At 39.9% G+C, this 72,089-nt stretch overlaps 1 protein-coding gene across 3 annotated transcripts; it reads right to left on the bottom strand.

Annotated features, from left to right (window-relative positions):
• Window positions 1-12,050: 12,050 nt before the first annotated feature.
• On the bottom strand, window positions 12,051-59,731 carry BTLA (B and T lymphocyte associated). 3 transcript variants are annotated; one of them, XM_070072106.1, is made up of 6 exons: window positions 59,441-59,668; window positions 34,261-34,381; window positions 21,208-21,243; window positions 19,682-19,825; window positions 18,292-18,338; window positions 12,051-14,223 (listed from the first exon to the last, which is right to left on the bottom strand). In XM_070072106.1, the coding sequence occupies exons 3-6, from the start codon at window positions 21,209-21,211 to the stop codon at window positions 13,948-13,950; spliced, it is 471 nt and encodes a 156-aa protein (XP_069928207.1). In that variant the 5' UTR covers window positions 21,212-21,243; window positions 34,261-34,381; window positions 59,441-59,668; the 3' UTR covers window positions 12,051-13,947. The 3 variants fall into 3 exon arrangements, with proteins under 3 accessions (XP_069928207.1, XP_051675015.2, XP_051675016.2); XM_051819055.2 differs by lacking the exon at window positions 34,261-34,381 and having other exon boundaries at window positions 59,441-59,731; XM_051819056.2 differs by lacking the exon at window positions 34,261-34,381 and having other exon boundaries at window positions 19,682-19,807; window positions 59,441-59,714.
• Between the last annotated feature and the right edge of the window lie 12,358 nt (window positions 59,732-72,089).

A 72,089-nucleotide genomic window follows, 5' to 3' on the forward strand; every position in this document is an offset into this window, starting at 1 on the left:
AGAAGACAATAAACAGCATCTAGCACTACAAAGCAATAATCTGGAACTATAAGGTGTTCAATTTAAACTCACCACTTGCTTTTTTTTTTAAAAAAAAAGCATTTATTTATTTACTTGACAGGTAGAGTTACAGATAGAGATAAAAGTCTTCCATCCACTGGTTCACTCCCCAATTGGCTGCAACAGCCACAGCTGGGTCGATCTGAAGCCAGGAACCAGGTGCTTCTCCCAAGTCTCACATAAGTGTGCAGGGGCCTAAACTCTTGTGCCATCTTCTACTGCTTTCCCAGGCCATAGCACAGAGATGGATCAGAAGAGGAGCAGCTAAGATATGAACTGGCGCCATATGGGATGCTGGTGCCAGAGGCAGAGGCTTAGCTCACTACACCACAGAGCGGGTGCCCCAACACTTGTTTTTATCAGTTTATTGGACTTATATTATTGGACTTATATATCTGGCCTTCTCCACTCTCTTTTTTTTTCTTTTTTTTTTTTTTTTGACAGGCAGAGTTAGACAGTGACAGAGAGACAGAAAGGTCTTCCTTCCGTTGGTTCACCCCCCCCCAAAATGGCCGCCACGGCTGGCACTGCACGCCAATCCAAAGCCAGAAGCCAGGTGCTTCCTCCTGGTCTCCCATGTGGGTGCAGGGCCTAAGGACCTGGGCCATCCTCCACTGCCTTCCCGGGCTACAGCAGAGAGCTGGCCTGGAAGAGGGGCAACCGGGACAGAATCTGGTGCCCCAAACCAGGACTAGAACCCGGTGTGCCGGAGCCGCAGACAGAGGATTAGCCTAGTGAGCCACAGCGCCGGCCTCCACTCTCTTGAGTAATCCACTTAGTCCCTTTGGAATTTGAGAAACTATTATATAACTTCCATGATTCTTGCAATGTAGAAATGCAGTAATTTTACGTTTTATCATCTTAACTTTTTTCTTTTTTTATCTTAACTTTCATCACCTTTATTTTTTGTGTATGTTATCACCTTAATTTTTTCTAATAATTTCCAGTTCATTTCTGGGGTTTATCAAGCTTATTATATAATCTACAAACAACTTATAATGGAGCTTTTTCCTTCCCAATATGTACAGCTTCTTACTAATCCAAGTTCACTGGCTAGTGCCTTCACAGAAATATTAAATAATAGTTGTCATTGTGGGTATACTTATCTTCTTCATGACATTAGTAGGACTTTTCTAATGTTTGGCAAGTATAGTAATACAATAAAATCTCCCCTAGGTAAAAAGTTAATTAAATTCTTTTTGGAGATTTTGAGTCTGTTTGGAAGACAGAAGTCAATTACCTATTTTAGTATATTTGAATCAATGCTCTCTGAGAGTGTGTTGATAAGGGAAGTCACTGTATTTTTAATCACACAAAGGCAGTGTCCACCTAGTCCACTTTCACTGAGAATTATTATCAGGGATAGGTGTTGATATTCATCAGAATCCTCTAAAGGAACTACTGAAGAAATTATCTGGGTTTTCTCCTTAATCCACTAACAGTATCTTGTGTAGAAACTCCTACAGATATTGCACAATTCTTTTATTCTTGAGATATGCTTCACTTGATTCTAGCACATTGTTCTTTAAATGGTCTGCTGATTCACACTTGGAATCGCTTTATGTAAGACTTTATATCAATGAGAAGAGAAATGTCCAGTATTTTTTTCCTTTTTTTTACATTGGTAGTCAGATCCAAGAAATAGTTTTTAATAGGAAAAATGTCATGAATTTATTATATTTTACTTCCAATTCAAAATTTGTATTTCAGGGTGCTGAATAGAACCCCATGTTCTCAGAATAAGGTAAATGGGAAGTCACCTAGGGTGTCAGTTTATAAGGCAAAAATGAATCACGATGGGGCGAGCACTTGGCATAGCGGGTAAAGCCGCCGCCTGCAGTGCCAGCATCCCATATGGGCGCCGGTTCAAGTCCCGGCTGCTTCACTTCTGATCCAGCTCTCTGCTGTGGCCTGGGAAAGCAGTGGAAGATGGTACAAGTCCTTGGGCCCCTGCACCTGCATGGGAGACCTGGAAGAAGCTCCTGGCTCCTGGCTTTGGATTGTTGCAGCTCCAGCCATTGTGGCCAATTGGAGAGTGAACCAGAGGATGGAAAACCTCTCTCTCTCTCTCTCTGCCTCTCCTTCTCTCTGTGTAAATCTGACTTTCAAAATAAATAAATCTTTTAAAAAAAGATTCTCAATATACTTACAATGCATAACAAGCAGTATACTTTTTCTGAAAAAAGATTTTGTGAATTTGGAGGTCATTCTGCCGCCTTCCTATAGAATCATATACCTAATCATCAGCGTATTTTAAAGAGTTGTCAGCTAAATGTGATTAAAAGTAGGACATTTTGTGTATGTGGGTTTTAGCAAGTGATATGCCCTCTAATTTTCCCAAGACCACTAGAATGCCATTTAGCTTATGACTGGCGAGACTTACCTTTAACCACTGTGTTTTTTTTCCCAGCCTTCCTCTTGATTCCATCACTGTTTTTCTTTATATCAGTTTTCCAACATATTGGTGATTCCTGAAAGTGCTTCCTGCTGCTATGGAAAATATCAGGTCTGCTTAAGCCATGTATTTCCTACCATCACCATTGTTAGAAACCTCTAAATTCTCTAATTTTCTAGTTCTCTCATCCAGAAAACCTTCATACTTTGTCTTTCCCTTTATATTTAAGCCCACCCCTCTAAGGGGCCAAGTCTCAGTAGGGATTGTGTGACAGATTCCTGCACTCCAATCCAATTGGTTCAGAAACCAGCTTCATTCATGCTGCTGGGCCCTGGGCTAGTTTCCTATACCACTAATCTCTAATCACTGACCTCCTGGTTATAGCGTACCCATTGTTGTCTCCTATACATACTTAGCCTGGTGATCATCTCATGATCTGTGCGTGCCATTAGCATGTGTACTGTCTTCTCCACTGTAATGCCAGATCCTTGCGTACTACCAATTCCCTCCTTCTGAAAGCCCAGCTCCCTGACAAGGGTGTCCTGCAACTGCTGGGGAGAAGGAACCATATTGATGCCAGTTGAGGCTGTAGCAATCGTGCATGGGACCAGGGGATTCTACCAGAGAAAAACATCTGGGTCCAACACTGACTTTGAGTCTGGCTGGGATGGTTGACAGGAGACTGGCACCCACTTAGGGTTGTGAGGTGCGGTCATCTGGGGAGTGAACCATTGGATGGAAGACCTCTCTCTTTCTCTCTGCCTCTCCTTCTCTCTTTCTCTCTGTAACTCTTTCAAATAAATAAATCTTTTTTAAAAAGATACAGATTAGCTGAATGGATTAATAATGAAAATCCATCTATCTGCTGCCTACAAGAAACACACCTTACCAACTAAGACACGTGCAGACTGAAAGTGAAAGGATGGAAAAAGATATTCCATGCTAACAGAAACCTAAAAAGAGCTGGTGTGGCCATCCTAATGTCAGACAAAATAGACTTTAAGACAAAAACTATTAAAAGAGACATGGAAGGACACTATATAATAACTAAAGGATCAATTCAACAGGAAGATGTGACTATTATAAATGTATATGAACCTAATTACAGGGTAGCTGGATATTTGAAAGAATTATTAAGTTATTTTTTTTAATTTATTTGACAGGTAGAGTTATAGACAGTGAGAGAGAGAGACAAAGAGAGAGGTCTTCCTTCCATTGGTTCACCCTCCAAATGGCCGCTACGGGCGGAGCTATGCTGATCCAAAGCCAGGAGCCAAGTGCTTCTTCCCGGTCTCCCATGCAGGTGCAAGGGCCCAAGCACTTGGGCCATATTCCACTGCCTTCCTGGGCCACAGCAGAGAGCTGGACTGGAAGAAGAGCAACCAGGACTAGAACACAACGCCCACATGGGATGCCTCAGTGAGCCACAGCACAGGCCCCAAATTAAGGTATTTAAAGGGAGATATAGACTCAAATACAATAGTAACAGGTAACTTCATTACCCCACTTTCAGCAATGGACAGATCAACCAGAAAGAAAATCAACAAGGAAGCAACAGAGTTAATTGACAGTATATACTAGATAGACCTAGAAGATATCTACAGAGCCTTCCACCCTGCAGAAAAGAGTGCACACTTTCCTCCCCAGTGCATGGAACTTTCTATAGGATTGACCATATGCTAGGCCATAAAGTGAGTCTCAGCAAATTCAAAAAAATCAAAAGCATACCACACATCTTCTCAGACCATAATGCAATGAAGCTGGAAATCAACACATCAAGAATCTCTACATCAAATGCAAACACATGGAGAATGAACAACATCTTTCTGAATGAGCAGTGTATCATAGAAGAAATCAAGAGAAACCAAAAATTTTGAGAAACAAATGAAGGTGACAATACAAATTACCAAAATTTGTGGGATAGAGCAAAAGCAGTGTCAAGAGGAAAGTTTATAGCAATTGGAGCCTACATCAAGAAACTGGAAAGGCATCAAATAAAGGAACTCTCTATGCACCTAAAGGACCTAGAAAGACAGCAGCAAACCAAACTCAAAACCAGTAGAAGAAAAGAAAAAATTAAAATTAGAGAAGAAATCAACAAAATTGAAAAAAAAATACAAAAGATCAGTAAAACTAAGAGATGGTTTTGTGAAAAAATAAACAAAATTGACACATTATTGGCCCAACTAATCAAAAAAGAGAGAGAGAAGACTCAAATCAATAAAACTAGCAATGAAAAAGGAAATGTAACAACCACAAAAATAAAAAAAGAATCATCAGAAACCACTACAAAGAGCTGTATGCCAACAAATTGGGAAACCTAGAAGTGGATAGATTCCTGAACACATACAACTTGCCTAAATTGAGCCATGAAGATAAAGAAAACCTAAACAGACCCATAACCAAAACAAAAATTGAATCAGTAATAAACGCCCTATTAACAAAGAAAAAGCCAGGACTGGATGGCTTCCCTGCTGAATTCTACCAGACATTTAAAGAAGAACTAACCCCAGTTCTTCTCATATTATTCAAAACAATTGAAAGGGAGGGATATCCTCCCAAATTCTTTCCATATAGCCAAAATCACCTTAATTCCTAAACCCAGAAAGGATGCAACAGAGAAAGAATACTATAGACAAATCTCCCTAATGAACATAGATGCAAAAATATTCAACAAAATCCTGCCCCATGAAATCCAACTGCACATCAGAAATATCATTCACCCAGACCAAGTAGGATTTATCCCTAGTATGCAGGAATGATTCAAAATTTGCAACTCAATCAATGTGATACATCACATTATAACAAATTGAAGAAAAAAACCGTATCATCTCAATAGATGCAGAGAAAGCATTTGACAAAAAGTAACACCTTTTCATGATGAAAACTCTAAACAAATTGGGTATAGAGGAACATTCCTCAACACAGTCAAGACAAACCCATGGCCAGCATCCTATTCAATGGAGAAAAGTTGGGAGCATTTCCAATGTGATCTGGTACCAGACAAAGATGCCCACTCTCACCATTGCTACTCAATATGGTCCTGGAAGTTTTAGCGAGAGCCATTAGGCAAGAAAAGGAAATCAGAGAGATACAAATTGGGAAGTAGGAAATCAAACTATCCCTATTTTCAGAGACATGATTCTATATATAGGGGATCCAAAAGACTCCACTAAGAGACTACTGGGGCCGGCACCACGGCTCACTAGGCTAATCCTCCGCCTTGCGGTGCCTGCACACCGGGTCTCGGGGCGCCGGATTCTGTCCCAGTTGCCCCTCTTCCAGGCCAGCTCTCTGCTGTGGCCAGGGAAGTGCAGTGGAGGATGGCCCAAGTACTTGGGCCCTGCACCCCATGGGAGACCAGGATAAGTACCTGGCTCCTGCCATCAGATCAGTGTGGTGCGCTGGCCGCAGCACGCCGGCCGCGGTGGCCATTGGAGGGTGAACCAACGGCAAAGGAAGACCTTTCTCTCTGTCTCTCTCTCACTATCCACTCTGCCTGTCAAAAAAAAAAAAAAAAAAAAAGAGAGAGAGAGAGACTACTGGAACTCACAGAAGAGTTTGGTAAAGTAACAGGATATAAAGTCAATACACAGAAATCAACATCCTTTGTATGCACAGACAATGCACAGCTGAGAAAGAACTTCTAAGATCAATCCCATTCACAATAGCTACAAAAACAATCAAGTACCTTGGAATAAGTTTAACCAAGGATGTCAAAGATCTCTATGATGAGAATTACAAAACATTAAAGAAAGAAACAGAATAAGATACAAAAAAAAAAAAAAGGAAAAAGTGGCCATGCTCATGGATTTGAAGAATCAATGTCATCAAAATATCTATTTTCTGAAAACAATTTACAGTTTCAATATGATACCAATCAAAATACCAAAGACATTTTTCTCAGATCTAGAAAAAATGGTGTTGAAATTCATATGGAGGAACAGGAGCAACCTTATACAACAAAAACAAAGCTGGGGGCATCACAATACCAGATTTCAAGACATACTACAAGGCAGTTATAATCAAAACAGCCTGGTACTGGTACAAAAACAGATGGATAGACCAATGGAACAGAATAGAAATGCCAGAAATCAATCCAAACATCTACAGCCAACTTACATTTGACAAAGGAGCTAAAACTAATCCCTGAAGCAAGGACAGTCTTTTCAACAAATGGTGCTGGGAAAACTAGATGTCCACATGCAGAAGTATAAAGCAAGCCCCTACTTTACATCTGGTACAAAAATCCACTCAACATGAATGCATAGCAAAGAAAATACTCAATCAAGAGAAGAAGCAACCAATGGAATGGGAGAAAATAGTTGCAAACTATGCAACTGATAAAGGATTACTATCCAGAATCTAAAAAGAGCTCAAAAATTCAACAGCAACAAAACAAACAGTCCAGTCAAGAAATGCTCAAAGGACTTCAAGAGGTATTTTTCAAAAGATAAAATTCAAATGGCCAACAGACACATGAAAAGATGCTTAGGATGTTCAGAGTCATTAGCCATTGAAGGAAATGCCAATCAAAACCACAATGAGGTTTCACTTCATACCAGTTAGAATGGCTCTTACACAGAAATCAAAAAGCAATAAACACTGGTGAGAATGTGGGGAAAAAGGCTCCGTAATCCACTTTTGGTGGGAATGCCAACCTGTGTAGCCATTATGGAAGACAGTATGGTGATTCCTCAGAAAGCTGAAAATAGATATACCATGTGACCCAGCAATCTCACCCCTGGGATTTTACCCAAAATAAATGAAATCAGCATATGAAAGGGTTATCTGTACTCCCATGTTTGTTGCAGCTCAGTTCACAATAGCTAAGATATGGGATCAACCCAGATGTCCTTCAACTGATGACTGAATAAAGAAAATGTGATATATGCACACACTATGGAATACTACTAAGCTGTAAAAACAGGAGGAAATCCTGTCCTTTGCAACAAAATGGATGCAACTAGAAATCATCATACTAAATGTGGTAAGCCAGTCCCAAAAAGATAAATACCATATGTTTTTCCTGATCTCTGATAACTAAAAGTGTACAAAAAATACATAATGTATAATTATTTTTATTGCAAGCTGCATAAAATTACTCCTGTTCATAAACTGTTGAGAGGAAATGGCTCAAAGTCTAAATGAATTTGATTATTATCTTGTAACCACATAGGAAATATTTGCATGTTACATTGTCATTGGTTCTATTTTATTGAAAGAAAGGATGAATGACTAATTGACAAAAAAAAAAAACTGTAAATGGATTAAATGGTCATTTTTCCATTCAATTATTGTTGATAGCCATTGTCTATGTTCCCACTAAACTAGGGTATTTCTGCTTTCTACTTGTGAAACTTATTATTCAGTAAAGTAGTAAGCCTTTTTACTGCAATGTAAATTTAAAATGTTATATCAAAAACTAAAAAAAAATACAAATCATAGAGGGAGGGAGTGGGAAAGGAGTATCATTATGTTCTTAGACTTGTATCTATAAATCAGATTGAATCTGTTAAAAATTAATAAAAATTAAACATGAAATAAAAATACTAATAATACAAAAATAAATAAAATTAAATTATCTAAAGCAAATAAAATTCATGGCTGTATTAACATGTTAATTATATACAACTTTGGCAGCCAAGAAACTTAAAGAGAAAATAGTTGCAATAGATTCCTCATGATATTTAAATATCTTATGTTGTTAACAAGTGTGTAACTACCTACACACTTTTAAAATAAAAATTGCAGCTTAAATTGGTCTTACATTCTGTCATATAGTCTACACAAGAGACACTGGATTTCTTGTCATTTCAGACCATTCCACCATGCTCTCTGAAATGACTTTCCTCTCCACTGGAATTTCTTCCTCCAGTTTTCCTGACTCTAACAGAAATCACAAATGACTTTTCTTTTATTTCCCTGAAAGAATACTTTCTTCCTCTCTTTAATTCGTCCAGTTCAACAATATAATATTTAGTGGGTTTTTACTTGATCTCAAATTGTGAAGGACCCATTCTCATACTTTCCTTACTTTCTCACCTTAGTGATGAGATTGGATCTCTACTGATCTACCCTCTTGCAGACTTTTCCTTCCAGAAAGATCACTGAATTAGCTGACTGGTGAGACAAGCAGGGGTTCTCACCTTTTAATCATGTTAACCTCAGGAAGAAGCCCTTGCCCTACAAGGGAGTGTGTTGCCATCACATTCCTGCCCCTGATTCATCTGTCCTCAGGATGTATAGGGCAGACTGTCATCCTTTGCAGGGCTGATGAGTGTCTCTCCGTAGACCCAACTCTTCCTGAGAATGTATCCCAGAGACAAGCAAGAGTTAAATGTAGGAGTAGGTAGGAAATCTCTTTTGCCACTAGGCCTTTGCCATGCTTACCAATCTATCTTGACCATTAATATTTTCCACAATATTACTCCCTTGTTTCTCAATTTAATAAAAACCTATAGACACAGAAAAGTTTGATCACTTAGGGTCCCCTCCAAAAAGTTCCTCAAGAACGTAGATTATACTAAAGCAAGTGAGAAATGGTCTTTAGACTCAAGGAACTTTACAAGTTCTGTGGTGTTTTCAAAACACTTGACACCTATCTCCATGACAGAGTTTAAACATTGGTATATAAACATTTTTTAAATATTTGTGTATTTATTTGAAAGGCAGAGTGAGAGAAAGGAGGAGAGATCTTCCATCTGCTGGTTCACTCCAAAATGGACACACAGCTGGGGCTATTTCACATTAGGAGCCTGAAACTCCATCGTGATCTCCTATGTGGGTGGCAGGGACCCAAACACTTGGGCCATCTTCTGCTGCTTTCCCAAAGCACATTAGCAGGGAGCTGGATAGGAAATGGAGCAACTAGGACATGAACCAGTGCTGTGATAGGGGATGTGGCATCAGAGGTGGAGGCTTAATCTGGGGTACCACAACACCAGGCTGCTTTGTTTAGTTTCTATTTCATCTATATTTTTCATGGTATTAGGCAGGAATGGAATTATCCTCAATCATGTAATCTCAGAATCTTGCAAACTAGTTGGTACTAACAGGAAGTTATGTTGTTTGCAGATGGAATGACTTCAGAGTAGGGTCTAATTTTGAAGATCAACCTCTAGAACTTGCTTTTGAACCTGTAAGCTCATTTATTGCACAGAACTTTCAGTTCCCGTGTTCTCAAGTTCAGAACCAACTTTTATTCTATAAAATATTTCATTTTCTTACATGCCATTTTTACTTTCTGGGTTGGGTGGTGAGGCCCTTCCTGTTAGTTCCTAAAATAGTGTGTCCTATAAATGTGAATTGGCCTCCTATCGCACCTGACTCGGGGTGGGGAGTGATAGGTTCATAACAGCTAAGTGGATCACAAGATTCACACGCATGAAAGTACACACAAATCATCTTGCTAAAATGTAGGTTCTTATTTACAATGTGAAGCCTGAGATTCGACATCACTAACAAGCTCCCAAGGTAATCCCATGTGAGGATTTGAGAGCTAGCCTTTAAGTAGCAAAGGTATTGGACCAACTTCACAAACAATAATTGATTCATTCAATATCATTTAACTCTAATACTTACCAAGTACTGGGCTACGAAACTAAAGAGGAAGTGACATAATTCTTGCCTGTAAGAAGTCCACAGGCTAATATGGCAGCAATATCAAGTAAGTAGTGTGATTACCATAAGGATGAAGAAACTATCATAAACTAGGAGGAAATATTTGCAAAAGGCATATTTGATAAAATACTGTTATTATCCAAACTATACTAAGAACACATAAAATTCAACAAGGAAATGAATAGCTCAGTTTAAAAATCAACAAAAATCTGAACGAGTGCCTCACTAGGGAAGACACACAGATGGCAAATAAGTACATGATAAGATGATGAACATCATATATTATCAGGGAATTGCAAATTAAAATAATGAGATATTGCTACAGAGCTCTGACTGGCAAAATTCTGAAATATGAACAACACCAAATGCTGGCAAGCACAAAAACAACATGAATTTCCTTTGCTGGTAAGAACAAAATGGTACAGTCACAATGTAAGACAATTTGCCGATTTCTTACAAAACTAATCATACTCTTACACATAACCATCCTCTATGATGTTTACCCAAATGAGATAGAAAATTAAGTCTACACAAAAACCTGAGCATAAATGTTTATAGCACTCTCATTCGTAATAGCCAAAATGCAGAAGCAAACAAGGTGTACTTCAGATAAATAAACTGTGGCACATCTATACCATGGAATATTATTTAGTGCTAAAAAGAGTCATGAGAAGACATAGAAGAAACTTAAATGTATATTACCAAAAGGAAGAAGCCGATCTGAAAAGGCAATACAGGGTATGATTCCAACTACATGGCATTCTTTAAAAAAAAAAAAAAAAGTAAGGATATAATACACACTTCAGTAGTAGTTCCCAGGGTTTAGAGGGAAGGGAGGGATGAATAGATGGAGCACAAAGGATTTTTTTTTAAAAAAAGATTTTATTTATTTATTTGAAAAACAGAGTTACAAAGAGAGAGGGAGAGAGAAAGAGAGATCTTCCAACTCCTGGTACATTCCCCAAATTGCCTCACCAGCCAGCCCTGGGCCAGGCTGAAGCCAGAAAGGAGCCAGGAGCTTCTTCCAGGTCTCCCCCATGGGTGCAGGGGCCCAAGGACTTGGGCCATCTTCCGCTGCTTTTGCAGGCACATCAACAGGAGGATGGAGTGGAAATAGGGTTGCCAGGACTCGAATTGGCACCCATATGGGATGTCAGCATCACAGGCAGTGGCTTAATGTGCTATACCACAATGCTGGTCACAGCACAGAGGATTTTGAAGGTAGAAAAACTATCTGTATATCAGTACAATTGTGGACACATGTCATTCTACAAGCCAAAACCTAAAGAACTAAAACATCAAGAGTAAGCTATGGACTTGGGTTAACAGTGACTTGTCAGTATCAGTTTGATTGTAGTTCATGCAGCATGCTGCTGATGGTGGTATCTGTGCATGTTTAGGGAAAGAGGACATTTAAGAAATCTTGCCTTCTGTTTTGCTTTGCTGACTCTAAAACTACATATATATATATATATATATATGTACAAATATGCATGTAAGATATGACCAAGCCAGAAAATCCATTTTGAGGACTAGATGGTCCCGGTTGGTGCACAACACTGATCAAAGAAATGACTTCTATCAAATCTCACCTCTACTTCTGGACCTCTAAAGTTGTATGCACTGAGAAACATGTCAAAATCACCCAGGGTGTATTCTAAAGGAAAAGATTATAGAGCCCTATTCTAGGTCTCCAGAATCAGAATTTCTCAGCTCTGGAAGTTAGTAAGCTACAGTTTAGCCAGTTCTCCAGGTTGTCTTGTATACTGCAAGATTTGAGAATCACTTCTATCTTACATCCATACATGTTTTGTCACAAAATCAAATATCCAGTCAATTTCAAATAAATCTTAATCATTTTACCTTCTTATTGGGAACCACCAGCAAGCTTAAATTTCATCAAAAATCATTAAATTGTCTGTATATTCTGTTTCTCAAAGCATCGGTAAATCAATGAAATAAGTCATGGAAATAATATCAAAATAGATTTATTGAAGGAAATAAGGCATAAATAATTTGTTACTTTGACAAGCATGATACAAGTATAAGACATTTAGAAAAGTGAAATCAATAACATCTTTACTGTAAGTCACCCTAAGAACATTCTAAGCAACATAGACAGAAATATTTTGTTTTTTTTAAGTGGGAGAGATTTAGGAAGGAACTGCTCAACTTTGTGTGTTTATCTGATAAGAGAAGACCAAAATGTAACCTCACCATACTTCCTGTTTCTATTTTTAAGAATTGGACAAGCAATTCTTCTCTTTTTTACATAATTTGTCCACAAATACTGCTTGGCTAAAAGAATCCATCTAGAATTTGCTTAAATCTTAAGTGTAATGTTATCATACTGGCTAGATAACATTGACTCAGAAACTGCCTCTTCCACCCCAATCTTAGTAACTGCACGTTAATGCCAGCATTACATAAGAAAAGCCTCAGTTTTGCCTCTTTTGTGTGTATATCATACTCCCATTCCCATGATTTCATACATTTTCTTTAATGATCCATGATCTAGCATTTTAAGCTTCATAAGCAAACTGAAAATGTAAGAGCAATTTGATCAGTTTCTCTTGTGCAATTTCTATAGGTCACTTACCCCTGTATGCACTAACACACACACACACACACACACACATTCATTGATTCAGCAGCTCATGTATTTGTTCAAATGAATCCCAACTTTGGCTAACCACTTTGTTTTAGGACTACTCTATTATTTAGTAGCAGCACCTGAAAACTCTGGCCTCTATTTGGTCAATAAAGTCATAGGCTATTTTTGAAATAATCAGACTCAAGTACTCTGAAAATTCAGAAAATCTGAAACCATCTCTTATTTTGCTCTTAGAGTGGCTGCAATCTCAGAATTTAAAAATTATCAAACTGTAATATTTCACAAGGTATGATTTGCTCTGAATTCCCTCATAAGAAAAACAGCAAGGTAGAGATATGAATGAAAGCATGTTGATCCCTGTTGATTGATGAAATATTCTGAACTCTTCTTCATTCCATTAACTGTGATTTTAATTTGCTATCAGGCCAACCATGATGCAGGTTTCAATCTGCACATGCCTAGCGACACCTATTTTCACTGATTTTTAAGTTTATTCAGATGTCCACAGTATGTTAACTCAGCAGCATCAAGTCACTTTCATATGCATTAGTCTATGTGACCCAAGCACTGAGCTACCACTTTGCTCACAAATGCACATGCACTGATTGCTCTATTAATATTCATATTCGCTGAGCAACCTAACTGGGCAGATATAAACATTTATTTGCTGAGTACAGAAAACATTTACCTCATATCCAGTTGGAATATTCTACATCTTTGCTGCACCCATTTTTTTCTTATGTCAAGTCCAAAATGATTTCTCCATTATATTTGAGAGACATCAGTCTTAGGTTGACACACAGAAATTTCTTATCATGGAAGAGTGGCTGCAAAAGTATGATTATTACAGTACTTGTGATTAGTCTAATTGGGATATTCTTCTTCAAGAGTGTATAGTGAACCGATGCCAATAACATTAAATCTCTCTTGGCAATATGTCTCTCAGTGCTGAAGGAAAGATTGAGTTTGCACATTGGGCAAAATGTAGCTAAATTTAAGTGTCCAGCCCTTCTGCTGCTCATGTTGGTGCTCAGTTTCCCAAAGAAGACTTTATTATTCAAGCCCATACCATAAAAGGTTTCAATTATTTTTCCAAGAACCAACATGTACCTTCTTAAAGTGAAAACTGCCAAGTTGAGAGATGTTATTTGACATTCTTTTCGGTCCTGGCAATGGCATTGATGCGCTAACCATTGGTTAGCAATGGTTGACATGCTAACCATTTACTGACCACTGCTTAGGGTCAGAACTAGACTCAACTCCTCACACATATGGATGCATATTCTGTAGGTTCTTCTTTCTCATTTTTTGCCTGTCTTGGGTTCATTCCAATGATGGCATGGTTCAGGGAAGCATAAACAATACCCTGTTTGGTTTCCTCCAGGTACGGGTTAGAATAAACCTCAGACCCTTCCTGCATTTTAAACCAGGGGTCATTATCATAAATTCCAGTTTCTGGTGGCAGTGTTTGAGAATTTTTCCTGGTGCCCACATCAGCTTGCTCACTCCTGACGAGCTGGGGAACGTCAACCTGCAAGAGAAAAAAGATGGCCTTCAGAACCACCCGAGGATATGTTGAAGCATATCCATCAGCAAACTATGAGCGAAAGGCTAATGTAGTTGTGCACACGGACAAAGAGAATCTGCTGTCCTTTACATACTCTGCAGAAATCTACATTTTTGGGGAGAACACTAAAGGAAAAAACACTATGGTCCTCCTAAATAGTTATCTTGCACTTTCTTACGGGTCACTTTTGACGTAACAGAACATTTTTCAATCCCCTTTCAAGATGAAAAGCACAGCTCAAATTAATGGGAAGTTTAGAATAAAATGAGGGTAAAGCAGCGTTTTTCCTATGGAGCCTTACTAAATTGGCAGAAAGAAGAAATGTAATGAGTCATTCCAGTAACAAGAGGCCTGGAATTGGAACACAAGTCAGCTGTGGTGAGGCCAAGCTTAGTTGTTATTTTATAACACAAGAAAATTCTTATACTTTCCAACAAAGCCAAGTAACTTAGAACCTCAGAGTAAGAGGTGTGTTTATGAACACTAAAACCAAAATGAGTCCTAATGTTTTCTAACTCATGTCAGCTATTTGTTAGGCACTCCTAATTACACACAAAAAATCTACCTGGTAAAAATGAAGATATGGTGTTGAAGCTAAGGGTTGTTACTTTCATTGTTTTAATCCAATTTTGTCAGTCCAAGTATGTTTGTGAAGATTGGCCTAACTCCTTTAAGGTATCAGGTACATAGTCTTAGTCTATCTACCCTTATGTGATAAGGTACATAGTCTATCTACCTTATGTGGTACTTTGTCATCCACAATGGGCTGTGTGTAGTAGGATACTCATTACATCTGTTTAGCACAGTTCTGTCATTAAAGCATTTCTGATGCTATGTGGAGAAACTAGATAATAACTGCTGATGCACTGCTTCCCTCTTACGAGATGGCTGCCCAAAAATATCACTAAGACTGATTATTGAAAGAGGCAAAGATTTAGGGCCAGCGCTGTGGCATAGTTGGTAAAGCCACCACCTTGTAATGCCAGCATCTCATATGGGCGCCAGTTCATGTCTCTGCTGCTCCATTTCCAATCCAACTCCCTGCTAATGCTTCTGGGAAAGCAGTGGAAGATGGCTCAAATGCTTGGGGCCCTGAAACTACATGTGAGGCCTGGAAGAAACTCCTGGCTTCTGGTTTTGGCCTGGCACCACCCTGACCATTGTGGCCATCTGGGGAGTGAACCAGTGGATGGAAGACCTCTCTGTCTCTCCCTCTCTCTGTAACTCTGCCTTTCAAATAAATAAATACATCTTGAAAAGAAGAAAACAACAAAGATTTCTTGGCTAAGATGGAAAGTATTCCATCCCCACTAGAAGGAGCCTGGTTAAAGTCAGTGGGTGGGCACTGAAGGGGAGTTTCCAGTGACTGGAAAACAGCCATAAAAATTCAACATATCAGTAGGGTCCCTGTTCTATTTTTCTACCTGTGTAAGTCTGTCAATTCAATTACCTGTATCTCCTCCCAAAATATGATTATTTCCCTGAAAAATTTTGTTAGCATGAATGGAGGAAAAGAAAACCTGGTGTTCTACAGGTGAACCTCTTCAGTGATGCCCCATCAAAGCCATGGGTGCTCCAACGCTGGTGCCCTATGATGTGGGCAGAAGCATCAATCCTACCTTCCATTCCCATGGCCCTTTACAATGGACAAAACACTTTTTAAAAAGAGATTTATTTCTTTACTTGAAAGAGTTACAGAGAGGCAGAGAGAGACAGACAGAGATGCCCCAGATGGTCACAAAGCCAGGAGCCAGTAGCTTCATTGAGATCTCTCACAGGGGTGGCAGGGGCCCAAACACTTGGGCCATCTTCTGCTGCTTTTCCCAGCATCCATATGGGATGTAGGTGTAGCAGGCAGCAGCCTTACTCACTAGGCCACAAAGCTGGCCCCACAAAGCACTTTCTAAAAAGTTTAACCTTATAACCTTTAAGAGTCACCAATATTTTCCTGTTTACTTTGACTTCCAGTAGAAAGGTGAGTTGTCCCATTTTAGTTCTATTCAAAGGGTAAGTTGCTATGCATCTGGACACACCTTAATGAATGACCCCCAGTGAGTCACACCCTTCCTATTATCTTCTTCCCTGAGTGCTAGTGCGGGAAAAACCTGTGAATTGTTTCCAGCCACTACATTGTGGAGAGGCTGATAGGGAGTATCCACAGGAAAATAAATCTTTTGAATTGGTTCTATGATTTATGTCTCTGTCCTAGAAGAATGGAGCTAGAGATTCTGTTGGTAGCCTTGAAGCAAGCTATGTGGTTGTTAAAGTGACCATCAGAGAGTCAGGTAGCCACAGAAGGTGCGTAGACAGTGGCCCCTGACTGACATCCAATGAAGAACAGAGTACGGATGAGAATGAAGTTCTATAGCTGCAAGGAAGTAGAGTCTGCCAGCAAATAGATGAACTTGGATGAGGACAAAAACTCTAGATGAGAACGCAGCCTGCCTGACAACTTGATTGTCAGTCTTGTGAGACCCAGAACAGAGGCCCTAGTTAAGCCATATCTACACTACCGACTACTGTGAGATAATAAATATGTGTTGTTTTGAATTGCTAACAGATATATTGACATATAATTCCCATGCCATAAAATTCACCTTTTCAAGTATAAGATTCAGTTGTTTTCCAAATACAAATAATTTTAGATGCTCAAAGGGCCATTTTTGGAAAGATTACAGCTTCAGCTTTTATAGGTACCTGTGTTTTCACCAATTCCTTTCTCTATTTTGGATTTTTTCCACTAATTCCCATACAAGTTCTTTCTTAATGGTTAGTACCAAGGGCTGCATTTGGCAACTCTCTGATTGTTTTCTGAAGTGCTAGATAACTGAAATAAAGCAAAAATCTCAAATTCCTCTGAAATACAGTAACACCTGAAATCAAACTTCCTAAATAATTACACATACAGAGAAAAAAACCTTTTGAATTCAACTTCAAGTAATAATTTTCCCAGCTTACACAGAAAGAAACAGAACTACAAACACACAAAAAATTACTTGGATTATTGTTTTCAATAGCTTCACAGCTCTCAGCCCTGATTGTGATAAAATGCAGTTTTTGTTATCATTCACTTAGGGAAAAAGAAAATAACATTTAAGAAAATTTTCCTATTTGATAAAACAAAGCCTTAGTACTCGACACAGTGATACTTTCTAAAAGCTTAATAAAATCTGGTAAGTTGAATGTATGTGCTTTGGTTTAAAACTAGGAAGCTCAGTAAGGAGTGGTGAACACTACTAACATCACGTACATAGAGAATTATTGACTCTATCTGCCAAAAATATACTTGGTTTTTCGGAAATTTCAAGAGGGTTATGACCTCTTCATTGCCACTCTTCTTTACTGAAACACACACTTGCAAGTCAAACTCTACCTCATCTATGACTGTTTGCTAATTAAAGGATTTCAAAACAGTTTTCTCATAAACATATTGCCTCATCTTGCATGGTTTTTCCATTCCAATATCTATATAACACTGAATTTAAATTTACATTCCCAATCTTTTAGAAAAAAATGTCTCCAAATTGCCCTTTGCTTTGTCCAAGTGGTCTCTTCCTCCAGGAGCCCACACACATCATCAAGGACTTGTGCTTAGTAACTAAGCCTGGGAAGATGCTTCTATCTGCTGTATGGTTTATAAAGAAATCTAGTCATTTTAGGAGTTTATTGATGTGTTCATTCTTTATTGTCTTCCAGACAGTATTGTCTTCCAGAAAGACTTCAAAATGTTTTTGTGAAAATAAAAGGATAGCCTCAAGTTGCATAACAGGCAAGAGCAGAGCCAAGGTTCAGGGTTTCAGTCTCCAATTTTTCTATTTTGAATCTTGACTGTGTCCTATGCCCTTCCAAAGAAAGTCTGATTGTGAGAACTATTCACCCTGAAGAGCCTTTGTTGCAAGCTGGAGTGAATGTAAAACAAACATTTTATATATTACTCAGAGGCACATGGTGTTCTATAGATGTGTCAAATGAATGAATGAGAACCTAGAATAACACAAAGTACATTTGTTCTGCCAGACATATCAAACATACCAGGTTAATTTCTCTTCCTGCAGCATCAAAAGGCTTCTTTTGTTTCCCTGGAAGAGGAAAAGAATAATAAGCATCCACCAAGACTCAGGAAAGCCCAGGTGACTGACCTTCCCACCCAGGCCCATTCCGTTGTCATTATTTTGATGTATTTATTTCCTTTGGCTACCATGCCCATTTTGTGAGAATTTACACTGCCCATTTCCCCCACTAGGAAATGACAGAGTTCTGAGAGGTTCCAGCAACCTCATGAAACATAAAGAATCAGCTGCCCCCCCCCCCCCCCCCGCCCCGGAGAAGAGCCACACAGGTGCGGAAGCAGGATTGCTGTTTCCAGAGCATTTCTCAGAATTTTGAGGAGGTGCTGGGTTAGTGCTCACTCTGCAACGCTGCAAGTGTTTTTGTTCAGACCAAGTTTTCCCTTGTGGCAGCAGAGCAAGGGTTTCTCTAGCTGATTCCATAGCTACACTGTGGCTGCTGTGGAAAAAGTCATGAGAGGAGGAGGAGAGGGCGAACGAGAAAGCTGTGGTGCTTCAGATCAGAACTAGATCAGAAATACCTCTTCATTCTTCTCTTAGTTTTTTTAAGTGTTTGGTTGTGACACTGATGGAAATTTTCAAAAACAGAAAGAATTGTTTTCAAAATATGACACTTCTCCCATCATAGCCAAACCCACATTTTTCAAATACATTTTGGTTAAGTGAGGGCTCAGTGGAACATGTTTCTGATGGTGACAAAGCACACACACACATGAATTCTCTTTGAGGACTTTGGTTCTTTATTTAGATAAGGGTGTGTGCCTGGAGTCATGTGGTATAGCTTGGAAAAAGAGGATAAGACAAAATTCAAGTTAGACATGTTTATCTGAGAGATTATTTCAACCTCCCTGTCAGCCAGCTAAAGTTTAAAAGAGCTCTTTCTCAGACAAACCTAAGTTAGATACAAATGGGATGAAAAAGTCCCAGCCACTGGACCCTCCTAGGCACGGCCCTAGGCTGGAGCCTGTACTGTGGTGGGCATGCCCTGTCACAAGTGGAGCCAGCCCAAGTTAATCCATGTGACTTTTTGGCAGTAGTGTGGAACTCTAGTCAATATGTTCCTGACACTAATTCATGTTCTTTTAACACAATACCCCTTTCTTAACTCATCACTCATTGGTATCTCCAAACACCAAACACCTTATTCCTTTCCACATAGCTTTGCCTGGCAGGCAGCTGATGCCCATCACCATTGATCAATGTTAACAGCCATTAAGATCCAGGAAATCATTATCCTTAGTTTATCACAGAAGACCCAGAATGAAAACAGCAGGAAACACCTACAACTCCATCAGCCCCAGGAATAAGAGCCCCAAGTGTGTGGTACAGAGAGGCAAAGGGAGAATGGACCCCACCTGGGTGCCCTCTCAGGCAGCATAGGAGGCAGAAGCAGGTGATAAGGAGCAGGGGCAATCCTCCTGAAGCCAGCAACCCGTAAAGGAGCCACGGTGAGTCTGCCATCTCTTCCTTGGAGGGTGGTCCTGAAACACCCGTTGCATCTGGAAAGTTAGTCAATGCTGAAGACACTTAGGAAATCTGAGATCTCTCCGGAGCATCAGTAGCCCTCTGCACAGTCAGAATTCGAAGGGAGGCATTTTGAGGCCTTTCCTTCCCAGACATATCCCCTAAGAATCCCAGGCAGTAATGCCCTCAATGACCTCTTGCTTCGCTCCTCAGCATATGTGGCTCAGCAATAATTTATATTTGCCAAAAAATCCTGTATGATGCCAGAGTTCATCTTGCAGAGAACAAATCTCCATCATGGCTCTCAGAAAACACTTCTCAGAGGCCTTCCAGGTACAGCATTTCATTAAATGCTCATACTCATCACATAAGAAAATTAGAAACACTCTTAGCTTCAGCCAGCTCCATGATTGGAGAAGAGGGTTATTGTTCCAAGAATTACCCAAAGTCAGACAGCTAGTAAGTAGCAATTGGTACTCAAGTCAATATGATTCTGACACTAAATTCATGTTCCTTCAACACAACACCCCTTTCTGAACCCATCATATCTCCAAACAACAAACACCTTATGTGTCTCCAAACAGCTTTGCTTGGCAGACAGCTGATGCTCATGACTACTTATCAGTATTAACAAACATTAAGACCCAGTTTGCCTACAGTTGGTTGTAACATATTAATAGGTTGGAAAATCGTTCAGTAGAGCACAAATAGTATTTTCTAAAAATAAAACAGCACAGAATGGAAAATATCAGAATGCCTCACACATGCACCAGCGGTGTGGTTCTCAAACGGGACAGTTTTACTCCCGAGGGAACATGTGGCACTATCAGGAAACATTTCTGATCGACATAAGGTGGGAGGAGGGGACCAGCATCTGATGAGTAGAGGCTGCAGTTGTGCTAAACATCCTACATTACGAAGGACACATCGCCTGCCTTGCCACAACAAAGAACGAGCAGGCCTAAAATGTTAAATCAGAAACTCTGTTTTGAGGCAAATGTGACTTAGTGGAACATTATTTCATACACATGTTATGGTTCATGGTGTAGGATGTATTTTTTTTATTCGGGTTGCTATTAACACAGTATGAAAAAATGCTGGAGTAGCATACGGTTATATTGTGTGTGCCTAGGTCACAACGATCTGGGCAACTGAAGCCGGATGTTAAGTGGTTTGGTAACTCACAGTCGTAACAAATACCTTATTGTTTGTGCTGCAGCTGCTGTTTGGGTTGAGTGAGCAGTCAGATCTTTGCCAAGAGTGGGAGACTTAGCTGTTTGGGGGAGGGGTTGGGATAGCAGTGGGCACTATGGTTCCCACAATAGATAATCTAATACAAATGAATCCATTCATTGAAATGATCCAGCTTCTAACAGTTTCCTTAATTTTTTTTTTTTTTGGTTAGTTCGGTACTTACTCATTAGAGGGGGTTGTGAATTATTTTGAATTTTTTCTGAAATAGAAAAACAAGATAAAGAAATTGGAATTAGTTGAGAAAACAATGAAGGTGTATACTCAGAACTAGTCTTGGAGAGGATTCCAGCACTTGCACACTAACAGAGACTAGTAACTCAGCTCAAGGTCAGTTTGAATAACTCATGGGTCATCACCTACAGACCATGGAACACAAAGTAAATTGCTGGGCTTATTTGTGGGATCAAATAAAGACATTGTAAACACAACATAACCTTCTTCTCTCTGCTATGATGCCCTCTTCCTAATTTCTGAAATATAAGGCTATGGCACATCTTGTAAGCTAACACTGGCACCTGGAGTAACAGGTGTTCCAAGTGAGTGTGGAGGGCCATAAGGAAAGGATGCTCTCAGGGATATTCCAGGTGCCATTCTCTGAGATGAAATTATACCTTTCACTTCCTATCTTCTTACTTTACATTCCCTTTCCTACATAGATAAGGATAATCCCATGTTTGTGGTGCTCCTACTCAGAGGTTGACCAAGGGTAGATTGGGAAGAAACGACTTGCAGGCAAACATATGTTCTCTAGCTCTGTCATTTTTTCCCCTAGAAGTTCTCTATGTTTTTGAAAGCACTTATCTTCATTCTGTGAGAACATGGTTTTCCCAAGAGCACCTGTGTCCCCATTCCATCATGTTCTTACATGATCCAATTCTTAACTTGAACATGAATAGCAAAGGAGAGTCAGTTACAAATATTAGAAAATTCTCAGTTTCCTTTAGAATTATACATCAAGAGGAGAAGATAAAATATTTTGAGCATACTTATAAAATTTATTTATAAAAAGCATGAGCCTTAACCTAATTCCACAATATATTTTTCTCTTCACCTCATAAGAAGGCACTTCAAAAATGGAATTAAATGATAAGCTAATTTTGGTACAAAAATTAACCAAATTTTTATTCTTCAAAACTTTCATAGAAAATGCATATTATAAAAATGTTTTGCACAGATTTCAAAAATCTTTCGCACCAAAATGCACTTTTTAGTTTTATTTTTTCATGAAAAATTTGAATTATCCTCATATTTAGTTCACTGAATATTCTGAGGTTCAGAAGGAAAAAGAATTTTCCTGATATCTTTGTTCTCACCATTTTACTAAAGAAAAATCCATACCCAGTTTCAATTAGTTCAAGTCTATACCCAAATTAAGTTAGAGCTAATTTCTAAGTAATTTATTTGACTTTTGTTAAGGAAGTGGAGGCAACTCAAAGAAATACAATACAGTTCCTGCCTTCTAGTACATGATAATCCTTCAGGGAACTTAAAAGTCATTTCCGCAGGTGACTAAAATAAAAGGATAAATGTGATAAAAGAGAGACACAGACTTTAAATGGCATAAAACCGCTAGAAAACGGAAATACTTCCCCTAGGGTGATCCTGGAGGGCTTCTTTGTGAACTCAGGATGTGAGCCAGGCTTGAAAGAAGTGGGTAGAACTTGACGGGTGGAGACAGATGAACAGTGCCCTCCGAGTCAGGAGGGCAGCAAAGTAAGGGACATGATGAAGACAGGCAATAGCAAGTCGGGTGGTTAGGCTGGAGTTGAGGGTTTCTGCATGCAATGCAGAAACAAGTCAGAAAGTCAGGTGGGGACAAATTGTGAGGAACTTTACTGCTTACCAAGCGTGAGACCAACATTGTGAGCACTAGGGATGCTCTTGAAGGGACTCAACAGAAGAGCAGTGTTATGAAAGAAAGGTATCAGACACATTAAATGCATTAGGAAGATTTTTGGCTGGAATGAACTAAAATGGGGAAACACTAAAGACAAGTAATAGACTCAAACAATGAATCGGGACGTTTGGAAAGAACACAAGGAAGAGCCACGATCCTCAGAGATAGGAGGGGACACATCACAGAATAGATGGGTGTTGACAGAAAAGAGTAGGAATCCAAAGCAAAGTTCTGGAGAATTCCCAATGGGCATCTGGAGCATTTATTAACACAATGATAAGAAAAGGAGTGATAAGAAAGGTAGATGGTAGGAAAGCAGGAAACTAGGAAAGCAGAGGACTCCCAAACAAACTGTACAGGCTATTGTGTCTCCTCTCTACTTCTTAGACTTTCTCTCCCACCACTTCATCCTTCACACTCTTTGAGTCACTTGGACACTAATAAAATCCCTTAGAGCACAGGGCCCAAGAGGAAGCACTGCCTCCCTGTCCTGAAGTCAGACTTCTCCTCCACAAAGTGACAGATTATTGATCCTAATGTCAGCCCTGATTTGATCTCTAGAACTAGGAACTTCACGCACTTTGCAAAGTGTAAGCTAAGTTTAGTGGCCAGAAAGAGTTAAATATGGGACAGAAGAGAAACAATAATACTAGTGGCAGATTTTGTGTCTTGAATAATTATTAACTTGCCTCTGGCCCTGACTTAATTTCTTCCTTTTATTAGAAGTGAGCTGATTTCCTTAAAGAAAGACTAGATTACACAATAAAGTTTTTCTTCCAAGGGAGATGGACTCAATGATACTAAATTTAATTTTACTATACATTATATTAGTACTCACTATATAAATTATTCAGTAGCATCTAATTTTTATATTAATAGTACAAATAATATCATACTGGATGTAATGTTTGGCAAAGTTTGCTATTTTTTTTTAAGAAATTTAAACTTACTTTATTTTACTTATTGGAAAGGCGGAAAGAGAGAGATCTCTCATTTGCTGGTTCACTCTCCAAATACACAGAAGCAGGGGTCTCCATCCAGATCTCCCACATGGATAGCAAGGACCCAACTACTGGAGCCACCACCTGCTGGGTGTGCATTAGCAGGAAGCTGGTACTGGGAGCAGAACCAGGACTCAAACTCAGACATCTGGGATGGGGTGCAAGCACCCTAACTGCTGTGCCAAATACCACCTCTGCTCTTCATTCTGAAATAAATCCTGTTAGGATGGAGTTGATTGAACCAAGATGTAGAATGGGATAAAAATCTAAGCAAGACAGAGATGCCTGTGCCTAAAGAAAAAAAACCACCATGGTAAAGAAGAAGAGAGAACTTTCTTTCTCTATTTCTTAAACATGAGAGAAAATTTCTTTTCCTTGCTGCACTAGTATCAGACTTGTTGGTTTTCATGAAACCTAGTTTCTGCAATATGGCCTGGTGATAATGTGGCTATATCAGGGAAGGACAAATATGCAGCCAGCTGTTAACAATAGAACTCACTCTTCTCCCAATACCTCTAGATATGTGCTTGTTCTCCTGCTGGGCCCACAAAGGAACCCCTAGCATAATAAAGTGCTTCAGTTAAAGCTTCTGAAATGTTGTAGGCAATGACTGACAGTTTGTTTGTTGCTATGGGTTTCTTGCACATGTAAATCCTTTTGGCAAAGCTGAGGTAAAGGGGCCAGCCCTGTGGTGAGGTCATGAGGTCATGGTGTCAATAGCATGCTTGCCAGCATTGCTGAAGATGGGTGGGTGGTTTCCTCAAGGTGGTCAGCTAAACTAGAAAATTTCACACAAAACTGTCTCCAATCCTTGAGGCCCCAGTTCCAGAAATGGTCTGCACAGGGACAAACCAGCCACTTCTCAAACACTTCTCAACACCAAGGACTGTCAAATTCAGTCAAAGCCACAATGGGTTGGCATTCCTTGTCCAATTTTTTTTTCCCAGCAATCTGGGCCTCTGCCTTCCATATGCTGGGGAGCTTTCTGCTATCATTCCAGAGACTCCGGCTCTCAGACTATCACCTTGCTGTTTGAGTGCCTCTTGTAGGTTTCTGTTACTCCAAGGATGGGATCCAGGTGTCCCATCTCAACATGGACCCACCAGGAGCTGGCATTAGTAGAGGCTTCAGTGGTGATGGCTGGCGGTAAGGTGGTAAAGATCTTGGAAAAGCTGTGGTCACAGTGCAGAGGAGCTGTGGTGAGTGGCAAGAGGGTAGTGAGTAGCAGCAAGGACAGAGCAGAGGGCAAGCTGCTGCAGACATGGAGGTGCTGGCTCCTGAAGGACAATGACTTCTTCCCTGTTTTGTTCGTATATCCCAGTTGTCCAAATAAGTGTGTAATAGTATCTCATTGTGGTTTTGATTTGCACTTCCCTAATGACTAATGGCATTGAGAATTTTTTTCCATGTGCTTATTGGTCATTTGTACTTCTTCTTTGATGAAATGTTTATTCACATCCTTCCTCAATTTTTAAATTAGGTTGCTTTTCTATTTGTACTTGAACTGTAAGAGTTCTTATATTTTCTTAGTAGTAGATACATGATTTGAAAATATTTTTTCACATTCTGTTCTTTTCTTTTTTTTTTTTTTTTTTTTTTTTTTTTTTTTTTTTGACAGGCAGAGTGGACAGTGAGAGAGAGAGACAGAGAGAAAGGTCTTCCTTTGCCGTTGGTTCACCCTCCAATGGCCGCCGCGGCTGGCGCGCTGCGGCCGGCGCACCGCGCTGATCCGATGGCAGGAGCCAGGAGCCAGGTGCTTTTCCTGGTTTCCCATGGGGTGCAGGGCCCAAGCACCTGGGCCATCCTCCACTGCACTCCCTGGCCACAGCAGAGGGCTGGCCTGGAAGAGGGGCAACCGGGACAGAATCCGGCGCCCTGACTGGGACTAGAACCCGGTGTGCCGGCGCCGCTAGGCGGAGGATTAGCCTAGTGAGCTGCGGCGCCGGCCACATTCTGTTCTTTTCACTACATAATGTTCTTGGATGGAGACAAGTTTTAATTTCATGAAGTCCTATTTATCTCTTTTAATGTTAAGTGTGCTTTCATAATCATACCTAAGAAACTGTTGCCAAATACAAATTCAGGAAGATTTAGTTTTACATCAATGTAATTTTTATACTTTTGCTTTATATGTAAATATCTGATCCATTTTGATTTTTCTCTATGTGATTTAAGGTATGGATCCAAATTTATTCTTTCACAAGAGTACATACAATTGTCCAAGGAACATTAACTAAAGAGACTATTATTTACCATTAAGTGATCTTGGCACTCTTGTCAAAAATCAATTGACCATAAGTGTACAAATTTATTCTGATCTCTTAATTATATTACACTGAGCTCTGCATCTAACCATGTGACAGCACTATACTGTTTTACATACTGTAATTTTTATTACATATTGAAATAGGGAAGTGTTAGTCCCTCAACTTAGTTTTTCTTTTTACAAAATTGGTTTTGCTGCTCTTGATCTTTTGCAATTTTACATGAATTTTAGGATCACCTTATCCATTTCTGGGGGACAAAAAAAGGCTACTGAGATTTTGATGGGGACTACACCAAATCTGTAGATCATACTGGAAAATACATCTTTTCAATATTAAATCTATCAATTCATAAACATGGGACAACATTTCATTCATTTATACGTTCTTTCATTTATTTCACCCCTATGCTCTTTGTTCATTGTCCAAGCCTTGCAACTTCCCAGTCATATTTATCCCTAAGTATTCTCTTTGATGTTATAAATGAAATCGCAGGACTTAGGTGCACAAGCGACCTCACAGCTGTGCACGACCTGAGAGCTGTGCCCACCCCCAGTCAAACAGAAAAACCTGGCTCGGGGCGGGGGTGAAATAACAGGAGGTTCGGACTTAGTGAAAGGGTGGAGCTAATGAACTGAGGCGGTGAAAAAAGAGACGGTGGGCAAGAGAACTCATGGAATTTACGTGAGTACTCTCCAGAGACACTATAATTCAATAACCTTGGCAACCTGGTGGGAGACTGCAGGAGAATTTGAGCCCATACTGAGGGCAGCACAGATTCTTTGTGTGGTCCTGGGAAAAAAGCAGATGAATGATATACCCACAGAAGGCAGAGATCAGAAGCTGACTATCTTCGGTTCCACTCAGCTGTGCGGTATTACTTCTCTCCTGAATCAAAAAATATATAGGAAGAAAGAAAGAAAGAAAGAAAGAAAGAAAGAAAGAAAGACAGACAAAGAGATTTACCACGCCTAACATGAGTGTGTTACTTTTGGCACACCCTTAACCCTGAAGAACCAAGCAAAGCTCTCTGGCCACATCCATCTCAAGCCTCAAGCCTCTAAGGCTCCTCCAAAAGCAGAAAGTCCACTTAACACAGTCATAGTATAAAAAGAAAAAAAAACACAACAGCGAGGGAAGAAGAATCCAAAGAATATCTCCACAATGCCAAGCAACAAACACAGAAACCAAGGGAAAAAGATCAAGGAAGACATTATGACACCCCCAAATGAACAAGACACCCCAAGCCAAGGTTATGAGGATGATGAGATAGAAGCAATGCAAGATATGGATTTCAAAACATTTATGATAAGAACATTTAGAAGTTTTCAAAAACAAATTCTTGAACTACAGAAATCCTTACTGGACAGGATAGAAAAATCTCTCTGGTGAAAATGAAATCTTAAGGAGGAATCAAAATGAAACGCAGAAACTAGTAGAACAGGAAAGTGTGATAGTGAAGAGAAATCAAAATGAAATGAAGAACTCAATAGATCAAATGACAAACACATTAGAGAGCCTTACAAACAGAGTCAATGAGACAGAAGAGAGAATATTGGACTTAGAAGACAGAGCACAGGAAAGTATGCAGTCAAACAAAGAAAAGAAGAGGAAATTAGAAATCTAAAACATATTGTTGGGAATCTACAGGATACTATTAAAAAACCCAACATTCGAGTTCTAGGAGTTCCTGAAGGCATGGAGAGAGAGAAAGGATTAGAAGGCCTTTTTAGTGAGATATTAGCAGAGGACTTCCAGGGTTTGGAGAAGGACAGAGACATCCTAGTACAGGAAGCTCATAGAACCCCTAGTAACCATGACCAAAAGAGATCCTCACCATGACACGTTGTAATTAAACTCACCACAGTGAAACATGAAGAAAAGATCCTAAAATGTGCAAGAGAGAAACGTCAGATTACTCTCAGAGGATCTCCAATTAGACTCACAGCAGACTTCTCATCAGAAACCCTACAGGCTAGGAGGGAATGGCGAGACATAGCCCAGGTACTAAGAGAGAAAAACTGCCAGCCCAGAATATTATATCCTGCAAAGCTATCATTTGTGAATGAAGGTGAAATAAAGACCTTTCATAGCAAACAGAAATTGAAATAATTTGTCGCCATTCATCCAGCCCTGCAAAAGATGCTTAAAGATGTGTTACACACAGAAACACAGAAACACGGTCATCAATATGAAAGAGGGTAAATGAAGAAAACCTCACAGCAAAAGATCACAGGAAGTTCAAAGCATATATTAGAAAATATCTTTGGGAAAATGGCAGGGCAAAGTTACTACTTATCAATAGTCACTTTGAACATTAATGGTCTTAACTCTCCAGTTAAAAGGCACAGATTGGCTGAATGGGCTAAGGTACAAAACCCATCTATTTGCTGCTTACAAGAAACACATCTTTCCAACAAAGATGCATGCAGTCTGAAAGTGAAAGGCTGAAAAAGATATGTCATGCTAACAGAAATGAAAAAAGAGTGGGCGTAGCCATCTTAATATCAAACAAAATAAACTTTAACGCAAAAACTGTTAAGAGAGACAAAGAGGGGTACTATATAATGATTAAGGGATCAATTCAACAGGAAGATATAACGATTATCAATGTATATGCACCTAATTACAGGGCACCAGTTTATTTAAAAGATATGTTAAGAGACTTAAAGGGAGACTTAGATTCCAATACAATAGTACTAGGGGACTTCAACACTCCACTCTCAGAAAAAAGACAGAACATTCGGACAGAAGATCAACAAGGAAACAGTAGATTTAAACGACACCATTGCCCAAGTGGATCTAACAGATATCTACAGAACTTTTCATCCTACTCATAAAGAATTTGCATTCTTCTCAGCAGTACATGGAACCTTCTCTTGGATTGAACACATACTAGGCCATAAAGCAGTCTCAATAAATTCAAAAGAATTAGAATCATACGATGCAGCTTCTCAGACCATAGTGGAATGAAGTTGGAAATTAGCAACTCAGGAATTTCTAGAACATATGCAAACACATGGAGACTGAACAATATGCTCCTGAATGAACATATCAAATGAATGAACATATCAAAACTTATGGGATACAGCAAAAGCAGTGCTAAGAGGAAAATTTATAGCAATAAGGGCCTACATCAAGAAATTGGAAAGGCACCAAATAAATGACCTTTCACTGCACCTCAAGGATCTAGAAAAACTACAGCAAACCAGAACCAAATATAGCAGGAGAAGAGAAATAATTAAAATCAGTGTAGAAATCAACAAGATTGAATCCAAAAAAACATTACAAAAAATCAGCCAAACGAGGAGCTGGTTTTTTGAAAAAATAAACAAAATTGATAATCCATTGGCCCAACTAACTAAAAAACAAAACAGAAAAATCTCAAATCAATAAAATCAGAGATGAAAAAGGAAATCTAACAATAGCCGCTACAGGAATAAAAAGATTCATCAGAAATTACTACAAGGACTTGTATGCCAGCAAACAGGGAAACCTATCAGAAATGGAATTGATTCCTGGACACATACAACCTACCTAAATTGAACCAGGAAGACATAGAAAACCTAAACAAACCCATAACTGAGACAGAAATTGAAACAGTAATAAAGGCCCTTCCAACAAAGAAAAGCCCAGGACCAGATGGATTCACTGCTGAATTCTACCAGACATTTAAAGAAGAACTAACTCCAATTGTTCTCAAACTATTCAGAACAATTGAAAAAAAGAGAATCCTCCCAAATCTTTCTGTGAAGCCAGCATCACCTTAAATCCTAAGCCAGAAAAAGATGCAGCATTGAAAGAAAATTACAGACCAATATCCCTGATGAACATAGATGCAAAAATCAACAATAAAATACTGGCCAATAGAATGCAACAACACATCAGAAAGATCGTCCAACCAGACCAAGTGGGATTTATCCCTGGTATGCAGGGATGGGTCAATGTGTACAAAACAATCAATGTGATACACCACATTAACAAACTGCAGAAGAAAAACCATATGATTATCTCAATAGATGCCGAGAAAGCATTTGATAAAATACAACACCCGTTCATGATGAAAACTCTAGGCAAACTGGGTTTGGAAGGAACATTCCTCAATACAATCAAAGCAATTTATGAAAAACCCACGGCCAACATCCTATTGAATGGGGAAAAGTTGGAAGCATTTCCACTGAGATCTGGTACCAGACAGGGATGCCCACTCTCACCACTGCTATTCAATATAGTTCTGGAAGTTCTAGCCAGAGCTATTAGGCAAGAAAAAGAAATTAAAGGGATACAAATTGAGAAGGAAGAAGTCAAACAATCCCTCTTTGCAGATGATATGATTCTTTACTTAGGGGATCCAAAGAACTCTACTAAGAGACTATTGGAACTCATAGAAGAGTTTGGCAAAGTAGCAGGGTATAAAATCAATGCACAAAAATCAACAGCCTTTGTATACATAGGCAATGCCACTGCTGAGAAAGAACTTCTAAGATCAATCCCATTCACAATAGCCACAAAAACAATCAAATACCTTGGAATAAACTTAACAAGGACGTTAAGTATCTCTACGATGAAAATTACAAAACCTTAAAGAAAGAAATAGAAGATGCCGGAGGCATCACAATACCAGATTTCAGGGCATACTACAGGACAGTTGTAATCAAAACAGCATGGTACTGGTACAGAAACAGATGGATAGACCAATGGAACAGAATTGAAACACCAGAAATCAACCCAAACATCTACAGCCAACTTATATTTGATCAAGGATCTAAAACCAATTCCTGGAGCAAGGACAGTCTATTCAATAATGGTGCTGGGAAAACTGGATTTCCACATGCAGAAGCATGAAGCAAGACCCCTACCTTACATCTTACACAAAAATCCACTTAACATGGATTAAAGACCTAAATCTATGACCTGACACCATCAAGTTATTAGAGAACATTGGAGAAACCCTTCAAGATATTGGCACCGGCAAAGAATTTCTGGAAAAGACCCGGGAGGCACAGGCAGTCAAAGCCAAAATCAACTATTGGGATTACATCAAATTGAGAAGTTTCTGTACTGCAGAAGAAACAGTCAGGAGAGTGAAGAGACAACCAACAGAATGGGAAAAAATATTTGCAAACTATGCAACAGATAAAGGGTTAATAACCAGAATCTACAAAGAGATCAAGAAACTCCACAAAAACAAAACCAACAACCCACTTAAGAGATGGGCCAAGGACCTCAATAGACATTTTTCAAAAGAGGAAATCCAAATGGCCAACAGGCACATGAAAAAATGTTCAAGGTCACTAGCAATCAGGGAAATGTAAATCAAAACCACAATGAGGTTTCACCTCACCCCGGTTAGAATGGCTCACATGCAGAAATCTACCAACAACAGATGCTGGCGAGGATGTGGGGAAAAAGGGACACTAACCCACTGTTGGTGGGAATGCAAACTGGTTAAGCCACTATGGAAGTCAGTCTGGAGATTCCTCAGAAACCTGAATATAACCCTACTGTTCGACCCAGCCATCCACTCCTTGGAATTTACCCAAAGGAAATGAAATTGGCAAACAAAAAAGCGATCTGCACCCTAATGTTTATTGCTGCACAATTCAGAATAGCCAAGACCTCGAACCAACCTAAATGCCCATCAACGGTAGACTGGATAAAGAAATTATGGGATATGTACTCTTTAGAATACTATACCGCAGTAAGAAACAACAAAATCCAGTCATTTGCAACAAAATGGAGGAATCTGGAACACATCATGCTGAGTGAAATAAGCCAGTCCCAAAGGGACAAATACCGTATGTTTGCCCTGATCGGTGACAACTGACTGAACACCAAAAAGGAAACCTGTTAAAGAGAAATGGACACTATGAGAAACGGTGACTTGATCAGCATAGCCCTGACTGTTAGTGAACAACTTAATACATTATCCCTCTTAGTAGTTTCATTTTGTCTGTTCTACTTAATATGACTGGTTTAGTTCTGTAATTAATACACAGTTATTCTTAAGTGTTGAAATTTAACTGAAATGTGATCCCTGTTAAACATAAGAGTAGGAATAAGAGAGGGAAGAGATGTACAATTTGGGACATGCTCAAGCTGACTTGCCCCAAATGGCCAAATGGTAGAGTTAGAAACATACCAGGGGACTCCAATTTAATCCCATCAAGGTGGCATGTACCAATGCCATCTCACTAGTCCAAGTGATCAATTCAGTTCACAATTGATCATAATGAAAGCACTAAGGGTCAAAGGGAGCACATAAACAAGTCTAGTACCTGCTAATACTAACCGATAGAATAAATAAAGGGGAGAGTGATCCAACATGGGAAGCGAGATACTCAGCAGACTCATAGAATGGCAGATGTCCTAAACAGCACTCTGGCCTCAGAATCAGCCCTAAAGGCATTCTGATCTGGCTGAAAAGCCCATGAGAGTATTTCAGGCATGGAAAGCCAAGACACTCTGGCAAAAAACAAAAAACAAAAAACAAAAAACAAAAAAAACAAAAACAAAAACAAAACAAAACAAAACAAAAAAAACACCTAAATGAAAGATCTCTGTGAGTGAGATCCCAGTGGAAAGAACAGGTCTTTGAAGAAGGAGGTACCTTTCTCTGAAGGGAGGAGAGAACCTCCACTTTGACTATGACCTTGTCTAAACAAGATAAGAGTCGGAGAACTCAAGGGGCTTCCATAGCCTTGGAAACTCATGACTGGAGCATGGGGAGATTACTAATGCCATAAACAGGAGTGTCAATTTGTAAAGTCAACAACAGGAGTCACTGTGCACTTACTCCTCATGTAGGATCTCTGTCCTTAATGTGCTGTACATTGAGATTTAATGCTATAACGAGTACTCAAACAGTATATTTCACTTTGTGTTTCTATGGGGGTGCAAACTGTTGAAATCTTTACTTAATGTATACTAAACTGATCTTCTGTTAAAAAAAAAGAAGAAGAAGAAGAAATTAGCAATTCCCAACTTGACTCTCGCTGGGATTAAACATGACAATAGGTCTGATCTGATTTCATCATCATTTAAAAAATCATCTATTAGTTTTTCACTTTATGTTTCTGTGTGGGAGCAAACTGTTGAAATCTTTACTTAATGTATGCTAAACTGATCTTCTGTATATAAAGAGAATCAAAAATGAATCTTGATATGAATGGAAGTGGAGAGGGAGTGGGAAAGGGGAGGGTTGCGGGTGGGAGGGACGTTATGGGGGGGAAGCCATTGTAATCCATAAGCCGTACTTTGGAAATTTATATTCATTAAATAAAAGTTAAAAAAAAAGAGAAATTCTGTACACTATGTCCTGGTAGGCAATTCCTTTGAACTGAAGTGCCCTGTGAAATACTGTGGCCACAGACCTAATGTGACTTGGGATAAGCTCAATGGAACCAACTATTTACCTCTGCTGGATAGACCCCAGATACACACGAGTTGGAAAGAAGGGGAGAATATTTCAGATTTTATTCTACATTTTGAATCAGTGCATCCTAGTGACAATGGATTATACAGGTGTTCTTCAAATTCTACATCTCGTGTTATTCACAGCCACTCAACAGCCATTTATGTGACAGGTATGTTCTTGAGTCTTACACCATCTAATGCTGTTCTTATCCTTTTTCCAGGAAAAGGTGGATCTGGATTCTCAAGTGATAGGTGAACCACTGAACTCCTGTGCCACATCAGAAGTCTCCACACCCCAGACTGTGATATGCATGTGTGTGTGTTTCTCAGTGTATGTTTATTTGAAGTGTATGAGATAGAGAAGGTTAGAGAAGAATGTAATAGAAATTATTATTCTTGACTCTACAGCTTAATAACATTTATTTCTTTATTTATTTAAAAATGCTTATTTATTTGAAAGGCAGAATAACGGAGACAGAGACAGAGATCCTCTGTCCACTGGTTCACTCCCCAAACAATTGCAACAGCAACAGCTAGGCCACACTATAGACAAGAGCCCCAAACTCCATCTGGATCTTCAAGGAGGGTGGCAGAGACTCAAGTACTCAAGCCATAATCTGCTGCCTCCCAGGATGTACCTTAGCAGGAAGTTGGATTAGACGCAGAGTAGGACCAGTGTTGTGGTGTAGCGGGTAAAGCCATATGGGCCTGGTTCTTATCATGGCTGTTCCACTTCCAATCCAGCTTGCTCCTAATGGCCTAGAAAAAAACAGAGGAAGATGAGTCAAGTTCTTGAGCCCATGCCATCCACATGGGAGACTTGAAAGAAGCTCCTGGCTCATGGCTTCAGCCTGAACCAATCCTGGCCATTGCAGCAATTAGGGGAGTGAACCAGTAGATGGAAGATTCTCTCTCTCTCTCTCTCTCTCTCTCTCTCTCTCTGCCTCTCACTATCTCTCTCTCTCTCTGACACTTTGCCTTGGAAACAAATAAATAAATCAGAGAGAGATAGAGAGAGAGAGAGAGATGGAAGGAAGGAAAGAGAAAAAGCAGAGTAGCCAGGACTCTAAACAGGCATTCTTATATAGGATGCAGGCACTCCAGGTGGTAGCTTAAAGTATAAAAGATCCATAAAAACTTTAAGATCCATAAAAAACTGTTAGATACACTGTATGAATTCAGTAGCTTTGCATGATATAAGATCAACACATAAAAATCAATGGTATTTCTATATACTAATGGTATGAAAAGGAAATTAAGAAAGTGATTTCATTTATTTTTTTTATTTTTTTAAAACTTTTATTTAGTAAATATAATTTCCAAAGTACAGTTTATGGATTACAATGGCTTCCCCCCCCCCCGTAACTTCCCACCCATCCACAACCCTCCCATTTCCCGCTCCCTCTCCCATTCCATTCACATCAAGATTCATTTTCAATTATCTTTATATACAGAAGATCAATTTAGTATATATTAAGTTTGCCCCCACATGGAACAAAATTGCCAAATACTGTTTGAGCACTAGTCGTATCATTAATTCACATTGAACTACACATTAAGGACAGAGATCCTACATGGGGAGTAAGTGCACAGTGACTCCTATTGTTGACTTAACAAATTGACACTCTTGTTTAAGGCATCAGCAATCTCCTCAGGCTCAAGTAATGAGTTGCCAAGGCCATGGAAGCCCCCTGAGCTCGCTGACTTTGATCTTATTTCTACAAGGCCATAGTCAAAGTGGAAGTTCTCTCCTCCCTTCAGAGAAAGGTACCTCCTTCTTTGATGGCCCATTCTTTCCACTGGGATATCACTCACAGAGATCTTTCTTTTAGGTCCTTTTTTTTTTGCCAGAGTGTCTTGGCTTTCCATGCCTAAACTACTCTCATGGGCTCTTCAGCCAAATCCAAATGCCTCAAGGGCTGATTCCGAGGCCAGAGTGCTGTTTAGGACATCTGCCATTCTATGAGTCTGCTGTGTATCCCACTTCCCATGTTGGATTGGTCTCTCCCTTTTTAATTCTATCAGTTAGTATTAGCATACACTAGTCTTCTTTATGGGATCCCTTTGACTCTTAGACCTATCATTATGGTTTATTGTGGCCTGAAATTGATCACTTGGACTAGTGAGGTGGCATTGGTACATGCAACCTTGATGGGATTGTATTGGAATCCCCGGCACATTTCTAAGTCCACCAAGAAGCAAGAAGCTTCAGCATGTCCCAAATTGTACATCCCCTCCCTCTCTTATTCCCACTCTTATATTTAACAGAGATCACTTTTCAGTTAACTTTAAACACCTAAGAATAATTGTGTGTTAATTAGATAGCTCAACCAATGGTGTTAAGTAGAACAAACAAAAATACTAAAAGGGATATAGTATTAAATTGTACATCAACAGTGATGATAAGGGCTGATCAAGTAATTGTTTCTCATAGTGTCCATTTCACTTCAACAGGTTTCCTTTTTGATGCTCAGTTGTCACCAATCAGGGCGAACATACAGTATTTGTCCCTCTGGGTTTGGCTTAGTTCACTCGGCATGATGTTTTCCAAATTCCTCCATCTTGTTGCAAATGACCAGATTTCATTGTTTTTGACTGCTGTATAGTATTCCATAGAGTACCTGTCCCATAATTTCTTTATCCAGTCTACTGTTGATGGGCATTTGGGTTGGTTCCAGGTCTTAGCTATTGTGAATTCAGCTGCAATAAACATTAATGTGCAGACACTTTTGTGTTTGCCAATTTAATTTCCTTTGAGTAAATTCCAAGGAGTGGTATGGCTGGGTTGAATGGTAGGGTTATATTCAGATTTCTGAGGAATCTCCAGACTGACTTCCATAGTGGCTTAACCAGTTTGCATTCCCACCAACAGTGGGTTAGTGTGCCTTTTTCCCCACATCCTCGCCAGCATCTATTGTTGGTAGATTTCTGCATGTGAGCCATTCTAACCGGGGTGAGGTGAAACCTCATTGTGGTTTTGATTTACATTTCCCTGATTGCTAGTGATCTTGAACATGTTTTCATGTGTCTGTTGGCCATTTGGATTTCCTCTTTTGAAAAATGTCTATTGAGGTCCTTGGCCCATCTTTTAAGTGGGTTGTTGGTTTTGTTTTTGTGGAGTTTCTTGATCTCTTTGTAGATTCTGGTTATTAACCCTTTATCTGTTGCATAGTTTGCAAATATTTTTTCCCATTCTGTCGGTTGCCTCTTCACTTCCCTGACTGTTTCTTTTGAAGTACAAAAACTTCTCAATTTGATGCAATCCCAAATGTTAATTTTGGCTTTGACTGCCTGTGCTTCTGGGGTCTTTTCCAAGACGTTTTTGCCGGTGCCAATATTTTGAAGGGTTTCTCCAATGTTCTCTAATAATTTGATGGTATCGGGTCATAGATTTAGGTCTATAATCCACGTTGAGTGGATTTTTGTGTAAGGTATAAGGTAGGGGTCTTGCTTCATGCTTCTGCACGTGGAAATCCAGTTTTCCCAGCGCCATTTATTGAATACACTGTCCTTACTCCAGGGATTGGTTTTGGATCCTTGATCAAATATAAGTTGGCTGTAGAAGTTTGGATTGATTTCTGGTGTTTCTATTCTGTTCCATCGGTTTATCCATCTGTTTCTGTACCAGTACCATGCTGTTTTGATTACAACTGCCCTGTAGTATGTCCTGAAATCTGGTATTGTGATGCCTCCGGCTTTGTTTTTGTTGTACAAGATTGCTTTATCTATTCGAGGTCTCCTGTTTCTCCATATGAATTTCAGCATCACTTTTTCCAGATCTGAGAAGAATGTCTTTGGTATTTTGATTAGTATCACATTGAATCTATAAATTGCTTTTGGGAGAATGGGCATTTTGATGATATTGATTCTTCCAATCCATGAGCATGGAAGATTTTTTCCATTTTTTGGTATCCTCTTCTATTTCTTTCTTTAAGGTTTTGTAATTTTCATTGTAGAGATCTTTAACGTCCTTGGTTAAGTTTATTCCAAGGTATTTGATTGTTTTTGTAGCTATTGTGAATGGGATTGATCCTAGAAGTTCTTCCTCAGCCATGGCATTGTCTGTGTATACAAAGGCTGTTGATTTTTGTGCATTGATTTTATACCCTGCTACTTTGCCAAAATCTTCTATGAGTTCCAATAGTCTCTTAGTAGAGTTCTTTGGGTCCCCTAAATAAAGAATCATATCATCTGCAAAGAGGGATAGTTTGAGTTCTTCCTTCCCAATTTGTATCCCTTTAATTTCTTTTTCTTTCCTAATAGCTCTGGCTAGAACTTCGAGAACTATATTGAATAGCAGTGGTGAGAGTGGACATCCCTGTCTGGTACCAGATCTCAGTGGAAATGCTTCCAACTTTTCCCCATTCAATAGGATGTTGACTGTGGGTTTTTCATAGATTGCTTTGATTGTATTGAGGAATGTTCCTTCCAAACCCAGTTTGCCTAGAGTTTTCATCATGAACGGGTGTTGTATTTTATCAAATGCTTTCTCGGCATCTATTGAGATAATCATATGGTTTTTCTTCTGCAGTTTGTTAATGTGGTGTATCACATTGATTGTCTTGCGCACACTAAACCATCCCTGCATACCAGGGATAAATCCCACTTGGTCTGGGTGGATGATCTTTCTGATGTGTTGTCTGAGAGTAATCTGACGTTTCTCTCTTGCACATTTTAGGATCTTTTCTTTATGTTTCACTGTGGAGAGTTTAATTACAACGTGTCGTGGTGAGGCTCTCTTTTGGTCGTGTTTATTAGGGGTTCTGTGAGCTTCCTGTACTAGGATGTCTCTGTCCTTCTCCAAACCTGGGAAATTTTCTGCTAATATCTCACTAAAAAGGCCTTCTAATCCTTTCTCTCTCTCCATGCCTTCAGGAACTCCTAGAACTCGAATGTTGGGTTTTTTAATAATATCCTGAAGATTCCTGACAATATGTTTTAGATTTCTAATTTCCTCTTCTTTTCTTTGGTCTGACTGTATCCTTTCCTGTTCTCTGTCTTCTAAGTCCGATATTCTCTCTTCTGCTTCACCCATTCTGTTTGTAAGGCTCTCTATTGTGTTTTTCATTTGATCTATTGAATTCTTCACTTCATTATGATTTCTCGTCACTATCACAGTTTCCTGTTGTACTAATTGTTTCGTTTCATTTTGATTCCTCCTTAATATTTCATTTTCACGAGAGAGATTTTCTACCTTGTCCATTAAGGATTTCTGTAGTTCAAGAATTTGTTTTTGAGAACTTCTTAATGTTCTTATCAATTTTTGAGATCTACTTCTTGCATTTCTTCTATGTCATCATCTTCATAATCTTGAATTGGGGTGTCTTTTTCATTTGGGGGTGTCATGGTGACTTCCTTGTTTCTATTATCTCGGTTTTTGCGTTTGTTATTTGGCATATTGGAGATATTTGGTTTCTTCACTGTGGTGCTTTTTCTTGTTATCCTATGACTCTAGATTAAGTGGACTGTCTGTTTTTGATGGAGCCTTAGAGGCTTGAGATGGGTGTGGCCTGAGAGCCCTGTTTGGTGTGCCAAAGGTGACACTCCCAGGTTAGGCGTGATAGATCTCTCTCTCTCTCTTTCTTTCTTTTTTTGATTCAAAAGGGAAGTAATTCCACACAGCTGAACGAAGTTGGAGGTAGTTAGCAGGCAAATGATATACCCACAGGAGCCAGAGATTGGAAGCTCTTTCCCAAGGACCACACAGGGAATCTGTTCGGCCCTCGGAGTGGGCTCAAATTCTCCTTCAGTCTCCCACTGGGTTGCCAAAGTTACGGAATTGTAGCGTCTCTGGAGAGTACTCACGTGAATTCTGTGAGTTCTCTCCCCCACCGTCTCTTTTTTCACAGTCTCAGTTCAGTAGCACCACAAATTTACTAGGTCCTAATCTCCTGTTAATTCGCCCCGCCCAGAGTCAGGTTTTTCTGCTAGGCTCAGGGCCGGTGCAGACCTGAGGTTGCTCTGCTTATGACGTATGTCCAAGATGGCGCCTGCTCTTTGTCTTGTTCGCCCTTGAGAGGTGAGCAGAGAGAGAGAAACCCGTGTCCATACCAGTCACCTTTTTTTTCTCTCTCTCTCTCTCTTCCAGTTAGCCTGGTGAACTTCCCCCCCCCCAGGGGTCGTTCCCTCTAGTTTCCTCTCTCCGCTTGCCTGCCGGTGTCTCGGGCTATTGAGGTTCGGCTCACCTCACGTTCCAGCACTGGTGTGTTGAGTCTGCCGCTGGTGTCCCAAACTGTGGGCTCCCACGCTCTCCACACAGGTCCACTGTGAATCACGCGTTCCAGAAGAGTTTCTTCTGCTGTTTCCTCCCCTACTCTTCCTTGAACCTGCAGTATCTCCACTGTTATTAAACTGTCTCTCCCCGGACTATCAGTGTGCTCCCTTCCTATTCCGCCATCTTGCCTCCTCCCCCCAGAATTTCTCTTAACGTAAAGTTGTACTTCACATGGCTCTTCCCCTAAAAGATGAGAACAACATTAAATCAAAACTGTTCTTCTGAAAGAACCACATATGAAGGTTCTTCAAAAAGTTCATTGAAATGTGTTATAAAAAAAAAAAAAACTACATGGATTTCAAAGAATTGGGCACCAAATTGAATTTATCTATTAATTCCATGCTTCCAAGAACATTTTGACATCCCTTCATAGACAGCAATTCAAAAGTTTCTGCCAGAACTATAAATGTCCTATTAGAGATGCCACCTGCCTTCACTTGGCCAGCTCTCCTCCCAGGCCAGCTGGGTAATGGAAGTCAACAGAGTGCCTTTCCTAGGGAGGCTCACACCTGAAGAGCTAGGTCTGGACCTCACGTATACCTGGCCAGACCTAAGCCCACTAGATTATTATCAGGCCCCTCTGTCAGTTTCTATTTGCCTCTCAATGGGAAAACTTCCTCGTGTTTCACATAGCACCTTTCTTACATCCTCTGATGACTCTGTCCTTTGTTTTAGATCCTGTGAATTTAAACTATTTTCTCCAGTGAACTACTAGGTGGCCATGCACATGAAACCTGGGGTAGAAGCAGTTTTTGCAAGCTGGCTGCCAGCTCCTGCTGAGAAGCCATCTTCTGGCACCCTATCTTGACTGCCCTGCACAACAATGCCCCTTTTCAGGATGAAGCAGCCAGGGTGATCATCGCTTCTGGGGGAGAGAATGAGATGAGCCAGATGGGTTTATAGACAGTCAGGGTGGGCCCAGTGGAATTTGGGATGTAGAGTGCTTGCTTCCCCCCAAAAGGTTATATTTAGCAAGATTAAAATGGACACCGTCCTTCCTTAGGAATCTCCAGATTCACCATGAGAATAACAAGCTGACATAGCTTATTGTGAAAAGAAGTTACCTATCCCACCCTCTGGATGGCTTTTTTGTTTTATAAAGAGCAAGCAGACAGGATAAAGGACTGTAAATCAGGTCTTTTCTTGGGTCTGTCTCCATCTTACATTGATTGGCAGTTTCTTCCCCAAGATTGTGCTTAAAAACCTCATTACCACCAGCCCTTCAGGTTTTTTCCTCCTTTTTCCTCTCTTGGAAGCCTCCATCCATTCCACTCTGGCTGGAAGTCTCTGACTAATAAATCAATCTTGCTTTTAAATCTCAAAAAAAAAAAAAGTTTCTGCCAAAGATTTCTGAGGAACTTTTCCTAGATAGCATTTTCTGGTAGTTAACCCTCACGAGTTGTGGGTCCAATTCCTACTAGACAACTAATAACCATTTGTTTAAAAAAAATGAAATAGATCATTTAATTGGCACAATAAACATGTTGTTATAAAAAAACCGTTTTACGATGATAAAACTGAGGTAGAAAAAAACTTGAGTAAAATATCATGTTAATAATGACAAGAATTAAGATTTAAATTCAGGGGCAGGTGTTGTGGTACAGCAGGTTACAATACTTGGAATACCAGCATCCCATTTCAGAGTTCCTGGTTCAAGGCCCGGTTGCTCCACACTTCATATCAAACTTCCTGCTAATATGCCTGGGAAGCACCAAATGATGGCCCAAGTAGTTGGGTTCCTGCCATCCAACTGGGAGACCTGGATGGAATTTCTGGCTCCTGACTTCAGCTTGGCCTAGCCCTAGCTTTTACGGGCATTTGGGGAGTGAACACAGACATGGACAGACATGGAAGATTCTCTCTCTCTCTCTCTGTCCCTTCATCATCATTCCTTCTCCCCATTTCTATAACTCTGCTTTTAAAATAAATAAATAAATCTTTTTTTAAAAAAGAAGAAGTTAAACTTATATGGAAGTTTACTGTTGTATAATTTATTCAACATTACTCTGTATTGCTTCTTGAGCTATAATTACACTGTTTTCATATTTTCAACCAGGTTTCATGTATTTCATTAAGTGAGAAAGAGAAATTTTTGTGAACAAACACTTCCCTAGGATACTTAGCATTAGGAATTTTCTTTCCTTATGTTTTAAGGCTTTAATGATACTTTGCAATTTTTCTCATGATTTTTTTCTATGTAGGAGTCATGCAACTCATGATAACCAAATGAAGATAGATTGTTCTGAAATAAACTGAGAATCTTGCTTCTCCAAGTGGGAAGAAGAGCAGTGATCCACCTATTTTGAGAAATTCTATATACCAGCCCAACATACTAGAAACATGCCTACCTTTCTGGGGGCCAGAGAAAGTAGAGAACAGAGCTTTTTCCTGGAAATAAATTTTTCTATTACCTTTGTGAACCTCTAGTTAGTGTCATGTGTATATAAAATCTAGGGCAGAATAAATTTTTAACTTTTTAATGTCATTAGACATGTCTTCATAAATTTATTATGAAAATATTTAGCTTGTAATCTCAATATCTTAAAAATAGCTGAGAACCAATACACACAAAAAAGCAGATCTTGTCTAAAGAGATAACATACATATTACAAGATCCAAAATTTACCTCATTTTATGCATAATTCTTATCACTAACATTTTAGTCCAGAGGACATAATTGTACTATATCATAGAGTAATAATTATGTTCATAATAATAAGATTAATGTCACCAGTAAGCTTTAAATTATGTTTAATTTCATACATTTTTAACTCAATAAGTGTGCAACCTATTTTATATAGAATTTCATCTTTATTTAAAAAATAAATAATTTTAAATTTAAAAATTTAAAAAATAAGTAACTTTAAAAAATGTGGAGGGATATGTGTTTGGCCTAGGTATTCAGCAGCCAGTTGGGGCCCCTACATTCCACACTGGAGTGCCTGGGTTGGAGTTCCGGCTTCATTACCAATGATTCCAGCTTTCTGCTAATGTGCACCCTGGGAGGCAGAACGTTATGGCTCAAGTTTGGTCCTTGCCACCCATGTGGGAGACCTGGATTGTTTCTCCAGCTCCTGTCTTTGGCCCCCACCTAGTTGTGGCTGTTGTAGCCATTTAGAGGGTGAACCAGTGGTTGGGAATCCATTCCTCTCACTCTCTGTATCTCTCAAATATGTAAGTAAATAAATGATTTAAAAATTTTAAAACGTGTTTTGGCCTCAAAAGGGGCAAACTTCAATTACTTAAAATGTATATTTATGTGGAACTATTTGTTCTTTGATAACTGCTGAACTATATTTTCCCTTTTAAATTCCATGCACAAAAGGAGCATAAGAAAGGGCATGTATTTACAATAGCCATTAACATCACGCACAAGTGATATATGTACAGTGTGAATAAAAGTCACAGAATATTCTACCCTGGATCTGGCTCGTCAAGCTGTTAAAATAAAATAACCAAAATAGGCAAGGATTTCTTTTAGTTAAATACTTTATGCTGATTTTTTAAATTTTTCCAGTAAATATTAAGGCTAGACACATAGTCTTAAAAGTGTTTTCATTTTCAGTTATTTTTTCTCCCACCATTTTAGTTCTCTTGAACTTTCTAGGCTTCAAAATACTATTTTTCTCAGCAATGCATCGAATGCATCTCCATTCATTAGTTTTTCTCACTTGTCTTCAAGCTTTCTTCCGAATAGATTCAAAATATCACAGCTGAGATTAGAGTTGGAATTCTTGCAAAAATGAAAAAGCTAAGGGCCTTGCCTATTCACACAGTCAGATCTTGAACCAGTAGACCATATTTTACATACCTCTCTACCTAAAATAATGTACCAATTTATTTCTTTACCCTGACCAGCATGAATACTCTTGTTTTTAGTTATTTCCCAACACCTAGAAAACATTCAATATGATATCTGCTCATATCTCATCAACCACTGCTCAGAATATTTGAAATTTGATTGCATTTCCAGGAATCAGATGGAGACAAGGGACCTGCTGAGAACTTTTAGAATTCTGAATATTTATTTAGAACTGCTTTGAGATCTCAAACAAGTTCACTTTCAGACTTCTTAATTTCAGTTGCTTCCAAAAATTCGGAATAAAAATGAAACCAAACTAACAGGTAAGTTATGGGATGAGGTTTTCAAAAAATTGAAGAGAAAGGGTAAGATCATTTACCAAAGGAAGTGCCTAACAATACAATGCCTGGATGTGGTTAGACTTAACGACATGAAAGCAAGGAGGCCCAAAGCAGAAAGGGCAAGTGAAACCTTCGTTTTCCAAAGTCGTTCCTCTCTCTAAAGTTGACACCTCTCAGCCTCCTGACTTCCCTTTTCATTTTCTTGTGGAGTCTACAATTCTGCTAGAACCGTGAAAAACAAGATGCATAGGCAAAGACCAATTGCCCTCAATGATCTTAACCCACATTAACCATCAATGAGGCCAATTTTCTGAAATAAACTTATATCTACCACTCCTTCTCTAAGTTTGCCTGAGCTGAAAGCAAAGTTCAGAGGGATCTTGCAGGCTAGTTGTTAGGGACCATAGAAATAAATCAGACATGATGCTTGCCTTTGTGGGACTTGCCTTCTAATGAGAAATAAAGATGCATGACAAATGGGAGAATGAGATAACTTTTTAATAAAGCACAAAGCACTGTAAATGGGTGTGCAGAAGACTGTCAACCGGGGCATTTGGGGCAAAGCTTCTTGGAAAAGTTGTGTTTGAGATGAACCTGAGTGAATGAATAGCCCTTTCACAATCAGAATAGACTTATTAGGACCAAGAACGTGGAAAGGCGAATGAGAAAATACAATGCTTCATTGTAGGGTAGTAATTATAAAGGGCATAAAAATGAGAATATTCATTTGACCAGGGCTGTTTCAAATGCTAACACATTGTGCAAACTTGAGATAGCCACCCAACCTCACAGGCCCCCAGTTTCTTCAAATTAAGATAAAGGATTAAGCCACAAAAATATGAAAGTTCTTTCTCAGCACCCCTTCAACACACAAACCCACACTTCAGTTCTCTCAATGTGTGACTAACACTCTAAAACCGTTTCTACTCTGTAGTTTCTATTTTTATTACAATGTGTTTTCCTTCCATTTAGACAGAGGGCTGTCACCTGAGGCCAGTGACATACTTCCATTTAGACAGAGGGCTGTCACCTGAGGCCAGATCCAGCATTTTGTGGCCATATGAATTGAATGAGTGCACAAAGCTGGTTAGAGTTGGAGAAAAGAACCAGCTCTTCGTCCTGATCCTATCACTGCTATGCAGTGAGATTATGCAGACATCACTATGGCTTCTGGATCTCCTTATGAGCAGTATGAGGATCAAAATCACATGGGGAGATGCAAGAATTTTACTCACATGGAGGAGTGAATAGATGATGAATGCTTGGAACCAGGCATAAAAATCATCTAGAGTGTTCCTTTTATGCACAAGCAAGGCCATACACTTTCTGTCTCTCAGAGAGTGTTAGTGATATTCGTAGTGCAAGAACGCTCTACTGAGCCGAATGGTATTATTCTAATTTTCCATCGCTTCCTTTCTACTTCTGAATTACGCATATGCACATTATGATACCCAAGATGCACAAACTGTCTAAAAGGCTGTGTCTTATCAAACAACCATTTTCAGAAGAGGGATGACAATCACAGTCACTTTTGGCTGTGACTTAGCTACCCCTTATCAGTTAATTTTGTTCCTGTTCTTATTGTTCCTGCTGTTTTTCTCAAGCTTTCCTAACTGATAATAGGGACTTTGCAGTGGTAAAATAATTAAAATAAATATATGCAGTTAAAGGATGAGAACTTTTACCACTTCCAGGCTCTTATATGATGAAATACCCCCTTTAAATCACTGTAGATCTAAGAAGCCTCCCATTTTTAAATACCTATGTAAACCACTTCTGTATTATTATTACATGTATGTGTGTGTGTGTCTGTGTGTGTATTTATATACATACATATATATATTCCATGATCAGTTGATAGCAACATATTTGCGGTACAGAGTGTATAATTTTGAATAATCCCTTCCTCTAAATGGAAATATGTTTTCTGAATCATGAAATCATGAATATCATGAAGTGAAACCAACAATGAAATGGCCAGAAAAGAGTAAATATAGACAGTAAATATTTTCCTGCAGGGAACATCATATGTAAAACAACTGTAAAAATAACCTTAGAATACAAAAAAAAAACGCATAACCATTTATACAATAATTGTTGTATCTTCCTAAAAGCATGAACGTTGATCCTTAGTTATGGTCTGGTATAGTAGCATATACAAATAATTGTCCAGTAATAAGTGAATTTTGTTGAAACTAAAATTCTGCAAAGACAACTACTAAATTATGCATTAAAATGTCATTTTCTTGATTCATTTAGTTTTAAAATAATTTAAACAGAAGAATACATTTCAATTGTAAAGATATTTGTCAGCAAAACATTGCATGTATGAGCTAAAGTAACAAAACAAAAAATATTATATGTCAGAATGTGTACACCATTTCACCGTTTTCTTTCTTTATTCTTTTAATTAATTATTTATGAGAGAGAGAGAGAGAACAAGAGAGCTCAAACAAGCGAGCTCCTATCTTCTGGTTTACTCTCCAAATGCCCGTTACTCTGCTGAGGCAGAAAGTCAACCTAGGCAGTGAGTCAACCACGTGAGCCATCACCTGTTCCCTTGCCCCCACCCTAGAGTCTGCATTAGAAGGAAGTTGGAGTCAAGAGCAAGAGCTGGGTATTGAACTTAGGCACTAGAATATGGAACATGGGTATCTGAATTGGTAGGTCAAATGATTATCCCTGTGTCACTGTTTTAATTTTTAACAGAAATGAAAATTCAATATGTTGCACATAATGACAGAAATGAAAAAGTCTCTGACTCCACAATCTCTGTTGTATTACTGTTTATTTAAGATCAATATGTGAAAGGCAGGGACATGTAGTGTCACAGAGATTGGGAATATAAACTGCCTGAAGCAAACAAGTGATTCTAAATATGTTGAATTTGTTCTCAAAATGAACACAAGTAACATGGTGAATTCTGTAACTGGGGAGTTGTCTGAGTTAACCTGCAAGTAGAATGCAGTGTTTATTGAAGGACAAATACTTCAGATGTGCTGATTTGAAGTGTACCTATGTATTACTAAAACTCACCAGTAATCATAATAATTACATAGAACTTAGACCAAAAATATTTGAGGGGAGTAGGTTTCCCTTTAGCATTGTTCAGAATTGCTAGTACATGGTGACAATTAAAAGTAGACCAACTTTTAGTTGTCGGTAAATTCAGTATAGACAATGTACTCCATTATCACCCACACCCAGGAGTGTGCTAATCCCATTAGCCAGGACAATTTAGTAATGAGACCATTTCTAGTGAAAAGAAAGGGAGAAAGATGCTTTCATGGCTATTTAACTTTGCCATTAGATTTTTATCTGATTATCTTGGTCATGATAGAATTGTTTTTAAATATTTATTTATTTATTATTTGAAAGACGGAGTTATAGAGGCAGAGAAAGTTCTTCATCTGCTGGTTCACTCCCCAGATGACTGCAATGGCTGGAGCTGTGCCAATCCAAAGCCAGGAACCAGGAGCTTCCTCCAGGTCACCCACGTGGGTACAGGGGCCCAAACACTTGGGCCATCTTCCACTGCCTTACCAGGCCATAGCAGAGAGCTGGATCAGAAGTGGAGCAGCAGGGTCTCCAACCGGTGCCCATATGGGATGCTGGCAGTGGCTTTACCCGCTATGCCACAGCACCAGCCCCAGCCCTCTGTCTCCTTATACAAAATAACCACACCCCCACTCCAGCAGCCAAGGTCATTCGACATTCCCTCCTCCTCATCCCCTAATGAATACCCTATGTTATTCTGCATGATACACATCACTCTACTAAAAATACATTTTTTTATGTATCTGCCTTCTATCTGGTCTACAACCTCCTTGATGGTATAGTCCCTATCTCTGCAGAAGGAGCTAGCCTTATAAAGCATGAAGGTGAGAATCTAAAATGTGCCATAAGACTGGAAAGGAAGAAGTTGATGAAACAAATAATCTCCTGTCCATAGTTCTAACTGTTCCCATGGGCTAAGGTCAGTAGAACAAACACAGCTAACAGCAGGCTTGAAAGCTCTGAGATGAAGAATGTATGCATTACAGCCTACCATATATTGGATAAGTTATACTCATCAAAGAAAAATTAGACTCTAAAAGTATTCAGTGTGGGAAGGCCTGATTTGTGCCCACTCAGGGGTGATGTTCAACATTTAACAAGTAATACTCAAAGGTGTGGTCCAGAAACTTCTAGCTGATCAAATGTCATTCAATGTATAAATATCATCAGCAACTGAATAGGGTGGGTAATCTGTGAAAACTGTTAGCAATTTTTTAAAAAGAGGATTATGATTATGAAGTGTTTGTAAAAAAATATTATTTCTTATTTTAAATGCCTTGATTTTATCTATTATCATGAGGAAAATTCCAGCTGATTATTTTCATTATCCCGCCACTGAAAAATTCTTATACATCTATGGAAAGTTCAAAATAGTTGCATTTTTTTGAAGGACAAGAATAACAATAGTGAATGCAGGGTGCCTTAATTTGTGCTAAAACAGTGTTAGAAATAAACCTAGAAATGTAAACAATTTTTGAACTCAAATGATTATTAAATGTATATTATGAATATATGAATATTTTTCTGTACCATCAGTCAAAAAATTTTAAGCTTCTTTCAGAAGATATGATTATAGACAAATAGCAAACAAAAACTTTGGACGTATGCTAGGAAAGCCACAGAAGAGGAAGAAACAGAAGTCTTCACACTCAGGAGGGAAAAAGACTTCCAGAGAATGTTGATGGTATGTTCTGCCTTACAGTGGGCATAAGTGGTGGGAGGAGAGCAAGAGATGATCATTACCAAGGAAAGGAATAAGGATCCCATGAGGCAGTGACTTAAGCATAGCCAAGGAAAATCCACGCACAGCAACGACAGTCACACAATCACGCAGTGCAGATCTTGGGAGGAAAGCAACAGGGATACCTCGGAGGAATCACACTAAGCATCAGAAAACCTGAATGGCATACTTCCCATCATAGCTTAACTTAAATATAGTCACGGAATCAGAAATGTGGTGACATGAGATAAGGGTGTCGGAGTTCCACTTCATATAGAAACCAGAGATTTAATGTTTATTGCATAGTGTTGATTAAATTTATTATCTAATGGCAAATGAACCCAATTTATAACTCAGATATTCCCAAAAATGCAAAGAATACCTAGAGAATTTGAAATAAGAATGGCACACACAGGCGCGCAGGCACACACATACACATTAAAACTAGAGCTTCTATGTACAAGGTGACCACTGTTAGTTTAACAAAAGCTCTGTGACTTATACTCCAATACAATGAAAGCTGATTGAACCTGAGTCTCTACTGTAAAGTAAAATGCATTCATATACATCAATCTGACAAAGGTGTTTAACGTAACAGATCAAAGTCACTGAAATAGTGTCATAGTAGATTTAATATTTTCTTCTCCGTGGATATTCTCTTTGGACAGGTAGAGCCATCTCTTCCCTGAAAGCACACACACAGAGACACACAGCACACACACACGCCCACTCCCGGAATGTAAAATCCCCTTAGTAAAAACGGAACTTTAAAACATTAACTTCACACCAAGAACATACATGGTATGAATCTATATTTATTTCCATTTCTTAAGAAACAAAAACCAGGAAACAAGAAATTGAGAGAATTTTCATAATCTTCTCCTATCATGATTTCCTCTTAAAAACCCAGTTCTTCCACAAATGCACCTTCTTGTAATTGCATGTGAAACCTTTCTTTAGGTTTGGTTTCGTATGGTATCTGTTTAGCACACTTTGAAGCAATTTCATCTAGGGGTAGAATTTCTCTAGTGTGATATGACTATTTGGGGGGAAAATTTGAAGACTGTATCAATTTAATTCTACTGAGCAATTTGACTTTAAGCCACGTGTCTTTTGATTTTACGCAATTTGAAACAATTCTGAAATTGTTTTTTAAACAAGCTAGTCTAATATTTTCCATAGCTTTTTTTCTAACACTGAGTGAAGCTTACAAAGTGCTTGTGCCATTTCCTGTCCTCTAGATAATTAATAAGAGAAGCGAGGTGTTTGGAGGTCATCAGATCAGATAGCAGATAAATAGTTTGAGTCACATTTGGGAGAGTACTTCCAGAATCACAGCTCCTCACTCATTGCCTTGGTTCACAAGCATACCACACTTGGTATTAGCAACCAGCTGTAGAGCCATCCTGGCTCCATCCCGAAAGAAGGCAAACAGAAAGATGACTAACGTTTTTTGAGTTCTTTTTTGTGCTCGGCACTTTTAGGTATCACACAGATATTGTTTCATTTGGACCTCATAGTGAGGTCTGCTACTCTTTTTAACCTTACATTTTTTAAAGATTAATTTTTTTATTTGAAAGGTAGAGTGACAGAGAGGAGAGAGAAGAGAAAGGGAGGGAGAGAGACAGAAAAAAAAAAATCTCCCATCTGCTAGTTCACTCCTCAGATGGTGCAACAGCCAGGGCTGGGCCAAGCTAAAGGCAAGGGCCAAGAACTCCATTCAGGTCTCCCATGTGCTTGGTAGGGGACCAACTATCACTGTTACCTCCTAGGTGCCTTAGCAGGAAGCTGGATCAAAAGAGAAGTGTCAGGGCCGGTGCTGTGGCGCAGTGGGTTAAAGCCCTGGCCTGAAGCGCCGCCATCCCATATGGGCACCAGTTCTAGTCCCGGCTGCTCCTCTTCTGATCCAGCTCTCTGCTGTGGTCTGGGATAGCAGCAAAAGATGGCCCAAGTCTTTGGGCCCCTGCACCCACGTGGGATACCCGGAAGAAGCTCTTGGCTCCTGGCTTCGTATCGGCACAGCTCCGGCTGTTGTGGCCAATTGGGGAGTGAACCAGCAGATGGAAGACCTCTCTCTTTGTCTCTGCCTCTCTCTGTAACTCTTTCTTTCAAATAAATACAATAAATCTTTTTTTAAAAAAAAAAAAAAAAAGGAGAGAGAGAGATGTATCTAGAACTAGAGCTGGGACTTGTCCCAGGCACTTCTCTGTGGCTTGACAGCATTCCAAGTTCCAGCTTAATCCTCTTTATCACAATGTCTGTCCTTTATCTTTATTGTTAAGTTAAGGAAAATAAGAAAGAAAGGAAAATAAGACAGTGAAGATCACTAGCTGGTGGCAGGAAGAGTCAGGAGTAAGACTTGATCCCAGAGCTTGCCCTCACTCCAAAGATCTTACCCAGCAGGGTTGTGGTGAAAGTAAGTTAGAATATATTGGACAAGTTCTTAGCACTATGCTTGGTTCATAAGGAACAATAAATGCCAGATATGACATTTTGTATGTGATAACATGAATTTACAGAAGTGACACAGAAACTGAATAAGTCATTAAATCTGGAAATCCAGATCTTCCCCCAAGTGACAGTACTCAAAAAAAATTATTCCTACCTGCTTTCACAGGGATCAACAGCAGTGCATAATGACTGATATAGTTAGACAAATATAATAGAGATTGTAAAGGTGGCACATTCTATATATAGCTGTCCTTTCTTTATACAAAAGAGGAAATCCTACAGAATGTACTAACCAGCCAGGCTTGACTTGGTCAAAATTAGGAAGTAAAAAACTTTATCTTTGGTTATTTTTCCAAATTGCCTTGAGTTCATCTTCATTACATCTCTACCAGGTGACAAATGTCCCCTTGAAGTTCTACCTTTGTGGTCACTGCCTTTGCCTTCCCAGGCCAAAGGATTCACATGCATTGCACTTCTTAGAGCCTGTCCACTCTATGTGACAAAGACGAGTTCCTTCCTTTCTTTTATGTTTTGAAGGTTTATTTATTTGAAAAGCAGATCAACAGATAGAGGACTGGGAGACAGAGAGAGAGAGAGAGGATCTTCCATCTGCAGGCTCACTCCTCAAATGGCTGCAACAGCCAGTGCTGTGCCAGCCAAAGCCAGGAGCCCAGAACTCCATCATGGTTTCCCACATGGGTAGCAGTGACTTCAGGTCTTGGGAAACCTTCTTCTGCCTTCCCAGGTGAATTAGCAGGAAGCTGGGTCAGAAGCAGAGCAACCAGGTCTTGAACCAGTGCTCCCATAAAGGATTTATGACTTAACCTATTGTACCCAACACTAGTCCCAAGAATGAGTTTCTTGTGGCATGTTAGCTGACCCGTGTGTTATTATTTCTCTTGAATAAACTGATTTAAATATTGAAGCTAATTTAATGAGTCCAAAAGAGCAATCATCCTATTGACAATTTAGAATGGTTCTGGTTAGGGAAGACACTGCATGCCTGGTATGGATTGGCCCTATTCTTCAGAGACGCCAAGTCCTCCACGTTGGTCCCAGGGCCTTCATGAAGAGATAGGGTAGCAAAAGCACACAACATGACATGGAAGATGTGGACAGTGTGATCCTCTAGCACTTCATCATAAATTTCATGAGTTTTTCTAAAAACTGCCTTCCGTGGAAGGGTAGTTATTTGTGATAATCAGAATGAATTTGGGTTGTGTGTATGATTGGAAAGGCACAGGGAAAGTACATCTACGTGTCTGCCCCAGATATTTCCTCACATCTATAATACATTCTACTATAGAGATTACACAGAGACTCACTAGCATTTTCAAAGTCCCCAAGATATTTAATAATACCTATGTTGACAGAAACTTTTCCAATTGTCCTCTAATATTCATTCCTTATAACATCAAACAAAACAAGAATATAATCAGATGACTAAAATATAAATGACAAACTACTTTTGCAGACAACTTCTGGACGATGAGCTGTTGGTGATTTGTGTGAATTCCAGACTGTTCTCATAAGATGAACATGGCTAGCAAAGAGAAAGAAAAGAGTAGTTTGAGAGTTCTACCAGCTAGACCTGTGGTGTGGCCCCTCTAACACTCTCCTGGGCTGTGTCCAAAGTGAATCTAATTATACACGTTTAAATGTCAAATAATTTTTTTTTAATGCTTGTTTTTTTTTTTTAAGATTGATTGATTTATTTGAAAGGAACAGTTAGAGAGACAGTGATCTTCCATCCTCCAGTTCACTCCCCAAATGGCAGCAATGGCAGGAGCTGGGCTGATCCAAAGCCAGCAGCCAGGAGCTTCCTCCAGGTCTTTCATGTGGGTGCAGGGGACCAAGCACTTGGACCATTCTCCACTGCTTTTCCAGGCACATTAGCAAGGAGCTGGATTGGAAGCAGAGCAACCGGGACTCGAGCCAGTGCCCACATGGGATGCCAGCCCTGTAGGTGGCAGCTTTACCTGCTATGCCACAGTGCCAACCCCAGATGCCAACTATTCTAAAAATGACAACCCTGAATGTATGCACACAGACGTATGCACTCAAGCTTCTTCTTCCACAAAGATAAGCATGTAAGTCATGGTCCACAACCATGACGGCACTCTGGAAAGGTGCATAATATTGAACAAATTTTGAAGTCAAAGAATTGAAAATACTAGAAAGTGAAGCAAACTTCATATGATGCATCAGTTCACTGACATTATAACACTGAAATCACATAACTCTCAAACTGTTATTATCATATCTTGGAGAATGGGGGTGGTAGTAGATAATGATATGAAGAGTCTTTTTGGAAGACTTTTTTCAACCCTACATGAAAGATCATCTCTAAATACTACTTTTTTTTTTTTTTTTTTTTTTTTTTTTTTTTTTATTTTTGACAGGCAGAGTGGACAGTGAGAGAGAGAGACAGAGAGAGAAAGGTCTTCCTTTGCCGTTGGTTCACCCTCCAATGGCCGCCGCTGCAGCCGGCCCACCACGCTGATCCCATGGCAGGAGCCAGGATCCAGGTGCTTTTCCTGGTCTCCCATGGGGTGCAGGGCCCAAGCACCTGGGCCATCCTCCACTGCATTCCCTGGCCATAGCAGAGAGCTGGCCTGGAAGAGGGGCAACCGGGACAGAATCCGGCGCCCCGACCGGGACTAGAACCCGGTGTGCCGGCACCGCAAGGTGGAGGATTAGCCTATTGAGCCACGGCGCCGGCTTTCTAAATACTACTTTAAGGAAACTATTACACTAACTAAATTTTGGACTTCAAAAATTGAAAACATTAGCTAAACTTACACAGAAGTGTCAGTCTACCAGGTATTGTTCAGTGTTTTATAGAATTAATTCACTTAATTTACAACAACCTGATGAGGTCAACAGCATTTTTGTCCTACATTTTTTTAGAAGAAACTCTGAGAGCCAGAGAAGCTACAATCAACTAAGTAGTGAATGGCAAGCACGGGATCCTAACCCAGGCAGTCTGTCTCTAGGGTCCTTGATCTTACCTTAACGATGACACCACACTGCTTCTTCAAGGAACCAAGCTAACGTTTGATTTAATTTTAGAACTTGAATACAAATGCCTTTGAATATTTTGCTTTCAACGATTCTGAACTCTAAGTAAGGGTGAAACTGACAAGCAAATAATGGAAATTAAGTTGGAAAGTCCCAGTGAGGCAAGAAAACAGCTTTTGACTTCAACATGACAATAGAGGAAATTTTGACACTAGGACCAAGGAAACAAAAATAATTTAAGAGTTCCCCGGTGTTAGGAAGTCAGTTCAAGGCTGCAACCAGCACAGGGGCTATTCTATTCAGGCCTTCTTCCAGGAAATCCTGCATCTGCAGAATGCATTCCTAAATATTTAGATAACATTTGGCAGGTATTTTTGCGGTAACGGTACAGAGGCATTTGGTATTAAGACGGGACTCTGTCGCTTGCATTTCAGTATGTGCTCTTTTCAATAGAATCAGATAGATAAATCATTAAAAGTAAGCCTGACAGAGATATTGTGTTAGCCACTGCCAGAAACAGTATGGAGATTTCTTTAGAAGCTGGAAGTGGAACTGCCGTATGATCCAGAAATCTCATTACTGAACTCATTGTATCAAAGAAATACCTGCACCATTATGTTTATAGCAGCATTGCTAACAGTAGTCAAAATATGAAATCAACCAAGGTGTCCATCATTCGATGAATGGATAAAGAAAATGTATGTATATATATATGGAATATTGTTCAGCTATTAAAATGCATGAAATCCTGTCATTTGCAGCAAAATGGATGGAACTGGAGGACATCATGTTGAGCAAAATAAGCCAGACACAGAAAGACAAATATCACATTTTCTCCTTTAAATGTGGGAGTTAAAATTAAGAGAGAGAGAGAGAGAACCGAATCTGCAAACAGAATGTTGATTACTAAAGATTGGGAAGGATAAAAAATTTTTGGATCAAAAAATAGGAGGATCTGGATGTGGTTCATTAATTATGACAAAGATGCTAATATGAGAAACTAATAGGGGAAAAAAGAGACACCTTGCTACAAAACTTGAACTTCAAGGGATGATGGATGCAGAACAACATCTGTTCCAGTATGTCTGTTCTGATTCAAGGACATGCCCAGTTGGCGGTGGAGAAACCCAAGCTGTATAGGATGTGGAGTGTGGCATTTTTTAAGAGATTTTTTAAATTTTATTTGAAAGGCGGAGTTAGAGAAAGAGGAGGAAGAGACAGAGAAAAAGAAAGAATCTTCCATTCTCTGGTCACTTCCCAAATGGCCACAGTAGTTGGGGCTGGGCCAGTCACAAGCCAAGAGCCAGGGTGCAGAATCCCAAGTACTTGGGCCATCCTCTGCTGTTTTCCCAAGCACATTAGCAGGAAGCTGGATCAGAAATGGAGCAGCTGGATCTTAAACCAGCACGATTATGGGATGCTGGCATTGCAGGCAGAGGCTTAACATGCTATGCCACAACACTGGCCCTGGAGTGTGGTATTTTAAAGTGGATCCATAGATCATACCAACCACCACAACACACGGGAAAGAGGACACAGACAGGAATCAGAGGAGAGGTGGCCCAAGCCACCATATTTGTTAAAGAGCCAAACTGTTGATGTTCTTCCCTTACTGGACTGGATTAATTTTTATCACAATAACTAGTGATTAATCACAAATTTCCCAGTGCCTTTTTTTCTGGATCCTATGATGTGCCAAGCAGTGTACAACATTAACTGCAGGAGTCCTGCCTGCCTTCCTAAAGGTGACTTCCTTGGTTGATCCCTAACTGAACAATTATCCAGGGTCTCAGAGGTGGAATGGCCTCCATTTGCAGCCTTGTTCTTGCCAGCTCCATCTGCCCGTGAAGGGAAGGTGTTGACACTTTTATTACTTCATCAGGATGGAAGTATATATGGAAATTATATGCCAGACACCAAGGTGCAAGTAGCCCTCTAACTTTTTTTTTTTTTTTTTAGAACCACAAAAAGCAAGCAAGCATACTTTTATAAGAACTTAAACAGGAAGCTTGTAGAGAACGTTATAGTTTTTCCACCCTTATTATAGATGAAATCTCTCTCCTGGGAAGAAGCACATGGAGTTTCAGATTGCTTTGATGTGGGAGGCGAGGTAGGATTGGGGGTCTTTTAATAATGAGCTTTAATCACTTTTGAAAATGTGCTAGTGTAAAGAATCAGTAGTTAAGTAAACCAGAGGAAATCCCCAAGATATAAAGATTATAATTAACAATGCCAGAGCTGGCCCATCCAAAGCCAGAGGCCAGGATTTTCTTCTGGGTCTCACACTTAGGTGCAGGGGCCCAAGCATTTGGGTCATCTTCTATTGCTTTCCCAGGCCATAAAGGGAGCTGGATTGGAAGAGGAGCAGCTGGGACTAGAACCAGTGCTCATATGGGATGCTGGTGCTGCAGGCAGAGGTTTAGCCTACTGTGCCACAGCTCTGGCCCTTATTTATTTATTTTAACTTTAAAAATTCAACTATCATAGAGTTCTTAGTCAAACAATAAAAAGTTTCAGTCACAAGGAATAAGTTTTACTAATGTAGTGATATTTTGTACAGTATAATGACTATAATTAGTGTAAAATTGCTAAAAGAGAGGATTTTTAAATATTTTTGCCACAAAGAAATGATAGAGACATGTGGTAATAGATGTGTTCATTAACTTGATTTGATCATTCCACAATATATACATATATTGTAGCATCACATTGCACCCCATAAATATATACAATATTTGACAATTAAAATTTGATTAAAATTAAAGATTCTAAAAACTGAACTATTTTACATGAAAATGTTATAGCTTTCTTCTCATTTAATTAAATTGTGTGTAGGTTGCTTGGTGAAAGTAATATCAGCAGAAATGACATTAATATTTACCAAGCTTGTATTATGTGCACTTTGCCCATTAATGGGTACCTCAACAGCTTCATGGAATATGAAAATTTTTTTAAACTTTTATTTAATAAATATAAATTTCAAAAGTACAACTTTTGGATTATAGCAGTTTTTTCCCCCATAACCTCATTCCCACCTGCAAGCCACCCCATTTCCTACTCCCTCTCCCATCCCATTCTTCATTAAGATTAATTTTTATGAAATTAAAAGATAAATTTAGGGGCCAGCGTTGTGGCACACTGAGTTAAGTTGCTGCAGGCAAGACCCTGCTGCTGTTTCCTATCCAGCTTCCTGCTAATGTGCCTTGGAAAGCAGCAGAAGATGGTCTGAATACTTGGGCCCCTGCCACCCATTTTGGAGACCAGGATGGAGTTCCAGGCTCCTAGTTCCAGCCTCTTGCCCAGACCATTACAGCCACCTCGGGAGTGAATCAGCAGTTGAAAGGTGTCATTTTCTCTTTGCTCTTACTCCTTCTTTGTTACGTGGCATTTCTAATCAGTATAATAAAGTTTTTTTAAAAATATAAATTCATTTTGGTGCAAAACAACTGTAAATCCATGCATAAGCATACCTTTGCATTTACAGTCTTCACAAGAAACTCATATTTTAAGTACAACAATCATCTCTAATTTACCAATAAGGAAACCAAAGATAAGCAAGGATAAGAAACTTAACCAAGATTACACGCTAAGTAGTAGAGCCAGTAATGAATCCCATTCTAACACTCAGTGTACTTTTATAAACACTAAGTTCCAGGAACTGTAGTCTGACCCCATCCTCAATGTGGTATGGCACACGTTTCTTTTATTTCACAGGATGTTTACATACTTCAGTTTGGATGAATGTGTCTAATATTTGACCCCATTTGTAGCTATTTGATTGTAGGGTCTGATGGACGGTGGAAAATTCTGGCAACCATGTAAGCACCTGATTGACTTAATGCCAAATGCTTACAAACATAAAAATATGCGATGACTGAGGATATTTTTACTTTTGCATCTGGTTGTATGGTGCCCTGACATAGAGTCAAACTCCAAACTACACAGCTCTAGAATTGAATATGACATTGTGTAGACCCTCGGCGATCCTATTTTATTATTTAAAAGTACAGCATACAAAATATGGGGATAAAAAGAAAGGATTGTATTGAAATTAGAACTAAATGAGAACTCAAACTTCTGCCAGTCATTTGTAGGCATTAGTTCTTCATAACGTGGGGGTCCCTGTATCAACCAATCCAGGGAGTAAGTGACTTCACGATAAAAATGGAATTAATTACATTTTTTTTTTGCCTACATAAAATCTTTGCAGGAGTGCCTAAATGCCATCTACACAGAACTTGACCTGTTTTCGATGCTTAATTAACAACCAAGTAGGAAGGATTTTCTTCAATGAAACAGAAACATTAATGATTTGTTCTGTGCACTCCTACATTTCTCAGCCTTTCTCATTCAAACTTCTCAAGGCACACAGCTTGCTGACACAAGGGTTGAGCTTATTTGTTTTCACAGACACATAAAATTTTACATAATTATGGGGTACCATGTGATGATTTCATACATTCTGTAATGTACAAATCAGGGTAAACACATTTTCTCAAACATTCATCATTTCCTTGTGGTAAAAACATTCAAAATTACTGCTTCTAGGTTTTTTTTAAACATATATTTCATTTTAATTATCTACCCTACTTGGCAACAGAAGACCAAAACTTATTTCTCCTATATAACTATATCTTAATACCCACTGGCCAAGCTTTTACCACTCTCTCCTCCTACCCTCCCAGGAGTTTATTTAGGGACAATGTTGTTGGACAGTAACTATGGAGACAGTCAATAGTCCAGTTATCAATCTTTCCTACCCCATTAAATACTATAACAGTCCAATAAGCTCAGTTTGGAGAAAATAAGCTATTTGTTCACCATCACTATGACAGCCAGAGCATTTTTGCTAGTAGTAGTGATAAACTTGTATATAACTATTTTTAACATCTGCTTAGATCATTTTTCTTACCGTAAGTACTTGTTTTTAAAGAAAATTGCTCAAGCCATGGATACAGTGCCTACCACTTAGAAAGGTGCATAACTTCGTTTATGTTCTATAATGTTTTCATTGAACAAACATAATTCCTTGGTTTGAGGTACCATCACAAATTTGGCATAAACATCACAGCCTTCTAAGTTCAGCAGGGGAAAATGTTGCCCACAACAACCCCTAAGACATAAAACCAAGGATAATCTAAGGATGTCTTACCGCAAATACTCCAGATGCACAAATCTGGTATTAGGAAGATACCAATTCCAAGCATGGCAGGCGATGTCTTCATTTCCTCTGCATATTAGGGTTAAAAAAGCTGCTCAAGTCGAAGGTGTCCCTTCCTCTACTAGTTCTTCAGATTTGGATCGGGTGCCTACTCCAGCGGTATTTGTGAAATAAAATAAAAGAGAAGAGAGAGGAGACGGGAGGGGGCAGTAGGAAGAGCCTGAATTATTTTGTGAAACAGGTGAACAGAAACACTACGTGGGACTCTGTTCTGTGGTTTCTGCTTCTTCTTAAATATGCTGTTGACTTTCAAACACCCTAAACTGAAAAGTAGCTCAGTCCTTAACTTCTCCTTCCGCTCTACCACCCTTTCTTCCCACCTTGAGGTTTTTCTCAAAGCTCAGCGAAATGAACTTTCAAGCAATATAAATTGCTGCAATCTTTAAATAGAGATTTTAATCAAATCAAGGTCAGGAAATTTATGGTGAAAGTACCCATAGTGAATATACATTTTCTCCCTTTTCACAGCTGTGATTATGAAACTTCTCTTATGTAAACGACTTTAGATGTTTTCCCCCAAGCATTGTGTCGCAGTAAGATAAGAATGCTTATTGCCATTAAACCAGTGAAGACTTATCTGAAGCTATGGAGAAAATGAGTGGCAGGATGCACTTCCTCAACGATGAGGAAAAGATAGCGTCTTTAGTCTGCAGATAGCTATCAGTGGAACAAGATCATCATTAGTGTTGGTTACATGACCTCTCTAAATAATAAAGTTCTGAGCGAAATGTGAAGATTTAGCCTGAATGGCAATTAAAGGAAACCGCTATATTCAACACTCTTCATGCAGTTTCTTTCTGGATGAGGTAGAATAGAAACAGCAAAGGAAGACGTGGGAAAAGTTCGAGATCAGAGAGCTCAGTGTCACTGTGGAACTGTTTTCTCCAAGGCCACTTGTAACAATTAGCTTAGTTTATAATCAAAGAAGCTAATACAATTCATCTGCCAGTTAAGATTCCAAATGAAAGATCTAAATCTGTGGCATTTGTGGTCATTGACAGAAACTGATTTTGCAAGCCTGTCCCTCAGAGGCTAGCGACGGCCTTCCAAGACCAAGCTTCAAAAGTTTTCAGTATCTTAAGTTAAAAAGAAAAAAAAGAGTTACCATGTATTCATTTATTCAACTAGGCAAGGTACTATGATTGGAGATACAAAGATGAATGAGTTACTTTTCCTGATTTTAAAAGCTTAGTCATCCAGTGGCATAACTTTAATTGTTTTTAAGATTTTCTTATTTATTTGAAAGGCAGCATTACAGAGAGAGAGAGAGAGAGAGAGATTTATCTGCTGGTTCAGTCCCAAAATGGCAACAAGCAGGAACCAGGAGCTTCTTTCGGGTCTCCCACATGAGTACAGGGGTCCAAGCACTTGGGCCACTTTCCACTGCTTTCCCAGGTGCATTAGTAGGGAGCTGGATTGGAAGTGGAGCAACCAAAACTCCAGCCAGTGCCCATATGCGATGCAGGCGGCAGCCTAACCCGCTACACCACAATGCCAGCCCCCAACCTGTAGTTTTACTGCTTCAATCCTCACATATTTATCCACACATAATGTAATATGAAAACTAAGTCTCTTAGAACTTTAACATTGATTTCCTGGGGAATAGTTATGCAGCATTTACCCAACTTCTTGTGCTAGTTCTCAAGGTGGAATGCAACTTCCTGTGGCAGCTTAAACCAGGTGCACTGTCCCTGTAAAATGGCTCCAGAGGTCCAAAGTCATAAATCACAAGCCCAGGAGCTCAGTATGTTATCCCAGTGCAGAAAGAAGTCATTTTTACCCTATTTCTTAAAAAGATGTATTTATTAATTTATTTGAATGGCAGAGTTACAGAAAGAGAGAGAGAGACAGAGAGATCTTCTGTTCACTGTTTGATTTCCCAAATGGCTGCAATGACCAGGGATGAGCCAGGCCAAAGCCAGGAGCTTGGCACTCCATTTGAGTGTCCTGCATGGGTGACTGGGATCCAAGCACTTGGGCCATCTTCTGCTGTTTTCCCAGATTCATTAGCAGGGAGCTGGACTGGAAGTGAGCAGCTGGGACTAGAACTGGTACTCAAATGAAATGCTGGCATTGCAGGTAACAGCTTAACCCACTGCACAATAGTTCCAGCCCTTTTTTACTTATTTACTTACCTCTTTATTTATATTTTAAAGGATGAGAGAAAGAGAGAACTCCTGTATGATGGTTCACACCCAAGTGCCTGTGATGGGTGAGGCTGGGCTGAATTGAAGCAGGAGACAGGGACTCAATGGAGGTCTCTCACATGAATAGCAGGAACACAATTACCTGATCCATTATTGCTGCCTCCCAGAATCCACATTAGCAGGAATCTGGAATTGGAAGCAGAACTAGGAATTTAACTCAGGCAACCCAGGTTGCTGTAAGTATTCCATAAGAGACATAAACAGTATTGTATATGTCAACTTAACGAACATATCTGAGGTCACTATCACAGTGCCTGGCATAAAAGCAGAATCCTGATAAGTGTATTTTCCCTTTTTTCTTCCCACTCAGAGAGGAAATTTTAAAATTATTGTCTTGACTTTTAATATCTGGTTTTTAAAAAGTTCCATTTATTTATTTGAAAGGCAGAGTGAGAGAGAGGAAGAGAGGAACTTCCATCTTCTGGTTCAGTCCTCAAATGCTCACAATGGCCAGGGCTGGGCCAGGCTGAAGCCAGGAGCCAGAAATTCTATCTGGGTCTTAGATGTGGGTAGAAGGAACACAGGTACTTGGGCCATCATCTGCTGCCTTTGCACCTGTCATTGGCCCAGAGCCCCAGTTTCTGCATTCTGAAATTCATCACTACCTTTGTGCTAAAGCCATGCTTCTCAGACACGACAGAAATACCGAGACAGGCTCACTTCTGAGAGAGACAAGGATTCTCTGATGACTGACCTTGTTTTGAGTACTCTTTGATAGCCTTGCCAAAGTTTCATTAGAGTAGAAAGCAGTCTAGGATGCTTCCACACAGCCTGCTTCATGCTCTCCTTCACTCAGAATGATCCTTGAGTTGTGGTATAGTAGCCCTGCCAGTTCTACTTTCATTTTTTTCCTCACCAAAACAGATTCTTGTACATTTGATCTTGTCTTTGCATCTGCTTCTTGGAGAACCCAATCTAATGCAATAATTCTGAATCGTGATGCTAATATTGAATATACATTTTTTGTTTTGCTTTCCCTTATGCATTGTTCAGCAAATAATATTTTCTTTCTGATTTATAATGAATGGAAATGCATTTGGCTCATGGTCTGGAGGCTGGGAAGTCCACGATGGAGTGGTTGCTTGTGGTGAGGGTCTTTTTGCTACATCACAATATGGCCACAGGTGTGACATGACACATGCACATGTCAGGATGAATAATAACGTACTAAACACCAGTCCCTGCTACCTGGCCTTTTGCAGAAAATTGGCCCCTGGAGGAACCTTTGATAAAGGTGTTTCATTATTTCAGATAACTGAGGTCCCCAGGTGTGGTGGCTGCAGTCACAGAGGATGAACTACTTGGTGCCGGGGAGAAGGCTGACTCTCTCCACTTCTCTGCTGGGTCCCTTGTGGTGTCCGTGTCATCCTTGAGCCGCTGGCAGTCAGTCACTCCAGGCATCACGTGCGCATCTGGAAATTACAAGCCAAGTCCAAGTTTGGCAGGGGTGCTAAGCTGCTCCATCCGTGTTTGAACACTCTACCCCTAAGTCAGTACTCTCTCAGCTTCCGCCTGGTCCCCTCGGGGCCACCGCAGGACGTGCCGCTGAACTTGCTCTGGGTGCTACTTGCTGCCATGCCCTCTGCTTGCTGTAGGCTGTGTCATAAAGACCCGCAGTGGGGCCGCCTCTCTACAGCTGTGCGTGCGGAGCAGCCCCCACCGCGTCGGGCCGGGCAGCCTTTACCTGCATCCTCCGCTCTCCTCCACGCCAGTTCGTCTCTGTTTCTTGAACCTGCCAAGCTCTTTCTCACCTTCGGGCCTGTGCGCCTCCTCCTGTCTAGAACGTTCTTTCCTAGTCTTGGGGCTGGACTCTGCACCTGTTACAGACTCACCGTCAGTGAGGTGCCCTCTTCAGAGACGACACCCCCAAGGCACCCGTCGGCAATGAGAGGGGCCGGGGCCTGGCCCTGGCCCTGTGTTCTCAGCAGGCGGGGCTCACGTGCCTCTGCCCCACCATATCACGTGTGGCTCCCTAGGCCCTAGGGCGCCAGCTGGGCTTCACAGCTGGCTAGTCGGAGGAGACCAGCACTGCTGAGGAGCCAACACCCCTTCCAAGGCAGCCCTCAGCCATGACCTGTGCGAGGTGGTATGCATGCCCTGCCTCACGGGCCTGTCCATATCACTTCCTCCTTGTTCCCTGTGTGTTGGATAGTATTTTCAAAGGGGGAGTCTTTAATAGGAGGCAAGAAATCATTAAAACTAATTAGAAGTCGGCACCGCGGCTCACTGGGCTAATCCTCCGCCTTGCGGCACCGGCACACAGGATTCTAGTCCCGGTCGGGGCGCCGGTCGGGGCGCCGGATTCTGTCCCGGTTGCCCCTCTTCCAGGCCAGCTCTCTGCTGTGGCCAGGGAGTGCAGTGGAGGATGGCCCAAGTGTTTGGGCCCTGCACCCCATGGGAGACCAGGAGAAGCACCTGGCTCCTGCCATCGGATCAGCGCGGTGCGTGGGCCGCAGCGTGCCAGCCACGGCGGCCATTAGAGGGTAAACCAACGGCAAAGGAAGACCTTTCTCTCTGTCTCTCTCTCACTGTCCACTCTGCCTGTAAAAAAAAAAAAAAAACCTAATTAGAAACTGCAGGATTAATGTAGGTAGCTTGGATGAAACTGAGTATCAGCAAGAAATAGGGAAATCAGGCATAGAAAACAGACAAAAACATGGGAAGTGAGGGCAGCTAAATGCATGGTGGGAATCGCAACATATAAAGTGAAAAGCTTTTCAAAACTTGTTTGCCCATGCTGCACTCACATTTGTCTTAGCTTGGAATTCTCTCCCTTTTTGTATAGCTGTATAGTGGGGAAAAGAACAAGTAAATGAAGTGAATGATGATTGGAAGTAAAAAAAAATGAGTTAGCTCTATTTTGAAGCAAGATGCAAATAAGTGTTTGGGAGAAAAAGTTTGTCCTGCAAAGAAAGAATGTGTGTGTGCCCAGGTGTGCACATACATGTATGTATACATGAATATATATTAACCACTAGGATCAGACACCAGTGGGATCATTTGAGGGTCTCTTAGAGCAGCTTCCTGGGGGCCCCAACTGTGCTAGTCATTTTCATTGTTGAGTAATGAGATGATCTCTAAAGAGGAGTCCCAACAAGGGAGTCCAGGAGACCAATAAAACACAGAGGACTCAAGGGCTCAAAGAAGCAACTGCAAGGGAACTTTGAGAAGTTCATGGGGTGGCAGAGCAAGGCAGCGGCTGAGTAAGACGCTCCAGTGATCTCCCCAGAGACACCATTTTGAGCGGCTATTCACGCATCAGGTCACTTTCACAAGTGCCAGGTGAGAGCCTACAGTGATTGGTCTTAGCGAGAAGAGAAATGATGCATTGAAGAAGGTGGGAAGGAAAGAGCTGCTCCATGACCACCACCGCCACCACCCCAACTGCAAGCTGTGAAGCTTAGAGAGAGGGCCTTTCTGCTCAGGAGAGGGAGAGGAAATAAAACCAGACCCTACACTGAATCCCGGTACTGGGCATGCTATGGTGAAAACTAGAGTCGGACAGGACTGCACAGCCTCCACCCTCAGGCCTGTACCCAGAGATTCTTGATTTTGGCTTAAGCATTGCTAACATCACACAGATAGTGGGGCAAGTCTCCAGCCACTGGGCAGTAGGACACAAAGTGAGCTCGGGACCCTGTCATGGATCTGCTAACACTGTCACTAAGCAGATACTAATGGTCATGTTCTCCATGTCAGTGCCTGCAGAAGGAGCACCTGAATCTGCCCCAGCCCCAACTAGAGAATGATATATTCTGCAGCTGAACTTGTATCCTTACTAGCATCACCTGTGGTCGGTTGCAATAGCCTTGGGCTGCAAGACCACCTCAGCAGCAGGTAGTCCATAAAAAAAGTGGGACTGACCCTTTCCCATAATGCTCTTTTTCATATGGTCTAAGAAGCTGTAGAGTCTGAATATGATCTAGCATTAAGGCCTAAGTAACTATAAGACTACTTACTCCATTTCTCCCCAAGCATACACAGTGCAACACAGAGAAAATAATTGTTTGCATGGGAGAAGGAAAGGTAGGTGGGTGACAAGACAATGCTCAGAAATCTGGAACTGGCACTGCAGACACTCACACCGCTCTGCTGGACTTTGGGCCAATATTACCATGACCCCAACCATGCCCTTGTTGATGTGGGTACCTGAGCAAACTTGCCAGGACCTTGGGCCAGTACCACCAAAATCTCAACCACAGTGGAATGAGGGCTGGCATCCTTGTGATCCTAGATCCTGTCCCATGGTCTACTACCAAGACTTATGCAGCCCTACTAGTTCTAAGAGGAACACTCATGCCTCCAATGTTGCTGCCAACAATTGCTGTGGCAGAGATATGGGGAGACTATACTGTAGCACCCAACTGGAAATAAATCTAAAATAGTTGGCCAAATTGACACCTGAAGATACATCCTTAGGAAATTTTTACGATGAAAGCCACTCATTAAAAGTGATAGAGGTGCCGGTGCTGTGGCATAGTGGGTAAAGCCACTGCCTGCAGTGCTGGCATCTCATATGGGCATCAACTCAAGTTCTGGCTGCTCCACTTCCAATCCAGCTCTCTGCTATGGCCTGGGAAAGCAGTAGAAGATGGCCCTAGTCCTTGGGCCCCTACACCTGTGCAGGAGACCTGGAAGAAGCTCCTGGCTCCTGCCTTAGGATCGGCACAGCTCCTGCCATTGCTGCTAATTGGGGAGTGATCCAGCGGATGGAAGACCTCTCTCTCTCTCTTTGCCTCTCCTTCTCTCTCTGTGTAACTCTGCCTTTCAAATAAATAAATAAATAAATCTTTTTTAAGAAGTGATAGAAACAACTAATCTGACAGGTGTGTAAATACCAGACAAAGGACAGAGAAAATATGGAAATCAAGGCAATATGACTCAATCCAGGTCTCACATGTGGGTGACAGGGAACCTCCTACTTGAGACAAAACTCCTGCTTCCAAGGTTTGCATTAGCAGGAAGCTATTGCATGATGCTTTACAGACTCCAAAGAAAAATACATTGGTGAGATGTATGGTAAAGAATACGAAAGGATGATTACAAGGATATTCAAACAGTGGTGGGTGTTTGGCCTAGCGGTTAAGACACCAGCTAAAATGCCTGCACCCCATATCAGAGTGCCTGGATTTGATTCCCAGCTCTCGCTGTGACTGTAGCTTCCCAATAATACAAATCCAGGGAAGCAGAGGTGACGGCTCGAATTCCCCTGATACTCACACATGAGACTGGGATTGCATTCCTGGCTCTCAGCTTCCATCTGGCACAGTCTGCAGCCCTGGTGGCCATTTGGGGAGCTAACCTGCTAATGGAAGCTCTGTCCATCTCCCCACCCCCTCTCTGCCTCTCAAATAACTGCTTCCAATGAGAACAATGAAGGGATGTTTTTGGATCCCATGAGTAGGGAAAAGGACCTTTTCATGGACAATCTTGGAAGTCCCAGTGCAGAGAGCAGCCACTTCTTTGCATTGCTGGTGACTACCACCATTCTCGTTGCTGTTCTCTATATTGCCTATCACAACAAGCACAGGATTAGTGCTTTTGGCCTGAAAGGAAAAAGATCTAAAGCCTCACTTAGTGACCAAAGGCCAGTAACTACCAATGTTTGGACCCAAAGCTTTGTCTTTTGCTCATTAGAATGCAGCCCTCCTTCCTGATTTGTTTCTAAATCCAGAAATGTACTGTGACCTCAGAGACACCCCTCTTCTGGAGTTTGGTGGCAAGTCTGGGCTGGCATAGGTGGGGGATTGACTTGGTGGCAAGTCCGGGCTGGCATAGGTGGGGGATTGACTTGGGTTTTCCACCTGCACTGTGGTGACGTTCTACGTTCCCTTTATTCAGGCTGGTGTTTTCTGTCCTTTCCTCCTGAGTGTGAGTGGAGAGAGCATGTGGAAAGATGGCTATAGCCAAGGAGAGATGGCAGCCCTGGGCATACAGTGTTGCTGATCATCCTTCCTTGGGCCTTGACTCTGTAGTAATGGAAGCCCTTGACCAGTGGCACTGCCCTCTCTACTATGTATCTCTGCACACCTAGAAGAACACTCTGCAGGTAGAAGTGCTTCTCCACTAATGTCTCTTACTTTGGGGGATGTGCCCTACAAAAGATAGATGTTGAAGTGCTGATGGACAGATGTTGCTTTGAACACATCATTTTTTCCCCCAAAGGGTTCAGCAGCAAACCAAAACAGCAGATTAAAAACATTCTAACCTGTCTAGTATAAGTTTTGCAAAATTTTCTTATGTTTTATATTTTTTTTTGACAGGCAGAGTGGACAGTGAGAGAGAGAGACAGAGAGAAAGGTCTTCCTTTTCTCCGTTGGTTCACCCCCCAATGGCCACTGCGGCTGGCGCACTGCAGCCAGTGCACCGCGCTGATCCGAAGCCAGGAGCCAGATGCTTCTCCTAGTCTCCTGTGCGGGTGCAGGGTCCAAGGACTTGGGCCATCCTCCACTGCACTCCCTGGCCACAGCAGAGACCTAGCCTGGAAGAGGGGCAACCGGGACAGAATCTGGCGCCCTGACCGGGACTAGAACCCAGTGTGCCTGCGCCGCAGGCAGAGGATTAGCCTATTGAGCCACGGCGCCGGCCTATGTTTTCTATTTCTTGAGATAAAGTGAATCAACTCTGATTTGTTGTACTGAGTATAAAACTGAACTTGGGGTTTCTGGAGGTAAAGCCTCTGTTCTTATCAGATCATCAGATTTGCTTATAAATATGATTAATATTTAAAAAAATTTTTTTGACAGGCAGAGTGGACAGTGAGAAAGAGAGAGACAGAGAGAAAGGTCTTCCTTTGCCATTGGTTCACCCTCAATGGCCACCGCGGCTGGCGCACTGCGGCCGGCACACCGCGCTGATCCGATGGCAGGAGCCAAGTACTTCTCCTGGTCTCCCATGGGGTGCAGGGCCCAAGTACTTGGACCATCCTCCACTGCACTCCCGGGCCACAGCAGAGAGCTGGCCTGGAAGAGGGGCAACCGGGACAGAATCCAGCGCCCCGACCAGGACTAGAACCCGGTGTGCCGGCACCGCAGGTGGAGGATTAGCCTAGTGAGCCGTGGCGCCGGCCAATAATTAAAATATTTTTAAAAATAATATAAATTTTAAATAAAATAATAGTTATATTAAAATCATTATAAAAGTAGGATGCTCAAAGAGATATAAGGAAATGCAGACAGACAATTGAAAGAAATCGGGAAAAGAATACATGTTATGAAGGAGAAATTCAGCAAAGATAGAGATCTTTAAAAAATCAAACACAAATGTTGGAAATGAAGAACTCAATGAGTCCAATTAAAAAACACAGTTGAAAGCCTCAACAACAGAATAGGTCAAGAAAAAGAAAGGCTATGTGAACTTGAAGATGGCTCTTTTGAAATATTGCAGTTAGTCAAAGAAAGAAAAAGAATGAAGCAAGCCTCTGAAACCTTAAAGACACCATTAAGTGAATAAACATGTGAATGAGGATTCCCAGGGGTAAAGAGGAATGTGACATAATAAAGAAATCTTAAAACTTTCCCAGTCTGAGGAAACATATGAGCATCTAATTACAGGAGGCCAAACAGATCTGATCAGAAAATATCCTCACTGAGACACATTATAGTCAAACTCCCAAAAACACAACAAAAAGAGAGAATTCTAAAATTTGCAAGAGAAAAGTTCTAGGTCACTTTTAAGGAGACACTTATTAGAGTAACAGAAGATATTCCAGCTGAGGAAATAGAATGATATACATTCTAGATTCTGAAAGAAAGAAGAGCATTTTATCAAGCAAAATTATCTTTTATAAATGAAGGAGAAATAAGGACTTCCCATGACAAGCAAGGCTGAGGGAATTCATCACATCAAGCCAGCCTTACAAAAGAAGCTTAAGGAAGGCCTATAGAAACAAAATAAAGATAACAACCATCATGAAAGCATGTGAAAACATAAAGCCCACTAGAAAAAGAACAAAGAATATTCAAAGTGACTAAAGAAAAATTTTAAATTATACCAATAACAACCTTGAATGTAACCAGAATAAATTCTCTAATTTAAAAATATAGACTGATTGAATGCATTAAAAAATAGACTCAATGATATGCTACCTACAGGAAGTACATGTTGTCAGTAAAGACACACAAAGACTGAAAGTGAATGCATGGAAAAATATGCTCCACACAATGAAAACCAAAAGTGAGCAGGAGTATTAATACGCTTGTATCAGACAAAATTGACTTTAATACAAAAACTGTAATAAGAGACAAAGAAGACAAGTATATAATGGTTAAGGGATCAACTAAGAAGAAGACAGGAAAACTATAAATGTATTTGTACATAATGCTTTTGTACTCAGTTGTATTGAACAAACATTACTATATCCTAAAATGAGATATAACCTCAAATAAAATAATAGTAAGGGACTTCCAACACCCCTACTTTCATTAATGGGTAGATCATGTGGACAAAAAAATAAATAAACAAAGAATCATTGGACTTGACTTACTGCTATATACCAAATGGACCTGACAGATATTTATAGCACATCCTATCCAACAGTTGCAGACTATGCACTCTTTTTATCAGCACATTCTCTAGGATAACATCATGTATTAAACTACAAAAAAAATCTCAACAAACTCAAAAACTCGAAATCAGGATGGACATTTTGGTGTATCAATTAAGAAAATTCTTGGAACACATACATATTGTAATGAAGTACCTGGTAATGCACACCCTAGGGAATAGCAGGTAATAGATCAGGCAGTTGGGTCCTACCTCCCTTATGTGGGATACTTGGATTGAGTTATTGGCTCCCAAAAATTTGATGAGTGAATCAGTAGATGGAAAGTTTCTTTCTCTCTCTCTCTCTCTCTTTCTCTGTCTCTTTCTGTGTGTCTGTGTGTGTGTGTGTGTGTGTGTGTCTGTATGGCTGTCATCTGGCTAACTCTCTCCTATGCCTCTAAAATAAAATAATCTTTCTCTCTGACTCTAAAATATATAAATACATTTTTAAAATCAAAATAATATCATGTATTTTTTTCTGACCACAAAAGGCAAAACTAGAACTCAACAATTAATGAAATTCTAGAAATTATACAAATACATGGAGACTGAATATGTTCCTGAATAGCAAGGAGTCACTGAAGAAATAAAGAGTTAATAATTTTAACAATTCCTTGAAACTAATGAAAATGGAAACAACATATCAAATCTTATGGGGTACAACAAAAGCAGTACTAAAAGGAAAGTTTTTCATACTAAGTGCCTACATAAAATTATAGATATCAAATAAGCAAACCAACAGTGTATCTCAGGGACTTAGAAGAACAAGAACAACACAAACACAAAATTAGAAAATCAGAAAGAAATAATAAAGATTAGAGCAAGAAAAATTAAGTAGAAAGTAAAAAAATTAATAAAATGAATAATTGATTTTTGAAAATATAAATAAAATCAATAAACATTTAGCTAAACTGAAATAGTGAGAGAAAGAACTCAAATACATAAAACCTGAGATGCAAAAGAAGATATTACAAATACCATCACAGAAACCAAAGGCTCACTAGAGAATAATATGCATCAATAAATTGGAAAACCTAGAAGGAATGAATAAATTTCTGGTTACAAAAACTTACTAAAAAAGACATAGAAAGCTTGAACAGACCACTAATATGTGATGAGAATAAATGAGTAGCAAAAACTCCACCATCAAAGTAAAGTCCAGGACCAAATGATTTCACTGCAGAACTCTACTAAACTTTCAGGAAAGAACTATCAACAATTCTTATCAAAATATTCCAAAAAATTTAAAGGAAGGGTACCTTTCCAAACTCATCCTAGAAAGCCAGTATTAACTTGGATCTACAAAACAACAACAACAAAAACCTACTATTGACCAAAATTTCTAATGAACAGAGATGCAAAAAGTCTCAACAAAATATTTAAAAATTAAATCAAACAGCATATGAAAAAGATCATTCACCATGATCAACAGTAGTACATCTCAGGGATGCATCACAGAGATGCAGGGAAGGTTAAAGGTATGTAAATCAATGAATGTAATACATCACATAATCAGAGCAAAAATTATATGATAATCTCAATAGATACAAAGAAAGCATTCAATAAAATTAAATATTCATTCATGAGTCTAAAAACTGAAAAAAAATTAGGTATAAAAGGAATATACCTCAGCATAATAAAGGCTACCTATGACTAGCACATGGCCAACAGCATATTGAATGGGAAAAAGCTGAAAGGACTTCTCAAGATCTTGAATAAGATAAAGATGTCCACTTTTACTGCTCATATTCAATTTATTTCTTGGAGTTTTATTCAGAGTTATTAGGCAAGGAAAGAAATAGAAGGCATATAAATGGGAAGGAAGAAAT

This window comes from Oryctolagus cuniculus, chromosome 4 (genome assembly GCF_964237555.1).
Source record: "Oryctolagus cuniculus chromosome 4, mOryCun1.1, whole genome shotgun sequence".
Taxonomy (NCBI): Eukaryota; Metazoa; Chordata; class Mammalia; order Lagomorpha; family Leporidae; genus Oryctolagus; species Oryctolagus cuniculus.

Bases quoted from the DNA above. Each gene is read 5' to 3' on its own strand.
- BTLA (XM_051819055.2), bottom strand. From the start codon at position 59,513: ATGAAGACATCGCCTGCCATGCTTGGAATTGGTATCTTCCTAATACCA. The intron at 19,826-21,207 runs GTAAGTACCGAA...CTAACTTTCCAG, and splicing joins TTCACAACCCCCTCTAATGA to ATGCAACGGGTGTTTCAGGA. The intron at 18,339-19,681 runs GTGGGGTCCATT...TTCCTCTTCCAG, and splicing joins CTGCCTGAGAGGGCACCCAG to GGAAACAAAAGAAGCCTTTT.